This window comes from Lactuca saligna, chromosome 9 (genome assembly GCF_052625555.1).
Source record: "Lactuca saligna cultivar CGN05327 chromosome 9, ASM5262555v1, whole genome shotgun sequence".
NCBI classification, from domain to species: domain Eukaryota; kingdom Viridiplantae; phylum Streptophyta; class Magnoliopsida; order Asterales; family Asteraceae; genus Lactuca; species Lactuca saligna.
Window position 1 is genome coordinate 114303467 of NC_136425.1, and position 72089 is coordinate 114375555.

Genomic DNA, 72089 nt, shown 5'->3' on the forward strand with positions numbered 1-72089 from the left:
TGCCTTCGTGGCTCAGACAGGATTTATGTGTTAAGTGTTATGGGCTACGGCCTGACGTAGTATGCAGTATATGAGTTTATGATCATGTGTGTTATGCTATTTGATATGTGTTTTTGCTATGCTATGCTATGCCCAGTGAGTTCCGGACTTCGGTCCGATGCAGTTAGTTCCGGACTTCGGTCCGATGCAGTTAGTCGCGGACATCAGTCCGATGTAGGGGACAAGGTCCCAGTCAGTTCCGGACTTCGGTCCGATGCAGTTAGTTCCGGACATCAGTCCGATGCAGGGGACAAGGTCCCAGTCAGTTCCGGAGTTCGGTCCGATGCAGTTTCCGGGCTTCGTCCCGATGCAGTGGGCAAGGCCCAATATGTGTTTATATGTTATTGTATGGTATGTGGTAGTTTGGGGGAGCTCACTAAGCTTCAGGCTTACAGTTTCAGTTTTGGTTTTAGGTACTTCGTGTCTAAAGGAAAGGAGCCGGCTTGATCGCAGCGCATCACACTATGGTTTTCCGCAAATGAGATCTTTGGGATTACCCTCTGATATTATTTTATGATAATACGTTTGATTAATTCTACTTTGGTTTTGACATGACATGATATTATGAATGTTTTATTACACTGTTGGTTTTATCATGATGTATTTAAAAATGAAAATTTTGGCCTGTATTTTTGGGACGTTACAAGTTGGTATCAGAGCCTTGGTTTGAGGGATTCGGACATGCTCTCGGGTGTGTCTGAACTCAAACTAAGGGCTTGGTATGAAAATTTTCAAAAGTAAAACCATTTTATAAAAAGGAGTTTTGAAAGGAATCTGAAAAGAGAAAGGAACTTTGAAAAGAACAAGGTGTGTGATGCGTGCAATCAGCCGAGCTCAAGTAAGTTTTCCCCAATATATCCATACATGTTATGAGATGTTATGATATGATATGATTATGAGGACTCCGTGCTAGATTAGGGCTAAGGATCTAGGAGGATGCCTTATATGCCTATTATTTGTGCTTGTAGACTTGAATGCTAGTACTGATAAGTCAGTGATAGGATAGCCTGTTTAGGTTATGCCTGATTGTATGAGCCTTTTAATTGCATGTACAGATTCCTGATTAGAGGATAAAATGATTTAATTGGAATATGATGGTTAGATTTTCCATTGTCTGACTGCTGCTTGCTTTGTGCTTTGTGGGAATCTTAGTAATGTGAGTTAGCTATTAAGTGAATATGCTAAGTCACATGTGGCACGGGCTGGATAATCTCAGAGTGATAGATTTGACCCTATTGCGCAGCTCTCGTTTGAGTCTAACCGTTATAGGGATGAGTCTGTTACTTGAAGGATTATCTGATCTCTGTTGCATGTGGCTATATTCATGAGGTAGCTAGTTGACATTACTAGGAATCTTTCAGCAGCTGAGGACTAGATGAGTTTGGGAACCTAGGGAAGCCTAGGATATATTCCAGTGAGTTAGTAGTGAGGCTCAGTTAGACTTGGGTGTACCAGTTGAGGAAGTGACTTGGAGAATCCGGGAGGATTGCTGAGGAAGGTATGGATAGGTGTGGAAGGTAGTATTGGGCCCGTACTACTGAAAGCACAGGATCCATACTCGAATCAGTGAGAGTCTTGGAGAATGTAAGAAGCTTCAGGGAAGAGTTTGTGACCCAATTTGGGGACCGAGGATGTTCCAGTTGTTGCAGTTTAGCCATTGGCAAGCGAGCTAGTGCGTGTGACAGGGTGTCAGACCCTGAAGGATATGATTTCCAAGAGTTGTAGATGCGAGATTGCTTTGGAGCACCTTGGAAAGAGAGATGTGTACCAGGTGCGTATAGTAGAGGGTCCCGGGAAGAGACCCATGACTTCTGAACATCAGGTGAGAGGCCAGCAGGGTCTGAGTCAGTGCAGCGCGTACGAGAAGGTACACAGGGGAGTTTGTCACTCCAAGGGTTTAGGCTGCTACAGGGTAGCAAGATTGGTCATATCAGTAGAAGGTGACCAGTATTTCCCCAGATGTTGCGAGTATGTCATCTTCTATTGCTACGAGATGGATGTTGGGGATGCGTATCGCGTTGGAATTGCGAGTGAGTTTGGATAAGTTAGATCTCGGGTCGGTTTCCTGCTAGTGTTTGGGTTATCAAGGATCATATATGCCATCCTTCATGCCGAAAGGTCCTTGATGAAGCCAAATAGGGGCGCATCTTGCGGAGTGGCTTCCGCGCATACCATTATCATTTCAGATCTTTGTCGGGATCTATGCAGGAGTATTATTTAGAGGATACTCGATCAGGGTTGGAGTGATTGTTCTCCAATGAAGTCAGCGTTCAGAGGTTCTATCATTGTTTAGGTATGGTCGATAATTGTTTATGGATGAACCTTGGAGTTCAAGGCACTACCGTTGCGAGGATAGAACTGGTGACAGGAAGAGGGTAGTGTCAGTTGCGGGTGTTAGATGCATAAGTGGCTGGTCACTGGATGTTCAAGAGAATTGTGTTTTCGCATGAGTTATGTTCGGTTAGAGTTTAGTGGTACTGCAAGATTGGAAATGAGAACGAGGATTCGTCAGCTAGAGTGAAGATTGATACCTTCAATTGACAACATGGGAGATGGATTGAGGTGTTAGATTGGACCAGATTTCAAGAGTACTCTTCAAGATTTCAGATGATGGACGATCTTAGGGTTTGATTGGTGATGGATCGCTAGCACTGGTAAGTATAGGCTATCATAAAGGGGATACCAGGAAGTGGGAAGGATTGGAAATCCGTCAATTCTTACGTGCAGTGAATACTTAGTTGAAGCTAAGTAGGGGAGAGACTTTTATAAATCTCTCCAAATGTGAGTTCTGGTTGCACGAGGTGCAATCTATTGGGCACCTTGTCAACTAGAAGGGTATTCTGGTTGATTCGGCTAAGATGGAGGCCGTGATGCAGTGGGAGATTCCGAGGTCTCCGTCTGAGATTTGGAATTCCCTGGGTATAGTGGGTTATTACCAGAGATTTACACGGGACTTCTCCGAGATTGAGCTTCCTTTGAACCGACTGACCAAGAAGTCGATGGCCTTTCGTTGAGGGCCTGAATATCAGGTAGCCTTCAATACTCTCAGTCAGCGGTTGTGCGAGGCACTGATTCTCACCCTGCCAGAGGGTGTAGATGATTTTGTGGTTTACTGTGACGCTTTGATCATGGGCATGGGTACAGTACTGATATAGTGGGGTCACATGATAGCAGGTTTCAGGAATCAGGTTAGAGTTCTGGTTAGGACTCAAGTATAGTGGTGTGTTAGTTCGAGTGCGTGTTCGACCCGGTTTGGAGAGTGTTGTAAGTCTACGGGTGTAGCCGTAGCATTCACTAGCAGTCAGATAGTGATAGAGTGTTGTGAGACTGCGAGTGTAGCCCATCATTCACTAGTTTGGAAGATAAGTGTGAGCGCGTTGTTAGGACGCAGAAGAAACAGTAGTACCCGCCCGTTCAGGTGTTGCAGTGAGAATATGGAAACCCACTGATTGGATTTCGGATTTACCCAAATGGATTAGATCTGGTTAAGCCAGTAATGAGACTGTAGGGACGTCACTACAGTTATGAGATCAGAGAAGCAATGGACTGCTTCGGGACGTGTGAGGTAAGGCTACCATTGGTTAGGTAGCAATCACTTTTAGTCTTGGATTTAATGATGATAGGATTCGACGCATGGACCCGATGGGTTATATCAGAAAGTAGTAGAGCACAGTGTCATGATAACTAGTGGCAACTAGTTCCAGAGAAGGATTTCGTTCAGAAGTCGTGTGAGGTGACTAAGTAGTGAGTCCTTTGGCTCTGCAGCCGGGTGCAAACCCAATATTTCAGAGGATTGGCAAGCGAATTGAGACCCAGGAGGCCTCGGTAGCCTTTGGTAAGAAGTTATGTAGCAGCATATACTGCTTCAGGTAGTTCAGTTTTCGGGCAGTTTTAGTGTTTGGGCAATATTAGTATTTTTGTTTCAGGTTGCAAGTACTCACGAAATAGCTGGAGTATTGTGGAGTGACAAGTCACTCACAAGAGGAGTATCTGGGGCTTGGCCAGGTACAAGTGATATACAGAGATAATTAGGTCTGTGAACCTGTTTCATAGTGAGAACCTAAAGCTATCATAAGTTGAGTAGCATGTTGATGGACGAACGACTAGATTCAATGATAATGATTCAACATGAGTGGTTTGTTAGGGATTCAGATCATCTCAAGACAACAATTTTTAGACGGAGTAGACGAGATCTGGTCGTAAGGAATTTGTTCACCTGCGGATTGTAGGGCTTTGTGAAGATTGGTCACAGCTACCCTGGGAAGGCTAGGGCGTGCCCAGGATGATGACTATGTTACCAGAGTGGCTTGGTATGTAAGGATCGATAGGGAATGATTTCGAGGACGAAATCTAATTTAAGTGGGAGAGAGTTGTAAAACCCTGTTTATTTATTAGATAAATAAATAAATTAATGAACAAATCATAAGCCTAAGATAAATAATTGAATGTTTTGGGGGTTAAAAATATGATTTCCGAATTATTATAAAGAATTTTTGGAGTTAGGGACTCCATGGTAATTATTTGGGATTTATTTTAAAAGAAAATAGAGAAAGAGGGACTGTATGTGTAAACATGGGAGTAAGTTTGTTAGGAACCGGGTATATAAACCCGATTATACACAGAAACCCTAGAGATCATGTGCAGCCGTCACCCCACCTTATACCCCCCTCCAGCCGCCACCATTCACATCTTCAATCTCCGGCGCCGCTGCTACCTCCGACCACCAAGGTTGGGAACAAGAACCGGTAGCGTGAACCACCGAGTTGCCGCTGTACTCGTTGCTGCTGCCTTGCGCAGTCATCGATGAAGCTGGAACCGACGCCATCAACTGTCATTTGCATTGTTTAGCTCGACTGTGATCGTCTCTGCCGCTGCAATGCTTCTGTGAAGAAGACGAAGTCAGTGCCCTTCGCCACCTTCATTCGCTGCCGTTAGCCATTACTGGTGCCGCCTTCTCAAATCGGTGTCGTCGCATTTAGCCACCAGGTGGGTGGTTGGATTCTTTTTCGAGCAGGAGATATGGGTGTGTGTGCTTCGTATGCTATCATGGTGTGTGAATCACTGTTCCATCGTGTTTGTGTGTAGGTTATGTCGAATGGTTGCTGTGAAGAACCACCATGGCAGTCGGCCATGGTGGCTGCCACCTCAAGGACCGACATAGCGGTTGTGTATACTGATGTATGGGTTAATTTCGTGTGTGTGTGTTTATTTCCTTAGTGTGTGTTTGGCCGGAATTCTAGGTTCAAGGCACCACCACCACCTTGAGCTGGTGGCTGCCACTGTGTTCCACCACCGACCACCACAAGGGGGGTTGTGGGTGTGTGTTCATTTAGAATAGTGTGTGTGTGTGTTTTTAGTGAGTTCCTTGTAAATTGTAAAAGAAAATGGAATAATGAGAAAGAAACCATAACCACCACCGTGAGGTGGTGGCTGCCGCCTCCTGCCGCCACCGACCGTCGTGTCGGGTGGCGGTGCGCTTTGCCTCTTGTGATTGATTCGTTTTGGCTTAGTGAAACCCTAATGGGCTCAAAGGAGCTCTAATGGGCCTAATGAAGCTTAATGGACTCTATTGGACCCAATAAAACCCAAATGGGCTTAATAATATTTTAGTGGGATTAATAGGCCCATAAAGCCCTAATTGACATAAAAGGCCAATAAATTAATAAATGGGCTAGTATTTGGGTTGGAAACCTTAATGCCATCAAAACCCTAATTTTGAGGAATTAATCGAGACACACGAGAATTATGTAATAACTTGGAATATTAAATAATAAACTTTGGCAGAAATTAATCTAAGCAATAATGGACTTAATGGATTAAATCCTTAATTGATTAAGTCCCTAGTGTGTTAAGTTCTTAGTGGGTTAAGTAAGAAACACTTAACCTTAGTTATCATTTGATGTGAAACCCTAATTTCACTTGGGCTTTGTATTGGGCCATCCGAGAATAATCAAATGGACTAGAGTAATTAGTTGGGCGTTAGGGTAAGGCCCATATGAAGGATTGGGCCCAATTTGGAAAATTGGGCCATATATGGGCCATAGTTGGGGCCTAGATGGTTGTATGATATTGGGCCCTAGAATGATACATGTTGGACTGGACTGATCAATTAGGCCATATGATGGACTTTGATCCCTAGTTTACTTTGGGCCTATGGATTGGGCCTTGGGCTTGGGAAAGCCAAGCTAGGGGTAATGTAGTAATTATCCAAAGCATGTATTTTTAGTTATGTGTTAGAACCCAATTATTAGTTGGGTGTTATTTGGTGTTGACAGTTCGGGAATCTGTCAGCCAGCAGCTGGGGTGGAGTCTGCGGGACTTCAGCAGTGTGAGATGAGTTTCCTTCCAGTAGGAACGGGTCTAAGGCCACAATGGCGGCCCGTTTAGTAGCAGTAGTTTCCGGATTTTGGTCTGATGCAGTTGTTAGTTTGTTTGATGCCTTCGTGGCTCAGACAGGATTTATGTGTTAAGTGTTATGGGCTACAGCCTGACGTAGTATGCAGTATATGAGTTTATGATCATGTGTGTTATGCTATTTGATATGTGTTTTTGCTATGCTATGCTATGCCCAGTTAGTTCCGGACTTCGGTCCGATGCAGTTAGTTCCGGACTTCGGTCCGATGCAGTTAGTCCCGGACTTCGGTCCGATGCAGGGGACAAGGTCCCAGTCAGTTCCGGACTTTTGTTCGATGCAGTTAGTTCCGGACATCGGTCCGATGCAGGGGACAAGGTCCCAGTCAGTTCCGGACTTCGGTCCGATGCAGTTTCCGGGCTTCGTCCCGATGCAGTGGGCAAGGCCCAATATGTGTTTATATGTTATTGTATGGTATGTGGTAGTTTGGGGGAGCTCACTAAGCTTCATGCTTAAAGTTTCAGTTTTGGTTTTAGGTACTTCGTGTCTAAAGGAAAGGAGCCGGCTTGATCGCAGTGCATCACACTATGGTTTTCCGCAAATGAGATCTTTGGGATTACCCTCTAATATTATTTTATGATAATACTTTTGATTAATTCTACTTTGGTTTTGACATGACATGATATTACGAATGTTTTATTACACTGTTGGTTTTATCATGATGTATTTAAAAATGAAATTTTTGGCCTGTATTTTTGGGACGTTACATTATGACTAGATTCAACATCATAATCATACCAAACACACATATAATCATAGAAATCATACAAGGCATACACATAATGTTAGATCTACACCTTTGCTTGTATTCTCCCCCACAAAAACTTATAAAACCGAAAATAAGAGGGTATGAAGCTCACCTTAGGGTTTGGTTTCGGTTTTGGAGGAGAAATGGAAGAAAATTTGGTGATTTTCAGCCTAAGCAAACTTTTCTTGATGATCTCGAGTTTGAGAGGTTCTAAGAAACAAGATTATCCTTTCATATGAGTTAAGGAGAGATTTTTGGATATAAGAAGAAGTCTAAAGTATGGATCCAAGTTTCAACTTACCTAGATGATGATTTTTGTGAAGGATTCTCCTTGGAATGCTCTTGAATCTTCGAAATTTAGTGAAGAGAGTGGAGGGTGTTCTTGAGAGTGTTTGATAAGCAAAAATGATGGAAGTGTGTGTGTGTGTGTGCTTTCGGCCGAAGGACAAAGAGGGAGGGAGAAGAGAAGTGAGTGAGGTGATGTGCGCATGGAGACATGAGTTAGTGCATGGAGATCCAAGGGGTAATAATGAGGTGGCAATCCATAAGTTAACTTCTTCCTCTTTGGCTTGTCTTAGGCCGAAATTTGGAAAGAAAAGAGAGTATTGGGCTTTAATGCCCCTAAGCCCAATATTAGAGTTAGGTTTGATGATTGTAAGATATAAGTGTGATTTTTATACTTTGTTGGGCTAGTTTAAGTTAATAATGGTTCATAACTTTTAATTCATTTCATTCTAGGCCCAACATAGCCCAAAATATTGAAATAAATAAATGTGGGTCCAATTAGAGCCCATTTAACGGTTCTAAGCCCATGATAGTCAAATTGGAAGCTTATTGGTCCATTTGGGTCCAATTAATAAGTCCTAGTCCAAAATGGACTTAAACGAGGACTTCTAGGGTTTCTAATTGGTTGTTGACTATTTGTAGCACTTGCATGATGTATTTGACCGAAGTTTTTGATGTCATTTAATAAGCATCACACATGTTTTTAAGTTTTTGATTCAACATTTTACTTGAGTTTAGTGATTACAAGGCACAAAATTTCTAGTTGTGACATCATCCCCCCGTTAGAGGGAATTTCGTCCCGAAATTCTGTTTGAAAGCTAGATTTGAGAATGCTAGAATAGCTGAGGGTACTTTTGCTTCATTTGTTCTTCGCGTTCCCACGTGAATTCTGGCCCACGCTTTGCATTCCACCATACTTTCACGATCGGGATGCGACTTTGCTTAGTACGCTTCACCTCCCTGTCCATGATTTCAATTGGTTCTTCAACGAACAGGAGATTCTCGTTGATTACGATTTCGTCAAGGGGAATGATGAGTGTTTCATCTGATAGACACTTCTTCAGATTAGAGACATGGAACACGGGGTGTATACCGTTTAGCTCTGCGGGTAGTTGCAGTCTATAGGCTACCGGACCTATTCGGGCGACGATTTCGAAAGGTCCAATGTACCGTGGGTTTAGTTTTCCCTGCTTCCCAAAACGAATAACTCCTTTCTAGGGTGAGATTTTTAACAGTACTCGATCACCGACCTGAAATTCTAAGGGCTTTCGCCGTTTATCAGCGTAGCTCTTTTGTCGGTCACACGATGCTTGCAATCGAGCTCTGATTTGAACGATCTTTTCCGTGGTTTCGCGAATGATTTCCGGTCCCGTTAGTGCTTTGTCTGACGCACGTGTTTTTGCTAGCTGGGTGTCACCTATTTCAGCCCAACATAACGGTGATCTACATTTACGCCCGTACAGTGCTTCGAAAGGAGCCACCTTGATGCTCGAATGATAACTATTGTTATATGAGAACTCGACTAAAGGTAGGTGGGTATCCCAAGACTTTCCAAAGTCTATCATGCATGTGCGGAGCATGTCTTCGAGCGTTTGGATGGTTCGCTCGCTTTGACCATCCGTTTGTGGATGATAAGCGGTGCTCATGTCGAGGTGAGTTCCTAGTGCCTTATGGAGTGATTGCCAGAATCGTGAAGTGAACCTACTATCCCTATCCGAGATGATAGATACTGGCACTCCGTGGAGTCTCATGATTTCTCGAATGTATAAACGCGTCAGTCTCTCCATCTTATAAGATTCTTTAATTGGCAGGAAATGGGCAGATTTCGTCAGTCGGTCGATTATTACCCATATGGTGTCTAATCCATCTGACGTTTTAGGTAGCTTGGTCACGAAATCCATAGAAATCCCCTCCCATTTCCACTCAGGGATTGCCGGTTGCTGTAACAATCCTGATGGTTTTTGGTATTCCACCTTTACTTTGGCGCACGTAAGGCACTTACTAACATAGGTCGCGATTTCCGCCTTCATGTTAGGCCACCAATAGTGTTGTTTAATATCCAAATACATCTTGTCGGAACCGGGATGAATGGAGTATCGCGTCTTGTGGGCTTCCTTCATAACAACATCTCTAAACCCTCCAAGTTTAGGGACCTAAATACGGTCCGTGAAATAGTATACTCCATTCTCCTCTGCCTCCAGGTTCTTTTCCATTCCGCGCAATGCTTCGCTTGCTCTATTTTCCGTCTTCATGGCCTCTGACTGGACTACTGCAATTTGAGTGGCCAAGTGAGATTGAATGGTTATGGAGAGAGTTTTCGTACAACGATTAGAGTACTCCTTCCGACTTAATGTGTCAGCTACCACGTTGGCCTTGCCTGAGTGGTACTTAATCTCACACTCATAAGCGTTTAGCAATTCAACCCATCTTCGTTGTCTCATGTTCAGCTCCTTTTGGTTCAAGATGTGTTGGAGACTCTTGTGATCCGTGAAGACGATGCACTTCGTACCGTAAAGGTAATGCCTCCAAATCTTTAGGGCAAAGACTACAGCTCCCAACTCTAGGTCATGGGTCATATAGTTTACTTCATGCGTCTTTAGTTGGCGGGATGCGTAGGCTATCACTCTCCCACGTTGCATGAGAACGCAAACTAAGCCCTGATTTGACGCGTCACAGTAGACTACAAAATCTTCCGTTCCTTCAGGCAGAGATAGTAAAGGTGCGCTACAGAGAGCTTGTTTCAAGGTCCGAAACACAATCTCTTGTTTGTCTGTCCATTTGAATGGTACGCCCTTTTGCGTAAGCGAGGTAAGTGGCTTGGCGATCTTAGAGAAGTTTTGAATGAATCTCCTATAGTAGCCTGCTAGACCCAAGAATTGACGAATTTCTGTGGGCGTTGTCGGGATTTCCCATCCTTCTACAGCTTTGACCTTAGAGGGATCCACATGGATTCCATCTTGGCTGACTACATGACCTAGGAAGTTCACACTCCGTATCCAGAACTCACACTTGGAGAGTTTGGCGTAAAGCTTTTCTGATCGCAGAGTTGCTAGGACTTGTCGGAGATGTTGGCCATGCTCTTCTTTGCTTCGAGAATAGACGAGGATGTCATCGATAAACACAATGACGAAGTTATCAAGGAACGGTCGGCAGATTCGATTCTTTAGGTCCATAAATGCGGCAGGTGCATTTGTTAGACCGAAGGGCATTACGACGAATTCATAATGTCCGTAGCGGGTTCGGAAAACGGTTTTAGGAATATCCTCTTCCCAGACTTTGAGTTGGTGGTATCCGGACCGTAGATCTATTTTAGAAAAATAACTAGCTCCTTGGAGCTGGTCGAATAGATCATCGATTCGTGGAAGTGGGTAGCGGTTTTTAACAGTGAGTTTATTTAACTCCCTGTAATCGATGCACATTCTAAAAGATCCGTCCTTCTTTTTGACAAAGAGCACTGGAGCTCCCCATGGCGAGTAGCTAGGTCGGATAAATCCCTTGTCCAGAAGCTCACTGAGTTGGCTGGACAATTCATGCATTTCAGCAGGAGCCAACCGATAGGGTGATTTAGCGAGAGGAGTTGCTCCTGGAACGAGGTCGATTCTGAACTCAACCTGTCTCTCTGGGGGTACTCCCGGAAGATCTTTAGGAAATACGTCTGGAAATTCACACGCTACCGGCATATCTTGGATGTTAGTCTCTTCCTTGGTCTTATCCACTATGTGAGCCAAGAACGCCAAGTTGTTCTTTCGTAGATGTTTTTGTGCCTTGATGCACGAGATGAGGTGAAGATTCATGCTGGGTTTGTCTCCGTAAATTACCAGGGTTTCGTGATTTGGGAGACGAAGGCGAACGTCCTTCTCGTGGCACATAATCTCAGCATGGTGGGGGCTTAACCAATCCATGCCGATAATCTCATCGAAACTCCTAATTGACACTGGCATTAGGTCTATTCGAAAGACGTGTTGGTTAAGGGTTAGGGTACATCCGATGTAGATTTCCCCAGTGGATTCGGTTTTCCCATTGGCCATTTCCACCGTATAGGTTTCATTTAGCTTTTGGGGCAACTGTTTTAATAAATGCTTAAACTTATTGCTTACGAAACTTCGCTCCGCTACGGTGTCAAATAAGATGCATGAATAAGTGTGGTTTAAGGGAAACGTACCGGTAACAACAGAGGGGTCCTGAATAGCCTCACCCTGACCCATGGTCAACATCCTTCCTGTTCCTCCGTTTCTTAAATTGTTGTTGTTAGGGCAGTCCTGGCGGATGTGTCCAGTCCTCCCACACCCGAAGCAGGTGTGGCTAGGCCCTGCGTTATTGCCACCGACATTGATGTTGTTGTTGCTGCGATGGTTGTTGTTGTTGGTTCCCTGATTTTGGTTCTGGGGAGGGTAAGTCCTGCAGTACCTTGCAGTGTGTCCCCTTCGGTTGCAACTGGTACATTGAAAATCCTTGCATTCTCCATTGTGATGGAAACCGCACTTATTGCATTTGGGAAGATTACCGGAATAAGGTATGGAAGCATTTGAAGTGGCTGAGGTTGGAGCATGTGGTACGGCTGGAACCGGTGCGGTGACAGCATTAACCGCCACTGTCTGCTGCTTCTTGGAGGTGTCGGGGCCCTGGCGCCCCTTCCTCTTATTGTTCTTTCCCTTCTTGCCATCACCTTCCTTCGTCTTCTCAGTCTCCACTGGCTTCTCTCCCTTCTTGTTGTTATGGTCATACAACTTCTTTGCCAATCTTTTCGCACTGTCAAATGTTTCAGGGTTTGCAGCTATCACATTCCCTTGAATTGGTGATGTTAGTCCCCAGATGAATCGTTCAATCTTCTTTCCTTCCGAGGTGATCATACCCGGGCACAGCAGAGATAGTTCGCTAAATCTCGATATGTAGGCATCGATATTCGCATTTTGCACAGTGAGGTTCCATAGCTCTTGCTCCATCTTCTGTATTTCGCCTCGTGGGCAGTACTTAGCCATTAACATTTCTTTCATCTCTGCCCATGGCATAGAGTTGGCTACAGGGAGCGTCATGGATTCCACATGTCCGTTCCACCAGGTGAGCGCTTGATCCACAAAAGTGCAGGCCGCGAACTTCACTTTCATCTGCTCAGGGCAATCGCATATCTTGAATACCGATTCCACCTTCTCGATCCATTGCTTCAGAGTGATCACCCCTCCAGTGCCATTAAAAGTTCGTGGTTTGGCGTTTGTGAAGTCCTTGTAGGTAGATGTCTTGGTGGGTCCTTGATTCATTCCGTTGTTCGAAGTTCCGGCTCCTTTCCCATTGACTCCTCCATTGTTCCCTTGATGAATTTGCGCAATCGCTGCTGTGACGGCTGCAGATACAGCTGCCTGGAACGCGGCTGAGTCAACTTCAGGTGGGGTTAGTCCTAGGTTTCTGCGAGTAGGTCGGAGAGGCATCTTTCTGTCACAAAACGGAAAGATGTTGAGGGTATGTGGTTTCTGTGAGGTCGTGATCCTACTGACTAGGTGCATGGTACGAACTTAAACACTACTACCATTGACCATTCAATCATAATTTCTCAACACATAGCAATTTGTAATATCGTAACAAAACACGTAAAATTTTATTAATATTATCCGCATTTGATACATGAAAATTTTGCTCGTAAGAGCATACATGAGTGACACGAATTCGACAGCATAACAGCTCTATGAGTAGTGTAGTCACTTAAACATATATTCGGAGTACACAGCATAGTTCCTAATGACCTACTATGATAAGTCTATCCCTAACCGTGACGAGCTGCATCCGGAGGTAGTGCCGAGGATGTGGATGCTCCCTGAAGACGAGCCACCAAGCGTTCTGCGTCCTGAAGTCGAGACTCCCACCTTACCTGCCTCATTTGAAACTCCCGAAGGACGTCACACATCTCCTGTTCCGCACGCTCGACCCTAGTCCACAGCTGGCGTACCTGATCAGCAGTGCCCTGAGCAAGGTCGCCGGTGTCCCGTAATCGTCTCACCATGACCGGTAGGGCTCGGTCGGCCGGTCCTCCATCCCTCAGGTCAAAGAACTCTCGTGACATGCCAAACGGGGGTCGTTGTCCCTGATGTCTGCTCCATCTCCAAAGACCAATGCCCCAAGGAGGGGTAGGACCAGTGGGGCCCACACGGTAAGCAGGCACCCTGATCGGGTAAGGGGGGTTGATGACCTCGGACTCCACGTCCGAATCACCCCCTTCGCTATCATCGAGCTCCTCTTCGAAATTCTCTTCGTCTTCTTCGGGTTCGGCAGGCTCGCCTTCGACTTCTGCCTCCGGTTCCCCATCAGGTTCCTCTTCGGGGTCTTCCTCAGGTTCCTCTTCAAGCTCTTCCTCAGGCTCCTCCTCCTCTAGCCATCCGTTGTTTCCCTGATTAGGGAAATAGGGGTCTCCAGGGTGATGAAAACCAGCCATGCGGTCTGCGAGAGTGTGTAATTATGCTAACATTATTTCAAGGATGCTACAATTATCGCATAGACCAAGTAGGCCTTCTCTTTTTAGTGGTAGAAGGGTATAGTTTTAGGTTCCCTAGCTATCCCGATCTCATCAAGACGTGTGTTAGGTTTACTTTGGAGAGAAGGTAGTTGATCATGCTACATTCCCTTCTTGGTATCACTAGGAACAGTCCCGAATTAACCGAGATACTAGCATTACTGTGTTTGGTTCGGCGTTATGTCCCTGTTCCTAATGCAAGCAAGGGTGTTTTATTTACTTGTTTTGTTCAGAGTTATGTTAGTCCCTCTTTTTGGTTTATAGTTGCATATCAATGTGTGGCTCGACATGCTAGTTCACTATAAACAAATCTCTGATACCAACCTGTCACACCCCCGAACCAGACGGCGGAAACGTCCGAGGGCTGTCGTGACTTAATTGAATACCATAACATTGAATATATATGGAACATAACAACATTCTTCACCATGCATTAATATAGTACAACCGATAAAGTTTACATGAAGTACATTGTTTAAACATTACATTCCCAAAAATAAATTGTTCGACTCGTTAATAAGTAAACTGCAAGCCATCACTGGGTACATTTTTCCTTTGAATCACTGTTTACCTGAGAATACAAGTATTTTGAAAAAAGTCAACATGTGAAATGTTGGTGAGTTCATAAGCGGTATTTTAAAAGAAATGTTTTGTATCATTTTGAAAACCACCAGAAAATCCGATATTTTCTGAAAAGAGCTTTTGAAAACGTTTGTGAAGATCCATAGGTATGCTTGTTTGTTTCTATAGTTGTAAGAAAAATGTTCATCAAAATTTTGTGCATTTTGAAAAACGTGTGTATTGATAAACCCTAGGAAAACCCAATGTTTTCCTAATTCTTTGAATTCCATGAAGTTAATGATAAAACCGTTGCAGCGCGTGAAGTCATTAATCCCAGGCGACATCGGATTATTTTTGCGCATGATTAATTGCTATAAACACGCGTCACACAAACGACCCGTTTATAACTATACTAACAACCCCATAGGCGTCGTCCGTACTAATCACGTTATCCGACCGCCCTGACTTCGAGTAATCCCACACCCGAAGAGAAAGAGGACACGAAGACCCCGATGACTCCATTAACCGGTTGGGGAAAACAAAAGGTACGAGGGGCCCTTAACCCGCCTCGCATAAAATACCGACTTTACTAGCAATACCATAGGACCCTTGGGGACCAATAGTATAAATGCCATTGAAAGTCCTTTTACGTTGTGTTAGATCATGTAAGACCCAACAACTCGTAAGGTAGAAGTCTTCGGGCCTTAAGATCAGGTCATTGGGCTAGCCAGGCCCAACAAACAAGATTTTACACTTTGGGGCCCAAAGATGGTGCGTAGACGTCTGTGCACTCTCACGTGTGTATTGAATTACCAAATGTTTTCGTGTATGAGTTGAGTTATCGTTGTGTTAGTAGTTTCGGATTATTATTGATTCGAGACCGAATCAATTTGTTTAACAACGATTTTTGGTATTGTTGTGTATTGTGTCGGTAGTCGCGGTGCCAATATTTGATCAAGTTGCGTGTATTGAATTAGCCTTGAACTTTTTTGTTTTCAGCCCCTCATTGTTTGTAAAATTTACTTTTTCCGCCCTCTAATTAAATAACTTTCTGGTTTGGTTCTTAAATCGTTTTTCTTGACATTTTAACACCAAAATTATTGAAATTAATATTTTTCAGCATATTTTTCATTGAAAACAGTTTAAGTCCCTGAAATTGCAGTTTTCTCGGTTGTAACCCTTCTTTTTCGCAGTTTTTATAATTTTGGCCCCAATTGGAAATTTTTTGCAACTTTGGTCCTTTTTAAATTTGAAAAGCATTTTAAACCTCTGAAAAGTACTTGTAACACTAGTAGTCCACTGTTTTACAGAAAAACTGTTTTGGCCCTCCAAAACAGAAAATTTCGCATAATGGGCCCTATTGGGCCGAAATTGTCATTTTTAGCCCATTAAGCTTGAAATTTATGTTTTTAATCCTCCAAAAGAGTATATTTTCAGAAAATACATTATGGAAACTGTTTTGACTCATCTCACCCATCAGATTTCGAAATATTTCATTTTGGGCCCTTCAACTTTGTATTTTTAACATTTATGTCTAAAAAAAATGAGTTTTTAGCCCAAAGTATGTATTATTAAGCCACTTAGCTATTTTTCTTGGTATACTTTGTATGTAGTAGTATGTTTTATGTTAGTATCATTTAACATAAAGTATATCTCGGTTTTTAGTGATTTATGACTAGATTCAACATCATAATCATACTAAACACACATATAATCATATAAATCATACAAGGCATACACATAATGTTAGATCTACACCTTTGCTTGTATTCTCCCCCACAAAAACTTATAAAACCGAAAATAAGGGGGTATGAAGCTCACCTTAGGGTTTGGTTTCGGTTTTGGAGGAGAAATGGAAGAAAATTTGGTGATTTTCAGCCTAAGAAACCTTTTCTTGATGATCTCGAGTTTGAGAGGTTCTAAGACACAAGATTATGCTTTCATATGAGTTAAGGAGAGATTCTTGGATATAAGAAGAAGTCTAAAGTATGGATCCAAGTTTCAACTTACCTAGATGATGATTTTTGTGAAGGATTCTCCTTGGAATGCTCTTGAATCTTAGAAATTTAGTGAAGAGAGTGGAGGGTGTTCTTGAGAGTGTTTGATAAGCAAAAATGATGGAAATGTGTGTGTGTGTGTGCTTTCGGCCGATGGAAAAGAGGGAGGGAGAAGAGAAGTGAGTGAGGTGATGTGTGCATGGAGACATGAGTTAGTGCATGGAGATCCAAGGGGTAATAATGAGGTGGCAATCCATAAGTCAACTTCTTCCTCTTGGGCTTGTCTTGGGCCGAAATTTGGAAAGAAAAGAGAGTGTTGGGCTTTAATGTCCCTAAGCCCAATATTAGAGTTAGGTTTGATGATTGTAAGATATAAGTGTGATTTTTATACTTTGTTGGGCTAGTTTAAGTTAATTATGGTTCATAACTTTTAATTCATTTCATTGTAGGCCCAACATAGCCTAAAATATTGAAATAAATAAGTGTGGGTCCAATTAGAGCCCATTTAATGGTTCTAAGCCCATGATAGTCAAATTGGAAGCTTATTGGTCCATTTGGGTCCAATAAGGTAGTCCAAGTCCAAAATGGACTTAAACGACGACTTCTAGGGTTTCCAATTGGTTGTTGACTGTTTGTAGCACTTGCATGATGTATTTGATCGAAGTTTTTGATGTCATTTAATAAGCATCACACATGTTTTTAAGTTTTTGATTCAACATTTTACTTGAGTTTAGTGATTGCAAGGCACAAAATTAATAGTTGTGACACATCAAGTGTAGTTTCACCTTGCTTCTAAGGTTGAAAGATTGAATGTTGAAAGAATAATCTTCATTTCTTGTTCCTTCGAATGAAAATTCTTCGACAGTCACGGATGAAGCCTTGGCTCAGAAAATCTCGATACAGTCTCCACGAATTTCTTCTTCCTTGGAGTTCCCTGATTCACTTTTCAAGACAAAAAAAAAAAAAAAAAAAAAAAAAAAAAAAAAAAAACTTTGAAACTAAAAACAAACTTAGCAAACAATATTTTTGGATTTTTCATATTTTCTGGAAAAAAAAATAGAAAGAAAAATATTTTTGGATTTTTATTTTTCTGAAAAGCAAATAGAACATAAATAACACTATTTTTTGGCTTTTTATTTTTTTTTATTTTTGTTTGATTTTTTAAAAATTTTAATTCTCCCCCTTAAATTTGTGCATAGAGGAAAACTATGAACAAATTTAATAAAAACAAAAACATTTGAGATCAAAGTTGTCAAGCAATCCAATCTCGATTATCAACACACGCCTGCATGTCTAGATCTGGTCAATCACTGGTATTGTTGTCCACTTAAATACAAAGGATATTGACAAATTGGACAAATTATAATTGACAAATCATTCTGATCTTATTCCAAAATAGACCATTTGGCTAACGACGACCACAAATATTGTTGTCCACTTAAATTTAGCAACAACATCTACAGACAACCTATCAAATGGTTCAATTTTAGATGCACTAGATCATGTTTCCCGCTTCCCGACATACCCCGGTAATCAAGAAATTCCAAAAAAACTCCTTTCTTTAGGTGAGTATTCAATCATTTAGAAGGAAGTGAGATATAGAAATGCATATGTTGTATCCTAGGTCAGATGTCTTCCAATTACGTAGAAGGAACAACATATGACTAACATGGATAGAGGATTAGAGAGATAGTAGGGTGCATATGTTGTATCCCAGGTCGAATCTTTTGATCACACAGAGGGGACATCATATGGCTAACATATAGAAAGAATTTCATAGATAAGGATATTCATAGATATAGAGTTGCATATGTTGCCTTCCGGGTCGGATATGTTCCAATTGCGCAAAGGAGGCTACATATGACTGACAGATAGAAAGCAAGAAAATAATTTCCTACATAACTACTTTATCAGAACCCCCAGTCGCCATATCAATACAGGAATTAAGGATATAAGTCCATACATCAAGGAAATTTCGAGCCACAGTTCTAGATAATTAACTTATAGTGTATCTCGCAGGTTCCCATGTTTATCTCACTGGTCAATCTACCCGAGCGTCATATGGTCAGTCAAAATGAAACTATCTAAGTCCACACTGTCAAGTCCTTTCATTGTCAATCAATGTCTAGTCCTTTTAAATCCTTTGTTCCTACCAGCACATTGAACACAGAGTCTAGGCAATTTGGCTTTAGTGCATTACACAAATAAAATATTTCCCTTTAGCACTAGACTTCATATCACTTCCTAAACAATACCTACTAACTAAATACTATCAGAAAATAAAAGATTATCTTCAAAACGAATCATTGTAAGAAAAGCTCAGGAGTATCGAGAAGAAAACTCAAACCGTAGACCATTAAATGAATTTTCATCCAGAAGGTCAGAGAACAACACACATATTTCAATCTTAGAATAGATCCAAAAATTCTTCACATCGTTAAGCACAAACCACAATGTGATCCCCTCCTTTCTTCATTTCCCACAAAGGACACATACTCTCAAAGACAACTCTGAATGTTGTACAATTGAGAGATGTCCTCAATCATGTGCTGGGAACAACCACAATCAACAAACTAAAGTCTGATGATATGCCTCCATAGCTGATCTAGCACAAAGTGTGGGATTAATTGATCTTTGGAACCTAGTCCATTTTGAAACTGGGTTGACCTTTGTCATTTGTGTAAGGTACTCTCTCCCATAACATATCCTTCTTATCACAAACAGAAGATGAAGAAATGTTAGAATCATTAGGTGATTTGGGATAATGAACTTGAAGTCGGCCGTCGAGATGGCTTTGACCTAACCGGTATTGGCTTCACTAGAGCATCTCCTATGATTTTCTTCTGGGCCGACATTCTCTTCTTACCCTTGGGAGTTTAATTATTGGCATTCTTGGCATTCCAGTCGCCATTGTTTGAACGTGGCCTTGAAGGGTTTCTTTTGGGGTATCTCCCTCTTGGTGTGTTCCGCCATCCTTGTGCGTAATAGGGAACGCATGTGCGATTGGGAAAATTTCTGGCAATGTGTCGAGGTGTTCAACAGTGAAAACATATTTCTTTCTTTACGTATGAGTTGTTTCTTCCTGCCCCTGGTGGCATGCTCTTGCCTTGTCTCTGATTGTTCCCACAAGCACACTTGCAACAGGCACTCTATTTACCTTGAATTGGTGACCTGTTCTTACCAATAGTAGGTTGATTAGAAGTAATTGAGTTAGAAGAAACAGATTTAATGTTCAAGGAGACATTGGTTTGACAATCATTAGAATTTGCAGAACTACAATTAGTTATGTTCTCCTTGTCCTCATCCTCTACTATTTTAACTGCACATGAAGTAGAAGCATCAAAAACGTTCACCTGAATAACCTCATTAGGCCTAGATGGTTCGGTATTAACTGAAGCTGGGACAGGGGTTTGGCCATACTGAGCATGCATTTCTTCCTCATTAGTCTCAAGGAGTGGGTTATAGTTGTCATTAAAGGGAGGTGGAACACTATTATACCCTAGACCCTTATTTTGATTATCTTTAAGTCTTAGTTGTTTGTCGATCATAGATGCAACTACCTCACTCTACACATGGAATTTCTTAAATGTGAATTCATCATTATTATATTTAGCTTTCAATACATCAAGTTGGACAGTTAACCTAGCTGGTTGTCTCTTAACATAGTTATAATTTTCACATTTATTGCTTTATTCCTCTTGAAGTTATCTAAAATCCTTAGTTTTAGCCTCTAGTTGTGTTTTTAAAGGTTTTTGGGCCTTCGTAAGTGTATATCCTTCATATTTAAGGTCCTCATTTTCCCTTTTTAGCAAATCATTTTGTTCACGAAGAAATTTAATTATAGCTTCACAAGATTAAGAACATGAAACTTCATTGACCGGGATGTTTGAGGAACTCATTGTTTATCGAAAATGCCCTTTGACTATAAACCGAGAAAGTCAACCATAAAAGTCAAGTTTAAAAATTCAAACTTAAAAGTCAAACATAAAAGTCAAACCGAAAGGCTAAACTTGAATATTTGAAAGTTAAACGAAAAAGTCAAAGTTAAATGTCAAAGGTCAAACTTGAAAGTCAAAGTCAATTTTTAATGTCAAAAGTCAAATATGATAGTAAAAAATTCAAATTCAAATTTTTGTGTTGAAAACGAAATTTAAAAATTCGAAAAAATGATTTTTTGGGCTAAAATTGTGAAAATTTTGAAATTAGAACCAAAAAAGCGAAGCTATATGATTTAATCAGGGAGGATGTTAAACATTTGTCTTGCTAGAACAATTGGCAAGGGAGAGGGTTGAGTATGCGAGAGGCACGAGTTTGAATCCTTGCACGCCTAGGATTTTTGAATATTTGCTGATGGCCGCAGATGAGGACCACAGACCTGTGAGGACCGAACTTGTGCTAGAACTCGGACCGAACACGTGCGCAACCAAAAACTGTCCGGAATAGTGAACCTATCACGACTATAAACACTTCGGACTGCAAATGAGTTTTCGACTGCAAACCCTCACAAACCCTAGCTACTGACCGCAAATCGCCACCACCCCTTGCTGGTTACGACTAAGCCATTTTTCACATTTTTAGCTCCAAAACTCGATCAAAAACTCATTTTTCTGAAAAACACGAAGAACAAAACCCCAATATTTTTTCAAAAGCTATCCAAAAACATAAAATCCATCAAGAAAAAGTGCAAACACGCTCCAGGTCTTTCCAAAGAGATTGATACAATCCAAGCTCTAATATCAAGTGTATGTCCCAAAATTTGCTTGATGTATATATATATATATATATATATATATATATATATATATATATATATATATATATATATATATATATATATATATATATATGGGCCGCAAACTCAAGGCCCAAACCCAATGCTAGACCGAAAATACATGGGTTTTCGGTCCAAGCTGCAAATAAACCAAATATTATTTTCCGCACAAGACTAAAAACAATAAATGCTTAGAATGCAAAGTATAAAACATATTTTTGAACCAAAAAAATATAATATATTTATTATACATTATAAACATAAAGTTACACACAATTGGTCATTATTACCTAGCGGTTCGCGGTGGTATGACCGCCGAACTCTGACCAATTTTTACCAATTGTTACATTATCACCCCATTGAAAGGAATTTCTCTTTGAAATTCAACGTGTAGATAAAATATTATAAAAAAATTGGTGGTGTTCTCATTTTGTTTGATCCATACATGATCTTTCTAAAGTTGATTTAAGTCGCGTAGCTCTAAATTAGATAAATGGTCCAATAGATGACTTTAGCACAAGTCACAATGAAAATTTAGCATTATTTGAGTTTAGGTTATTTTTGGTCACTTAACTTTTGGTTTTGTGCTGATTTGGTCACTTAACTCTTTTCAAGTTTTAAAAGGTCATCAAACATTTGGCTTTGTGCTCATTTAGTCACTTAACTTTTGTTTTTGTCACATTTAGTCACCAAACTTTTAAAATTGTGTTTATTTAGTCACTAAACTTTTAATTTTTTTTAAAAGCTTAATGACCAAATGAGCACAATTTTAAAAGTTAGGTGACTAAATTAGCACAAATCTAAAAGTTGGGTGACTAAATGTGACCAAATCAAAAGTTAAGTGACTATATGAGTACAAAATCAAAAGTTTGATGACCTTTTAAAACTTAAAAGTAGTTAAGTGACCAAATGAGAAAAAAACCAAAAGTTAAGTGACCAAAAATGAACTAAACCCTATTTATTAATACGCTTTATTGAAAGATGTAACCATCATGTGATTGGATAGGCGCTCTTTGACATTTGGTGTATGAAAAGTATCGTGCACCTCGTTTAGTTCTCAAGATAAGTTGATATAAATATTAGGACCAAATTCTGTCTAATAATCTCGAAGGTCCTTTGAGCTGCAGGTTTAACCTGCCTCGTTTTCTAAGCCGAAATTATTCATCTAAAAGAGAAGGCATTTTAAAAAGCTACACAGTCTCTGACTTGGAAGTCAAGAGACTTACATCTTTTGTCTACATAACCCTTTTGTTATTCGTGTACAGTCGGTAATATTTATCAGGTTCACACAATCTTTTCTGTAATCACTTATGTGATTCATGGATCAGAATGTAGCATATCAGCTGCATACTCTTTGTTCAATTTCACATATTCGATCATTGTTCAACATATTCATGATAAACACTTTTGTCGTATGAAACATTAAGCAGTGAGGTCTTTATGTTGGTGTGACAACTATCATTATAGAAAAACTCAATTAATGAAAATGAGGATTCCATGCAATATCCAAAGTCTATCATACATGTTCAGAGCATATTACTCATGCCAAGATGGTGTTTCGTTCTGACCATTGGGGATAATAAGCTAAGCTTATGTCTACGCACGTACTCAAGTATTTTTAATGATTGTCAAGATTCCTAGGTGAATATACTATCTTAGTGAGGGCTGATAGAGAACGGCACCTCGCGCAGTCTGATGATTTCTTTGACAAGTTCTGGTCGGTTTTTCCATTTCTCATGGTTCTTAGATTAGTAATATGTGCGTGAACTTAGTCAATATGTGGACAAGTACCTAAATAAAATTAGAGACCTTTAGGTTTCTTGGGTAGCTTTGGCATATGTCCATTGACATTGGTTAACTGTCTTGACAATTTTTGACATTCTGCATTTGGTACAAGTTTGTTATTTGTCCATTCCAATGGTAATCTCCGCTTTCATGGATGTTCATTACATCTTGAGGGAAAAAACCACAACCCACAATTCCAAATCATGTGTGGGGTAGTTCGCCTCATGAGGATTCAGCTGCCTCGAAGCGTAAACAATCATGTAACCCTTCTACATAAGAACAACTCCCTAACCCGAAATAGAGGCATTGCAGTAAACCATAAAATCATCGAAACCCTCAGGGAGCGCAAGAATTGGGGCCTCACACAATCTCTGCCTCAAAGTCTCAAAATTCAACTGTTGATCAGGCCCCCATCAAAAGGTCACATACTTCTTTGTCAAACGGGTCAAGGGCACAACAATCTTAGAGAAAACCTGGATAAATATCTTATAATAGCTTCTGAGACCTAAGAAACTCTGAATATCATATGTAGTTATCAGAACCTCCCAACGCATCACAACCTTGATCTTAGCAGGTCAACCAAGATTCCCTTCTGGTTGATGATGTGCCCCAGAAACTGCACATTGCGCAACCAAAAGTCGCATTTGGAGAATTTGTCATAAAGCCTCTCCCTTTTTAGGGTCTCCAATACCTCTTGAAAATGCTGCTCATGCTGCTCCTTGGTCTTGGAGTAAACCATAATATCATCAATGAAAACAATCATAGACCGATCCAGCATCGGCCTGCAGACCCGGTTCATGAGGTCCATGAATGTTGTTGGTGCATTGGTGAGCCTGAATGGCATCACGGTGAACTCGTAAAGACCATAAAAAGTCTTGAAGGCCATATTCTGCACATCCTCATCCCTAACCCTCATATGTTGGTACATTGGTCGTAGATCAATCTTGGAAAACCAAGACGCACCCTGAAGATGATCAAACGAATCGTTAATCCTCAAAAGTGAGTAACGGTTCTTCACAGTTAGCTTATTCAACTCCCAATAGTCAAAGCATATTCTGTGTGAACCATCTTTCTTCTTCACAAATAGGATCAATGCACCCCACAGAGAATTGCTCAGACAAATAAAACCCTTATCTAGCAGCTCCTGCAGCTACTTCAAAAACTCCTGCTGTAATATCCCGAGTCCAGGAGTGCAAGTTCGGGGTACAAAGTGTAAATTTGAAGGGCAACTCGGCGAGTCCATGGGAGGACTCGGCGAGTAGGGTCGCGACTCAGGTCGCGTGTTCAGTGGCCAACTCGGCGAGTCCAAGGCTGGACTCAGCAAGTAGGCGTTGTGTGAAGAAAACCCTAAATTCGGGGGATGAGCCCTATATAAAGGACATTATACCCTCTCCCCAGCCTTTTTGATCCCCCTTGAAGTCCAGAAATCCTAGATACGCGTTTGTGATGGTTTTGAGTGCATTTGAGCCTTGGAGAAGGAAGTTGGAAGAAGATCTTGGAGAGTTAGGAGGCTTGGAGCAAGGGGCTTGGCTTAGATTCGGATTCCTTGCTGTTGGAGGCTTCATTTTGAGGTAATATCTCGTTCTTGGGCTGTGTTCTTCTAGATTCATCATTTTGGGATTGTGTGGGAAGCTTAGATTATGGTATCTTGAGTTTGAAGGATAGATCTGAGGTTGCTACCTCAGATCTGAAGTGGAGGAGGTTTAGAGTGCATTAAATTCCCTATTATTGAGTGATTGGTAAAGCCATCTTGTCCCAAAGCCTAGCCTGGAGTGTAAAATGCCTATATCTCTTTGGATTCACGTAAAGTTTGCCACTTTACGTGATAGAAGGGTTGTAGAAGGGTAGATCTATGTTTTCGATCATCTGCATGGCCTGGAAAGCTTCTGCATGGGTTAAGGTCTAGTGGTACTCGGCGAGTCACAAAGGAGTACTCGGCGAGTTGCTTGAAGATGGATTGGAACTCGACGAGTTGGAAGAACAACTCGGCGAGTAGGTTGAAGATAGCCTCGGACTCGGCGAGTCTGTTCTTGGACTCGGTGAGTCTGGTCGTGAGGTCCTAACATTCTTCTGGTTGAGTCATGAATCAGCGAGTCAAGGGAGGACTTGGTGAGGTGAGTGCGAGGGGACTCAGAGTTGTGAGACTCGGCGAGTTGAGTCGCGTATTGGGGAAGTTCTAAGCATGGGGACTCGGCGAGTCATTGGGTTGACTCGGCGAGTAGAGTCGGTCAGGGGGTTGAATTTGACTTTGACTTTGACCAAGGGTTGACCAGTTGACTTCCAGGGGTAATTTGGTAATTATTGGTATTTATTGAATTCAGTCTTTTAGGTATTGACAATGGTGGAGTTCGAATCGGAGGTTGCAGCAGCGTGATCTTATCCTTTTCAGTCAGCAGTTGCGAGGTGAGTTATCCTCACTATATCGACATGGTCTAAGGCACCAAGGTCGGCCCTTTATCGGATTGAGATCTGGGTATATGTTGTTATGTTATTGCTTTGATATGTCTGCATCCTGGTAGCTAGGATGATATATGTTAGAGAACTGGTTAAGGTTGTTTCCTGATATGTAGGGTAATGCTATGCTAGTGACTGGTTAGGTCGGTATCTTGGTTAGGATGATGATATCTTATGCGATCTGTTGATCGGCTTGTTGAATGTGAACTCTTATATGATTGTATGTTTATGTGCACATGGTTGTTTGGACTGGAGTTGGGTTGAGGCGGTTCCTGCTGTGTGCTGTAGGCCAAGATACCCAGGGCGGACCGGTTATTCCGAAGGCCCAGCGAGCGGTCCGGATAGGTTGTAGGCCCCAGAAGGGCGGACCAGACGTGCTGAGGCTTGGAGAGTGGACCAGGCCGACTGAAGGCCTGATGCGGGCGGACCAGTCATACTATAGACTCAGAGAGTGGACCAGGTGGGTTGAAGGCACGGTGCGGGCGAATCAACCACACTGCAGACTCGATGTATACGGCTAGACGCGGAGGGTGGACCAGGTGGACTGTTGGTCAGTGCGGCGGACCAGTCACACAGTAGACCCGATATGCATGGCTGTTCTGTGATTCGATATGATATAGCATGTTATGTGTATGGTATATATGGTTGGTATTTGGGGGGTATCTCACCAAGCTTTCAAGCTTACAGTTGTGGTTTAATGTTTTTCAGGTTCTTCAGGAGACCGTGGCAAGGCAAAGGCGTGATCGTACTGCTCCTCTAGTTTATGTTTTATGATATGGTTCTGGGAATACTCTGATAATAAATGTATTGAAAACCTTTTTGTAATAACATTATTAAAATGGGTTGTTTTTTAAAAGTTTAAATTTTGTTGAAATTTTTGGTCGTTACAAGTTGGTATCAGAGCCTTGGTTTGAGTGAATTAGAGGAACATTCATGTGAATCCAGTCTCAAATCAGGGAGAGTTTTTAAAAGAGAATTTAAAATGGTTTTCAAATTAAGTAAAAGGAGGACGCGGAGGTACGATCAGCCGGAGCCAGTAAGTAACCCCAAAATACCATACATGATATTTGTTTTCGAGCTTTGATAGAACAGCGTGCTAGTATTAGGCTAGGGATCTTCAGGATTTCATGATAATGTTGCCTGTTTTATGATGCCTGCTAGCCTAGGGTTTCCTTCTGTATGAGATTTTCAGTGTTCCTCTAGGAGGGAGGATTGAGCGCTTGCTATGTATATTCGTCACTAGATTGTTGTGGTAGTACTTCATACAAATATGGGTAGGTGTGGAAGGTAGTATGGGCTCGTATTACTGAAAGCACAGGACCCATATGCGTATCAGGGAAACCATGACCTCTAGGGTTGGGTTGAGAGTTAGTTCCCGGGTTAGTGGGAAGTATCTGAGATATTGTGGTGTTTTTTTCAGTATGGAGGTCATGAGGCATGCTGGGAGCGAATCCGGGTCGGGATCGGGAGCAGGAGAGGGAGGTCAGGGCGGGTCTGTACCGCCCGAGGTTGTTGGTCAGATGAGTACAAGCGAGTTGGATGCTAGGATTTGTGAGATCCTACACGATGAGGTTGTTGCGTTGTTCCGGGCTGAGCTGCCTGAACTGTTTGGGTCAATCAAGACCGCCATGGTGGAGTATTTTGATGAGCGCTATGCAACTCTCGCAGAGATTGCTGCCGCGGCGGCTACAGCGACAGGGGGAGGAGCTAGTAGAGGTTTCCAGTATCGGGAGTTTGATAATACGAAGTCCTTACCTTTGATGGAGTTCAGGATCCGATTGTTGCTATGAGATAGTTGTTAGACGTGGAGGGGTGTTTCTTCACATGTTCATGCCCTGCTGATCAGAGGGTGAGGTGTGCTCTGAACCTGTTGAGGCTTGGGGCGAAGGATTCGTGGAGATTGACCACGGGGTCATATTCAGATGCTCAGAGGGCTACAGTTTCATGGGATCAGTTCCGAGAGATGTTTAGCACTCGCTATGTTCTGCGGGTTGAGAGGAAGAGATTGGCTCAGGAGTTCCTTGAGCTGAAGCAGGATTCGGAGTCGGTGACGGAGATCACCAGGATGTTCACTGAGAGGGCGATGTTTTGCCCCGAGTTCGCTTCGGAGCAGGCTCAGATGTCCCGATATCTGAGTATGCTCAAGAGGGATATCAAACAGTCCGTGTCTATGCAAAGGTGCGACACCTTGTTAGAGTTGCAGGAGGCCGCTAAGCGGCGTGAGTTGGAGATTGTGTTGCAGTTGCGAGAGTAGAGGCAGGCACCGGTGCAGTCGCAGCCGGCGCCGAAACGGTCTAAGACCGTCGATTCTAGATTGGGAGATCAGAGCAGCCACACTTGTGGGAAGTGTGGGAGGGGTCACACCGGAGTTTTTCGGTCCAGTGGTGTGTGCCACAAGTGCGGAAGGGAGGGGCACTATGCGAGGGATTCTCAGCAGGTAGTCCCGAGTCGGGATTTGAGGATATGTTATCATTGTCATCAGGTTGGGCACCTGAGGGTCAACTGTCCACAGCTTACTGTAGGACCGATGCAGGCTCCAGCACCGGCACATTGAGGATCACGGGTGGAGGTCAGGGTGGAGCGGAGCCCCCAAGGGCTCAGGGTCGTGCTTTACAACTTATCGCAGAGGAGGTCAGGGCAGTGCCGGAGGCAGCGGTGGGTATGTTTCTTTCTTGATGTCTTGTTATTTTATGATTATTGTGGAGTATTTTTTATTTGCTAGACTCGTTGTGTGATTTTCGGTGTTGTATTCTTTGATTTTGAGGGTTATGGCATGGTTATGGGCTTAGTGTTAGAAATTTCGTTGATTATCATTCATGAGGGTTGTTCGTGGTAATCGGGTGTTGGTCTGGATATTGAGCAACATTTGCAGTCCAAGGAGTGGTTAGTTGAGGATCGAGTTCTTTCGTGCTGGGATCATCAGTATTGTTATGCGATTGGTGAAGGTTGTTCGTGTTAGTGGGAAACGGTTCGCGTGAAAGAGTATGTGTCGTGAAGGGTTGTTGAGGGAGGTCGGTGATAGCGTCCGGTGGTTGATAGTCAGTGCTCTAAGTGGGGGATAATTAGAGAATTCTCCAGAGGATCAACGAGTATAAAAGGTCGTTTAGCTGTATGGGATTCAGTAGTGTCTCGGTCAGCCAAGGGCATAGGCTGGTATGAGTAAATGGTAGGCGTGCGGGGCGGGATACAGACCAATAGCGATTGATTGTGGAATGCCTAGGATCGAGCTAGGACTGAGTATATGGGATGGAGGTAGAGTTCGGAACCCCTATGGGGCTAGAACAGTATGCATGGGAGGAGTTTCCCGAAGGACTAACTCAGATTGTTGAAGTGCTAGTTGAGAGGCCCGGATAAACTGAAGGCCGGTCGGCGTACCAGTCAGGCCGAAGGCTCGGAGAATGGTCTAGCTAGACTGAAGGCCCTAGAGGGCGGTCCAGGTCTGCTGAAGGTTATGAGAGTGGTCCAGTTTGGTTGAAGGCCTGGTAAGGCGGTCCAGTCATGCTGAAGGCTCTGCATGTGTTGTTAGATCGGTGCGAGGAAATGGAATGAGTATGTCGCGATTTGTTAGCGTTAGAAGGTCTGGCCCCGGGTATTGATCATGTTTAGTGGAGGTAGTGCATGGACTTGAGAATCTTCGCGAGTGGATTTAGAGTATGTATGGTGCATGGGATGGCGGTTATGCCATAAGGAAATGGTGTAGTATTGGGTGAGCATCGTGGCACTTGTGATAGTGTCAAGGCAGCCAAGTGGATCTCCTTGCTAAGAAATAAGGAAAGGAATGTCGCTCTTAGGGGGATTGTAAGTTCACGAAAGTTAAAATAGTTGTGCGGAGTTATGATTGGAGTGCTTCAGTTATGGTTATTGCGTAGTGTGTGCGGCGGTGATATGGAATCACATCTGGTTGGGATGTCTGTCGAGGCCGCAGAACGAAATTCCGAGGGTGTAAAGTCAAGAGGCTCATAAGGGATGCAGAGATGGAATCTTGGATTCCCAGCTTAATTTTTTGGTGAAGAAATTGTGTATGTTGTGGTAATTCATCCTAGGGGGTGTTTAGAGGTGTTGTTAGTGTATCGGGTTTCCAACCCGAGGATGCTAGAGTCAGTTCAACATGGGTATGAGATTGCGGAGAGGGACTCATGAGAGTTGCTACGAGATTAAGGGATGTATCATCCTGTTAGCATAGAATGGGTAAAGTTGAATTCAGAACGGGATTCTGGTGGTTCAGGGATTATCTCTAGCTCGTATGAGTCAAGTGAGTGTTGTGACTTGGATCGAGCGAAGTATCAGGGAGTGGTACTCAGTTGTTAGGTGTGGTTATCAGAGGGTAAAGCCGGTGGTCGGCTTGTGATGGTGGTCAGGACACCGCGAGAAAGGAGAAAGCGAGTTTCTGGTTTCTATGGTTATGCCTTGAGGAACCTGGTTGGGTTATTGCCAGGAGTTGTAATGCGAGAGAATTTCTAGAGTTGAGTTGCTGCAGGCTTCGAGGATGAAGCCTAATTTAAGTGGGGGAGAATTGTAACATCCCGAGTCCAGGAGTGCAAGTTCGGGGTACAAAGTGTAAATTTGAAGGGCAACTCGGCGAGTCCATGGGAGGACTCGGCGAGTAGGGTCGCGACTCAGGTCGCGTGTTAAGTGGCCGACTCGGCGAGTCCAAGGCTGGACTCGGTGAGTAGGCACTGTGTGAAGAAAACCTTAAATTTGGGGGATGAGCCCTATATAAAGGATATTATACCCTCTCCCCAGCCTATTTGATCCCCCTTGAAGTCCAGAAACCCTAGATACATGTTTGTGAAGGTTTTGAGTGCATTTGAGCCTTGGAGAAGAAATTTGGAAGAAGATCTTGGAGAGTTAGGAGGCTTGGAGCAAGGGGCTTCGCTTAGATTCAGATTCCTTGCTGTTAGAGGCTTCATTTTGAGGTAATATCTCGTGCTTGGGTTGTATTCTTCTAGATTCATCATTTTGGGGTTGTCTGGGATGCTTAGATTATGGTATCTTGAGTTTGAAGGATAGATCTGAGGTTGCTACCTCAGATCTGAAGTGGAGGAGGTTTAGAGTGCATTAAAGTCCCTATTATTGAGTGATTGGTAAAGCCATCTTGTCCCAAACCCTAGCCTAGAGTGTAAAATGCCTAGATCTCTTTGGATTCACGTAATGTTTGCCACTTTACATAATAGAAGGGTAGATATATGTTTTGGATCATCTGCATGGCCCGGAAAGCTTCTGCATGGGTTAAGGTCTAGTGGTACTCGGCGAGCCACAAAGGTGTACTCGGCCAGTTGCTTGAAAATGGACTGGAACTCGACGAGTTGGAAGAACAACTCGGCGAGTAGGTTGAAGATAGCCTTGGACTCAGCGAGTCTGTTCTTGGACTCGGCGAGTCTGGTCGTGAGGTCCTGAAATTCTTCTGGTTGAGTCATGAATCGGCGAGTCAAGGGAGGACTCAGTGAGTTGAGTGCGAGGGGACTCAGAGTTCTGAGACTCGGTGAGTCTCGGGGTGACTCGGCGAGTAGAGTCAGTCAGGAGGTTGACTTTGACTTTGACTTTGACCAAGGGTTGACCAGTTGACTTCCAGGGGTAATTTGGTATTTATTATTATTTATTGAATTTAGTCTTTTGGGTATTGATAGTGGTGGAGTTCGGCTCGGAGGTTGCAACAGCGTGATCTTATCCTTCTCAGTCAGCAGTTGTGAAGTGAGTTATCCTCACTATATCGATAGGGTCTAAGGCACCAAGGCCGACCCTTTATCGGATTGAGATCCGGGTATTTGTTGTTATGTTAGTGCTTTGATATGTTTGCATCCTGGTAGCTAGGATGATATATGTTAGAGACTTGGTTAAGGTCGGTTTCCCGATATGTAGGGTAATGCTATGCTAGTTACCAGTTAGGTCGGTATCCTGGTTAGGATGATGATATGTTATGTGATCTGTTGATCAGCTTGTTGACTTTGAACTTTTATATGATTGTATGTTTATGTGCACATGGTTGTTTGGACTGGAGTTGGGTTGAGGCGGGTCTTGCTTTGTGCTATAGGCCAAGATACCCAAGGCCGACCGATTATTCCTAAGGCCCAGCGAGCGGTCCGGATAGGTTGTAGGCCCCACGAGGGCGGACCAGACGTGTTGAGGCTCAGAGAGTGAACCAGGCCGACTGAAGGCCCGATGCGGGCAGACCAGTAATAGTGTAGACTCAGAGAGTGGACCAGGTGGGTTGAAGGCCCGGTGCGGGCGAACCAACCACACTGTAGACTCGATGTATATGGCTAGACGCGGAGGGTGGACCAGGTGGACTGTTGGCCGGTGCGGCGGACCAGTCACACAGCAGACCCGATATGCATGGCTGTTCTGTGATTCGATATGATATAGCATGTTATGTGTATGGTATATATGGTTGGTATTTTGGGGGTATGTCACTAAGCTTTCAAGCTTACAGTTGTGGTTTAATGTTTTTCAGGTTCTTCAGGAGACCGTGGCAAGGCAAAAGCGTGATCGTACCTCTCCTCGAGTTTGTGTTTTATGATATGGTTCTGGGAATACTCTGATAAGAAATGTATTGAAAACCTTTTTGTAATAACATTATTAAAATGTTTTATTTTTGAAAAGTTTAAATTTTGTTGAAATTTTTGGTCGTTACACCTGCATCTCAGGTGGCGCCAAGCGATACGGCACCTTGGCTATCAGAGTCGCACCGAGTACCAAATCAATCCTAAACTCAACCTGCCTCTTTAGAGGTACCTCAAGTAAATCCTTGGAGAAAAAATCAGGCAAATCCCACACAATGGGTACCCTGCTCAACTCCGTTGTGCCCTCAACCTACTTGTCAGAAACATAAGTTAGGAACCCAAAACAACCTTGTTACATATATCTCCTGGCCCTTGTAGCCGAACAGCAGGTTGACCCATGCAAAGCTCTCTCACCAGAAATAGCCAGTTCTCCCCCTCTTAGGGTTTAAACTGGCATCAGCGGATTTGTTGGAGGATTGTTGTTCTTTCTGTTGAACTTCTTCTTCGGAGGCATCTTTCTCTGATAGATAAGGTGTTATATTAAGCTATTTACAGAGGAAGTCTACTAATACAAGTAAACAATCGCTAGAAAATAAATAGCAACACCTGGAATGAAATGTCTACAATGTGTTTGGCTCTAGATAAAATACTCCTATAGTATTTTAGGTTGTATGTTCTGTTATTTTGTTCCCTTTTTGTAAGAAGTTTCGTAAGTTTTAGACTTGTTGCACACCACTATGACTCCCAAACACATGTTGGTCGTATCTCAAATAAATATAGTTGATCAGGCTTAATTTATTCAAGATATGATTACATAACTGTCCAAGTTTAACAGTAGTGTCCAACATCTAAATACTTTTGTTTTGTTCCTCTTGTGATATTGTTTCTGGTATGTAGGTATACTTGTATACTTCTTATAAAATACGTAGATTTTTAAAATTATACTTTGAGTTCAGAGCGCTTTGGCCCCTTAGTGCTTATAGTTGTATACCATGTATGGTTTGATATACTTAGTTCACTATAAAAAATAGCTCTGATACCAATTTGTCACACCCCCAAACCGAGACGGCGGAAACGGTCGGGGGTGGGGGACATCATGTAAAGTATCATAACAATTGCATCATAGTAATCAAAGTAAACACAACCATTACATTGAATATATAAGATATATACATTTTTTTGATACATAATCTGTATACAGCAAAAGTAAAACAAAAGTATAAAAGATGTGACTCTATAAGCTCCGTCTTCTCAAAAGCCTGCAGGCGTACCTGTCTATTGATTCCCTGAGAATTCAAGAGATTTTGAAAGTTTATCAACATTTAAGTTGGTGAGTTCATAAGAACGTTTTTTTTAATGAAAACCTATCTTTGAATCTGTGAAAATGTTTGCATATTTCTCAAGAAAATACAATATTTACTTTAGTAATGAAAAGTAGTCTTAAACCCTAAGACTAAAAGGTATGTTTGTTACTGTGTTCTGTAGTAGTATATCAAAATGCTAGTCTGTATGCTTCGTTACCACCAGCTGTATTGTATAGTGTGTTCTGTACGAAAACCTTTGTATGAAAACCATGGCTACCACCAGTAATGTATAGTGTGTTCTTTATGAAAACCATGGCTACCACCGGTCATGTATAATTTGTTCTGTATGAAAACCCTGGCTACCACCAGTAATGTATAGTAGTTTTATTACTTAAAATAAAACTAATGAAGAATGAAATCCCGTAAACAAATGGTTAGCTTATATTTTTGTGAGTATTGTATAACCATGCTTGATATGACCTAGTGACCTCGATGACGTTTTTCAACCGTTGGAACGGTATGATATTTGTCACCCTAGGCATGCCTGCCTAACTATAACTACCAGTTTAGGTGTGGGATTGTCAGTCCCGAATAGATTTATTCACGAATCTCATGCTCTCCCTCCAAGAGACTCTAGTTATATTGTTGTAGGATTTAGTTCCGCACCCTGAAGGATACAATTGAAGTGGTGCCTCACAACCCTGTATTAACTAGTTTACATGTAGTGTTGTAGTGTTCTCTTGTACTAGAAACTGTATGTATACTTAAATAATTATTTAGTATTGTACTCTTACAGTGAGAATATAGTATTGTATGCCATAAACTATATCTATCATAGTTTATATGTTTGTTAATGTATAAGCTCTGGAATTGATAAAACCGTGTGTTGAATCCCAAACTATACCTATTATAGTTTGCATGTATGTTACATATTCGATTCAGGTATTGTAGTGAGAACTTTGAAATTTTGGTTGTATGTTGAAAACTTCCCTTATGCTCAGCATGTTACGAAAGGGATTAATATCTAAATATTTTATAAAATGTAATGATCTCTTGGTTGTATCAATTGCATATGTTTTTATTCGGTTGAAATCCTCTATATAAGAGCACAATGTTTATTTGTGGTTTGCTTGTATTCCCCCTGAAAATGTTAAAAATAGTAAAAGTGTAGGGGTATGAACTCATAGTTGATTATGTGTACATGCTCAACAGCAAAATCGGAAAGATGACCCTCAAGTTGGAGTACGCGGACTTAACGGTATCCTAATGATAATTAAACTCATAATTATATTTTAATTAGCGAAACCATTAATTAAAGTGTTAGAAAACACTTGATTTTGGGTTAGGAATGTTACCGAGACTTGTTTGAAGTGGAAAAACAGCGTTTTCAGCCAAGGTTCTCGGCTCAGGGTTGTTTGCGGCCGTGAACTGGGTTTGCACCCGTGAACTAGGTTTGCGGCTGCTTGAAGATTTGAAGATTTTATTGGTGTTCTTGGTGTTCTTTGTGAAAATATGAAGATTTGAAGGTTTGATCTTTAGGATATGAATGTTCTTGGGAGCAACTTGGGAGATTTTTTAGGTGAAAAAGGTGAGAAATGAAGAATCTCTCTGGGAAAAACCTTTATACCGATTGGGTTTACGACGAAGAATGGGTTGACGGTTGTAAACGGTTTACGGCCCCGGGGTTTATAGCTTTAAACGCGTGGGTGGACGAGTTTGTTGATTTTTGAAGGGGAAATCTTGATTTTTTGAGTGTTTTTTGGTTCCGAAAACTTATATAACCTCTAATTATATATTTTAGATTATTTTCTAACCCACAAGAGCTTAACAGAACACATAAAATTTGAAATTTTATTTAACGGATTTGACTTTTGTTGACTATAAAGTATCGGGTTGTCACATTATCCCCCTGATAGAGGGAATTTCGTCCCGAAATTGTACTTATATAATACAATCATGGACTAGGGAAAGAGATGCGGATATTTCTGTTGCATTTTGTTTTCTCGCTCCCAAGTGAATTCAGCTCTCCGCTTGGTATTCCAGCGAACCTTCACTATCGAGATGCGACTTTGCTTTATTCGTTTGACTTCCTCATCCATGATTTCGACTGGTTCTTCTACATAGTTAAGGTTCTCGTTGATCTCAATTTCATCAAGTGGGATCACAAGGGTTTCGTCAGATAAACACTTTTTAAGGTTTAACACGTGAAAGATGGGATGAATGTTACTAAGCTCTTGGGGTAACCAGAGTTTGTAGGCTACGGGGCCGATCTTAGTGAGGATCTCGAATGGCCTAATATGTCATGAGTTTAGCTTTCCATGCTTTCTGAAGCATATCATGCCCTTCCAGGGTGAGACCTTCAACAAAACGCGATCACCAACCTGGAACTCCAAGGATTTTCGTCTTTTTTCGGCTTAACTCTTTCATCTATCTTTGGAGGCTTTTAGTCGTTCTTGGATTTGCACGATCTTTTCGGTGGTTTCTCGAATAATTTCAGGGCTAGTGAGAGTGAAATCAGGGACTTGACCTCTAGCTATTTATGTTTCACCCACCTCAGCCCAACACAAAGAAGATCTGCACTTACGACCATAGAGGGCTTCGAATGGAGCTGCCTTAATACTAGTGTGATAGTTGTTGCTGTAGGAAAACTCAACCAGGGGAACATTGGTGTCCCACGACTTGCCAAAATTGATGACACATGCTCTCTGCATGTCTTTGTTGGATTAATGTCTAAGTCCATAACTATAATTGGTAAGACTTGACCTGACCCGGCATGGTCCATTTGGGTTGCATACCATCATGCACTTGGATAGACTATAATAAGAGAAATAAGACACTTATGGTTATTAATATATTATAAGTTCTAGTATATTAATAATAAGAATAATAAGATTATTTAATTAGTATTGATCAAGAGTTAATCTAGGATTAATTAAGTGATCAAAAGAAGACTAATTAAATATATGGGTTGATTGTGTAAATCACCCATACTTCTATAGTGGGCTAATGCTCCATGGATAATCAAGTTGGGATAAAACCCATAGGATGGTCCATGGATGCTCCATGGTGTATTTGAACCCATGGATCTCAGGAAATGGAAAGCCATGTCAATTAAGGATTTACCCTAATTGTAACACTATATAATGATCTTATTCTTGACAAAAATGGGACACTAGAATCACATTAGAAAGTGAAGAAAAGGGCTAGCCGATTTCATGAAGTGTAGAACTCTCTCAAGTTATTCTAAGTGTTTTGATGATTGTGATTCCATTTGAGGCTTCCACACTATTGGGGCTAGGCACTAAGCTTCATGAAGACTTTCTACATCAAAGAGGTATGTATTCTATCTTGTTACACTCATTGTTTTGTATGCTAGATTAGGATAATACCTTGGATGTTCTTATTTGCATGTATAATAGAGAAAACATAGATCCAAGGTATTTAGGGTTGCATGTACACTTATGAGTGTTAGAATGCTCAAAACCTAACAGTGGTATCAGAGCCTAGGCTTGTTTTCTTGTTATACCTGCAAAACTGCTTAAAAAATCGAAAGTCTTTATGTTTGATCATCAGACTCGGCGAGTCCATGCCTAAAAATTGATCCAAACGATCCAACTCGTCGAGTCGGTTCATGTACTCGACGAGTTGGACCCCCAGACAGCATATTTTCGAGGTTTTTGGCTAGAAATGGACTAGGAACATTACCCTAAGTTGCTTTTGAACTTATAAACTTGTTTTTTTAATGTGGTAATGTTCATGCTAATCCATTTTCAAAGATAATTAATTGTCAATAGATTCATGTTTGTATTAGTTTAAGGTTTAGACTAATTACATGAAGAAGTTTGATTTGAATTATCTTGTTCTTATGAGTTGCTTAGATTAATAGAAAAGTTAATTGAAATAGTTGCTTTCAATCCATTTTAATCTAAGAGTTGAGTAAAAAATGTGTTTGTGTAACTTGTCCTCAAGTTACATGAAGAGTCACATTAAAGACTCATAAAACTCATAAAAGTTGGTAATGGTTACACAATGAAGAGTCTTGTGTCATTGGATTTTTTTTATGACTCCATAACTTGTCCTCAAGTTATGGAAGTTCAAGAGTCACTTCACTAATAAATAAATAATTAAATAAAGTGTAACCTTAATTAATTCCATAAGTTATAAAAATAAAGAAAAGTTAATTTTCTTATTAGTTTAAATTCTTCCATAAGTTATGGAACTTGAAGAGTTTTTTTGGATTAAAGCTACTTTAAACACATAAGTTATGGAATTAATTAGTTTTGAATAGTTTCAAAACTTGCCCTCAAGTTTTGGAATTTGAAAAGTTTTCTCTTATGAATACCTTAATTCCAAGTTAGCCCTTAGAATTCTAAAGAGTTAAAATTCAACACTTATATTATTTATAACATTAATGGGTAATTATTATATATATGTATAAGAATAAGTCGTTTTATGTCACACCCCCAAACCAGAATGGCGGAAACATTCGGGGGTGGATGACTTCACGTAGTATCACAACAATTGAATATTGTAAAGAAAGTAACACAACCATCATATATATAAAATGAAAACGTATATTGTTGCGTTCTACATGTTATCAAAAGAATATTACAATATGATGATAAATGTTCAATAATAAAAACATCCTTTGTGTTCCTTCTCCCAAAAACTGGTAGTTACCTGTATCACTGATTCCCTGAGAAATACAAGTGGTTTTGAAAAGTGTCAACAATTAAGTTGGTGAGTTCATGAGTGTTTTGAGTTGAAAAGTATATCCTTTTTGGTAGTAAATTGGTAAACGAGGTTTTTAAAAAGTCCAATATTTTCTTGTAAGATGATTCAAAAGTTTCCAAAGTTGAAATGTGTTAGTATCTTTTATACTCAAATGATAAAAACAACCTTGTCTGAAAAATAATGTAGAAAACTGCAATGCACATATAAATCTCGTAAATCAATCTTGTTTTATACTTTTTATGTGAGTTTTATAACCATACTATTGACACTGACGGCCTGTAACAACATTCTTCAGGTGTTGCAGTATTATGACATTTGTCACCCAGACCTGCCGGTCTAACTATAGCTAGTAGTTTAGGTGCGGGATTGTCAATCCCGTATAGATCTATACACAAGTATCACAATCTCCCTCCAAGAGATTATGGTATATAATACAGGATTTGTAATGCATACAAAAATGTACGTTGAAGTTTGAATATCTCACATTGCCTAGTATAAGTAGATTTACAATGAAATGACCTTACTTCTTTTGAAAGTGTTTCGTTTTTCAAGATGTATATGTAAAATGTAGGACAGACTTGTTAATTGTACCCATTATAGTTTTTCAGATAGTATGTTCCATTTAGTAGAAATAACTTAGTGACATAATCGCTCTTGTATACATAAGATGTTTGTATCGATATTCGAAGATAGAAATTTCATTTATGTTTATAAAACGATACTTTAACGTGTAATGTACTTGTATTCCCCCCCCCCCCTAAAACATGAAAAAGAATTGAAAAGTAGGGGTATGAACTCACTTGTTAAGTTTGAAAAGAGGGACTAGAGTTAAGTAGAACTTCGATCGCGGATAGTTGCGTCGTCGAGCTCTTCGGGGATCTCTGCAATGTAAATCTTTTGTCGGGGGCTCAAGTGCGGAAACCGAGGTGAGGGGAGGGTCTCTGGAGCTTAGAAGTATGAGAGAATGACTGAGGGATTGTGATTTGTGTGCAAAAACTCGAGCTTTTGCCTTCTATTTATAGGGCTGGAAACCCTCGTACGCGGCGCGTACCTCCGACGTACGCGGGGCGTAGTCAGTACGCGGGGCAAACTTCGGTTACGCAGGGCGTAACAATGCATCATGGATTACGAATCCTGGCTAGCTAAGCGTAGGTTGGGCGGGCCGATGGGACTCGACTCTGGGTCTAGTACGCGGGGCGTACTCCCAGAGAACGCAGGGCGTAATCCGCCCTGTCCTCTTCTAAATTCCGTAACTTTCGCGTACGAGCTCCGTTTTTCATGTTCTTTATATCCACGCGTAGGTGAGATTATGCTCTACAACTTTCATTTAGACTCCGTCGGCTAGTTTTGTCTTTATTTTTAATGATATATTTTTAATAGGCCGGGCCTGCTAAAGTTCGTTTAAAAACTCATAGGTTCTTTATTCGACGTCGGTTTTTGTTTGTCTTCTCATCCATTTGTTCCTATTGCGGAGATCTTCAACTCTCATTTGGATTGCGTTAGCTAATTTACACTCGATCTTAAATTCGAGTTTTTAGCCCTCTACTACTGTTACGAAGCTTCGAAAATTCGTAACTTCTTCATACGAGGTCCAATTTGGGCGATCTTTTTATGCACGCTCACCTTTTAACGAGATCTACGATTTATGTTTAGATACTTAAGGCTAAAATGCACATTATTGAGATTTTACTTTTTACGTCAAATAATGTTTTAACGGCGTGTCGTAAATATACGAGTGGTTAAATTTCTTCAATATAACCCGGTTTTGAGTGTTCTTTATGTTTTCGGAAACCTTGACACGTTAATTAGTATTTGATGCATCCCAACTTAGATATTTGAATACTTTATTTTCAAGGTTAATTTAGTTGTATTTGACTTTTGAGCGTTACAATGCTTTTGGAAAATATAGGGTTGTCACATCATCCCCCTGTTAAGGGAATTTCATCCCGAAATTTAATCTAAGATAGAGTTTACAGATTAGGAAAAAGATGCGGGTACTTTTGTTTGATTTGATCCTCTCGTTCCCAGGTGTATTCAGGTCCTCGCTTGGCGTTCCAGCGGACCTTTACGATAGGTATGCGGCTTTGTTTAGTTCTTTTGACTTCCCGGTCCATAATCTCTACTGGTTCCTCTACAAAATGGAGGTTTTCATTTATTGTAATTTCGTCTAGAGGGACGACAAGGGTCTCGTCGGATAAGCACTTCTTTAGGTTTGATACGTGAAAGGTAGGGTGTACGTTGTGGAGTTCCTGAGGTAGTCTAAGTTTGTAAGCCACTGGACCGATCCTGGCAAGGATCTCGAATGGTCCGATGTATCTGGGGTTCAGTTTCCCACGTTTTCCGAAGCGTATCAATCCTTTCCAAGGCGAGACTTTTAGTAGGACACGGTCTCCAACTTGGAATTCCAAGGGTTTTCGTCTCTTATCTGCATAACTCTTTTGTCTATCCCTTGATGCTTTTAGACATTCTCGGATTTGAACAATCTTCTCCGTAGTTTCCCGTATGATTTCTGGCCCAGTAAGTGTGTTGTTAGTTGCTTGTCCTTTTGCTAGTTGTGTGTCCCCCACTTCGGCCCAGCATAAAGGTGACCTACACTTGCGACCATAGAGGGCTTCGAACGGGGCAACTTTGATACTGGTGTGGTAGCTATTGTTGTACGAGAACTCGACCAAGGGTAGATGCGTGTCCCATGCTTTGCCAAAATCGATTACGCAAGCTCTCAGTATGTCTTCTAGGGTTTGTATGGTTCTCTCGCTCTAGCCGTCGGTTTGAGGGTGATAAGCGGTGCTCATGTCTAGTCTTGTCCCCAAAGCATTTTGTAGCGACTGCCAGAACCTTGAGGTGAATCTACTATCTCGGTCCGAGATAATGGATACGGGCACACCATGCAGTCGTACAATTTCTCTGAGGTATGTCCTTGTTAACTTCTCCAATTTATCCGTCTCTTTGATCGGTAGGAAATGTGCTGATTTAGTTAACCTGTCGATAATTACCCAAATGGGGTCGAGTCCGCTTGTCGTTTTGGGTAACTTGGTTATGAAATCCATAGTTATCCGCTCCCACTTCCATTCGGGTATTTCTGGTTGTTGTAATAAATCCGAAGGCTTTTGGTATTCTATTTTAACCTTAGCGCACGTCAGACATTTACTCACGTAGGTAGCAATTTTGACTTTCATGTTCGGCCACCAGTACAACTTCTTGAGGTCGAGATACATCTTGTCGGAGTCGGGATGTATGGAGTATCGTGTTTTATGGGCTTCGTCCATGACGATTTCTCTGAATCCACCAAACTTTGGTGTCCATATCCGATCCATGAAATAACGAACTCCGTCGTTCTTGGTTTCAAGGTTCTTATCCATTCCTCTTAGGGCTTCTCCTGCCACATTTTCGGATTTCAAGGCTTCTATTTGGGCTTCCTTGATTTGCGTGGACAGGTGTGAATGGATCGTCATAGTTAGGGACTTCACTCGGCGACCTGAGCGCATCAGCCACTACATTAGCCTTTCCGGGGTGATATCGAATTTCGCATTCGTAATCACTTAGTAGTTCTACCCACCGTCTTTGTCTCATGTTGAGTTCTTTCTGATTGAGGATATGTTGAAGGCTTTTATGGTCAGTGAAGATCGTACATTTCGTGCCGTAGAGGTAGTGTCTCCATATCTTTAGAGCGAAGACGACTGCTCCTAGCTCAAGATCGTGCATTGTGTAGTTCACTTTTAAAGTACTTCCATACTCATACTCATCAGCACATCATTAGTAAGTTACCATCGGGGTAACACAGGATCATACTACTACAATTTCTAGATCAACGAGTCAGTTCATTCAGGAGTCAATACTTATTACTAAGACAACATATACAACGATATTAGAACAAGTAACATTATATTACATATACACGAATACGTTAACAATTGTGATCCACTGTATGGGAGCATGTCTTAATTGTCATGACCCGAGTTGTAGCCAGAGTCTCTTGGAGAGAGAGCGTGAGTTTGCATATAGATCTATACTGGATTGACTAACCTACACCTCGCTGCTAGCTACAGCGGGACCGACAGGTCTGCGGGTGCCAAACGTCATACCTTATTTTCAACTATACGTTGTCGTTGTTACCAGTCGATAGTATGGTGCAAATTTATCACATGATACCTTAATTTAAACCCGGTTTATGGTAGTTAGTACAGCAGTAGTTCCTATAAAACAAAACTACAGTACTACAATGATTTACCCATTACATTTTGGTGATAACCTCACTTAAACTTTAATGTACAAACTATATTTTGTTAAAAGATAGTTACACTTGGGAAATTACACACTTTTACATCAAACGAGCATACAAAACAGTTAAGCCTTGGTAGAAGGCTACTTTTAACAGAAAATATAGGTTTTTCTGAGAGATTCAAACTTTTACAAACACTTACATACATTTACAACTCATACTTGCGACAGGTTCAAACGTTTTGATTACAAACATCGACACTAAAACACTTATGAACTCACCAGCTTAATGTTGATAAACTCTTTCAACATAACTTGTATTCTCAGGTCATCAGTAGACAGGTACCGATGCCAGCTTTTGAGAAGGTAGAGGGCATTCAAGACTCATCATATTATTTTGATTTACATGATATTTTTGGTGTCTAAAACTGTACAGAACACGCTTGTTTTAAAATTATATATTTAATGCAATGGATGATGTTGTTTGCTTATTTACATTTACTATGTTGTGATACTTTACATGACGTCCTCCGCCCCAGAACGTTTCCGCCGTTCTTGGTTTTGGGGTGTGACAGAATTCACAAGAAAATTACCTACGCATATCATAATATAAGCACAATATCTCAGCATAAAGGTAAATACATGAAAGAATACATACCGGCTATGAAATCAGGCGCCGTGTGGACCTCCTCTGTAGTCAATTGGTAAGCTCTTCCACGAGCCTTCGGAGCCTCGGTAACCCTGGCAGCAGGCGTAGATCCCTGGTGAAGCTGGGGGCACTCGGCCTTCTGATGGCCGGTTTGGTTGCAATGAAAGCAAACCATGAACCCCTTGGGGAAATGCCTAGCAATATGCCCCTCCTTGCCACACATGTAGCAAGTACCCGATCGACATGCCCCCTCGTGACACTTGCCACACTTTCCGCTAGTGCGGCCCTTCTGACCTCCGGATCTCAAATCGGCTGACTTGGTCCGCTTGGCTACCGATTGAGACTGAGCCGGCCGCCGATCCACCCGTTGAGACTCGGCCTCCTCCCTGGCGTGGGTCTCCAACTCGATCTCACGCTTCCTGGCATTCACCTAAAGCTCAGCAAAAGTCTGATATGACGAGTTCGAAACGAACTCTGGGATATCCCTCCTCAGCACTCCCAAATACCGACTCATCTGAGCCTGCTCCGTGGACACCTGCTTGGGGCAGAACATCGCCCTCTCATGAAACTTCCGCGTGATCACCATGAAAGAATCATTACCCTGCTTGAGGGTCAAGAACTCCTGAACCAACCGTTCCCTCTCCACCTGGGGAACATACTTGTCTCTGAACATAGCAGTAAACCTCTCCCAAGTCACAGCTGAAACCTCTGCCAGAGTGAAGTTCGCCGTCACGAACTTCCACCAATCCTTTGTTCCCAGACGGAGCTGGTTCAAGGCGAACCATACCCTCAGATGCTCCGGACATGAACAAGCATAGAAGCATCCCTCGATATTAGCAATCCATCGCATCGTAGCGATCGGATCCAGCGTCCCATCAAACTCCGGTGGCTTCGTGTTGCTGAACTCCCGGAACAGCAACAAGTCATCTCCCTGTGGTCTGGCAGCGGCCACAGCTGCGGTTGCTGAACTCCCGGATCGCTGCAGATACCTCCTCATGAATCATCTGACGAAGCTCCTCGTCAGTCACACTACTCGTACTAGGTCTGTGGCGTGGTCCAACCATGATGTCTCTGAAATACAACATAAAAATATCATAGACTCTATCGGGCATAATCGCACTCGATAACGCAGTCCTACTCAGTCTCTGATACCCAGTGATTCTTACTTGGGTTGCCCACTGACCCGGTGTCTTTAGTAGTACGGGTCCAATACTACCAACTACACTGCGTCAGCATTCACCCCAAGTCCTCCTCCCCAAGCCCCGAATCCTGAGTGCTCTATTCTTGCCATGCACTAGATACCCTCTCACTCTCAAAGCACCTCATAGAAGCAGGCTTCCCTAGACTAAGGTACCACAAAATCAGGCCACTCTAGTCCTAATATGAATACCTAGTCTACTAGCATGCGTATCATATCATATCCTTTCTCATAACACATATTGTAAGAGTATTTTGGGGATTTTACCGTTCGGGCGCTGGCTAACCGTACACACTCCTTCTTCATTGGTTGTTTCAAAATCACTTATCAAATTTTATTGGTTTATTAATTAAAATTTTTTTTCTCAAATCCCCGGTTTGAGTTCAGTTACGCCCGAAGGTGTACCCGAATCCCCCAAACCAAGGTTCTCATACCAACTTGTAACGACGTAAATTTTAAACCAATTTTTTTCATTTTTACAAACATCAAAAACATCGAGTAATAATTTAGGTTCCAATGTAAACAATATTATCACGATCGATTACATAACAAAGATCACAAAATAGTTTCCCCCGAGTGTGTGTACGATCACGCCGGCGCCTTCCCACGGTCCTCGCTAGTACCTGAAACACATAACACAACAACTGTAAGCATAAATGCTTAGTGAGTTCCCCAAAATAAAACCTACACACATACGCCTTTCAAGGCCCTGACCTTCCGGTGCATGTGTCTCAGGGAACTTTCATCCCGTCTGGGTAAACCTTCCGGTCCTACCCACGTCAACCTTACGGTCCATTTTACAATGCCTTCCGGCCCATAACGTAATGCCTTCCGGCCCGTAACAAGCATATCATACATGGCACATATAACGATTAACTTATCACACATAATGCATATATCTCATATCATATTTGACCTTCCGGTCACACAATCAAACTCTTCCGGGTACAGTATAGTGAGAAGACTCACCTCGTATATCTTGATAACTCGCGAACCCTGGTAAATTTGTGCTCGAACCCCCGAGCTATAATCCTCCTATAACATCATATATCTATAATTAATACTTGTACCACTAAGGTTGACCATCCCTATCAAGTCAACGCTGGTCAACTCTGGTCAACAGTCAATGGTCAATTTGACCGGACTCGACGAGTGCACAAGAGCGACTCGGCGAGTCTACGCGTTTTCACCAACTCGCAAGGATTTTCCCTTTGACACGTCGAGTACTTCCCTGACTCGACGAGTTCCATCCGGTCATGAATCACGGGGCCACCGCGACTCAACTCGCCGAGTCGCAAGGACAACTCGGCGAGTCCCAACTCGACTCGGTCCACCTGTGAATACCTATCTAACTCTCTGTGACTCACTGAGTCATCCACAACTCGGCAGGACTACACACTGGGTGGTTTTAAGGACAATATTCAAGCTACTCGTCGAGTCTGTTCTTCAGACTCGGCGAGTCCATGACATGCATCAGCTAAAACTTGCTTCTGCGGTCAGATCCGTTCCACACACACATAGATGTGGCCTTCCCAAGCTCATTTATCACGTAAACACTTAGCCTTGGCCACCATGCAACACTTACAAGGCTCTTTTTGGGGAAATAACCTCTAATATGGAAACCCTAGTCTCCAACTCAAAAGAATGGACATAGAGCATATCATTTGGGGCTTTCTGGACCTGCTAAGGTCCAGATCTAGGTTCCATATCTCCATGGGACCTTCCATACTTCAAATACAAGTCAAATAAGGCAAGAAGAAGCCCTAGATTTGACATATCAACCCAAAACACGAAGATTAGCTCTGAAAGTTACCTCAAGAAGCTTCTCTTGAAGAATTAGAAGCAGATCCAAGCTCCCCAACTCTTCTAGCTTGATCTTCTCCTTCCTTTCTTGCAATAACACACAAATTGGTGAAGAAATAGCCTCTTATCTCACTCACAAGGACTCTCAGCTGCTTTGGTGCACTCAAGGCTCAAGGTGACCGCAATGAAGGGTCATACGGTCCTTTAAATAGGGCTTAGGACCAGAAAATTAGGGTTTCACTAAACAGCACGGACTCGCCGAGTCCGTCCCTTGGACTCGCCGAGTCCAGACGCGAACCTTCATCCAAAACCGCGACCCGACTCGGCGAGTTCGACCTCCAACTCGCTGAGTACCCTCACAAAATACTAAAAATATGAAATTAAAGATACCTGGAGATCCGGGCTGTTACAAAAGGGAAAGTGTAGCCGCAAATGAAGGCCATAATAGCCTTTAAATATGTCACAAACCCAGACAATTACGGTTTTCCTCAGCAAAGCTGACTCAGCGAGTCAGATACCCGACTCGTCGAGTCCATCCATTTAAGACGTCACCAACTCGCGACCATACTTGACGAGTAGAGGCACCAACTCGTCATGTCACCCAAGCGAACTCTTACTTGCATATAGAAATGTTATGCCTCAAAAATCAGGATTTTACAATTCTCCCCCACTAGAATTAGATTTCACCCTCGAAATCACTCCTTAACTACACAAATATTGAATCTAATCACCTGAAAGGCACTACCAAAAGGATCTCATACCACACCGATATTTTTTTCCATGGACACCTGAATCCACACAAAAATTCCCATGTCCGGAACTGAACTAACCCTTCTGCCACTAAGATACCCCTTTATGGCCTTCCCAAAATCTGGAACTCTAGTGGCATGGCCTGCTGCCAGACCACCCACTCAAGCTATCACCATGTTATTCGCTCCTCGAATCATCAATCAAGATAACTCATTGCTCCTCTGATTCTCATAAGACAAAATCCAACAATCGGCTACCAATTACTCATACCAACGTACAAAATGATCTGAATCACACCCCTAGGAACGAATGTGTTCACCTCCCACCAGGGCTCATCCATCGAACTACCATCCAAACCCATCCAAACAATAAGCTTTCAACACCCTATTCTCCGACACAAGAACAAAATGATCATGCTTGCTCAGAAATCCTCAAACATCTAAAAGTTGTAATCCTTCACTTTCCCCCATATATATCTCTTTTTAACATTTAGCACATGGTCCACTCTCGACCACACAGTTGGACCTCCAAAGGTTACCCACTACATTACCAACATGCCTCGCCGCCTTCCTTCTCACATCAACTATCTCGATCCATTGTGACACACAAGTCACAAATTTATTTTCACCCCAAGCAAATACTATGATCCCAATTGGTGGTCGACTCAACCCTGACCTCTGTCGTCGACTGCACATAGTTCTATGCATCTCGCGGTACCTTCCATACCCGAGTACTTGCGTACACAGGTGTAAGACATAAGATGACAAAAAATGCCCCTCAACATGGAACCCACCTCAGAATCCAGAATCTCATCTTGCCTACCTATTGCACCATGAGAGCAAAATTCAAACTCAAGAGTTTGGTCTGACCCAGAGTTAGAACCACTCATACCAAAGCCTAAATATCTTCTTCTTAATGCTCTGACCAGAGAGTACTTTATCACAACAATCTCACGCTAACTAGTGAGTACTGTGGCTCTCCGTAGCATCACAACAGCCTCGCGTTGACTAGTGACTACTGCGGCTCCCCGCAGCATCACAACAACCTCTCGTTGACCCGTAGTATCACAAAAACCTCTTGCTGACTAGTGAGTATTGCAGCTCCCCACAGCATCAAAAAAACCTCTCGCTGACTAGTGAGTACTACAGCTCCCCGTAGTATCACAACAACCTTTTGCTGACTAGTGAGTACTGTTGCTCCCTACAGCGTCACAACAACCTCTTGCTGACTAGTAAGTACTACGGCTCTTCGTAGTATCACAACAACCCCTCGCTGCAATCTATTTTCATAAATAATTTCGCTTGCAGCCATTAGCCGAAGGGCTCCCACTAAAACCATAGATACTTGATACACCACTTGCTGTCTCAAACTCAAAACCCAAAATAATCCAAAATTCAATGCATTAAACTCGGATGCCTCGATACACCACCACAGAACCTCACGATGTCTTGCCTCGGTCACTAATCTCCTATTTACGACATCATACTCTGATACGCAACGCATCCCTGCATAATTCCTTTCACCACCGATGTTTTTGACACACAAATCGAAATTTTGGAATATTACATGTCACACCCCAAAACCGAGAACGGCGGAAACGTTCTGGGGCGGAGGACGTCATGTACAGTATCACAACAATGAAAAGTAGCAAACAAGCAACAACATCATCCATTGCATTAATAATAGAATTATTATACAAGTGTGTTCTGTCAAATTTTGATAAACACTAAAGCATAAATCAAAATGAAAGATGAATCTTCAACGAGCTCCATCTTCCCTAGTCCTTACATCGGTACTTGTCTATGATGACCTGAGGATACAAGTAATTTTGAAAGCGAGTATCAGCTTTAAGGCTGGTGAGATCATAAGTATTTTAGTGTCTTAATTTGTATGTAAATACTTGTATGTATTTGAAATGTAAGTATTTGTATGTATACGAATTGTAAGTATTGAAAATGTAAATGAACTGTAAGTATGAAAATGTATATAAATTGTAAGTATGAACATGTTTGTAAAACAATTGTAAACGTTTGAAAACCCTAGAAATCCCTATGATTCCTATTAGTAACAAAAGGAGGCATGTACCAAGACTTAATTGTTCTCATGTAGTCTTCTACCAAGACCTAACTGTTCTAAATGTAGTCTTCTACCAAGACCTAATTGTTCTGAATGTAGTCTTCCACCAAGACCTAACTTTTCTGAATGTAGTCTTCTACCAAGATCAAACTGTTCTGAATGTAGTCTTCTACCAAGACCTAACTGTAATAGTATCACCCTTTGGTACTAGGGCAAATAACAATGTTAACTGTAGACATCCGTAGATGTACATTTACCTCTGTTGCTTACAGCTGGGTATAGGAATAGCCAGTCCCTAAAAGTATACCTGTAATGGTATCAACCGTTGACATCCGTGGATATGCTTTTACCTCTGTAGCTAACAGAGATTCTAGGAATGGTCAGTCCCGCAATGTATCCTTGGTTACTAGGATATTAATCCCAATCTATCTCGTCGATTGTGTGATTGAATCACAAGGTAAAGATAAGAATGGGATTATATAAAAGAATCTATACATATAAAATGTACTAGTAATTCCTGTAAGTGTACTCATGTGCATGTGATCATTTAAACATATCTATGTAATAGTATAGTAATGTACCGTAATGTTCCACGTGTGCTAGTTGTAAAGTGTGATCTCTCTCTATCTAGCATGTATAGTAATGTACTCGTTCTAGTTTCGTTGTATATGTTCTTCTCTAGTATAGCTGTATATGTTCTTCTCTAGTATTGTCATATATGTTCCTCTCTAGCATTTTCGTATATGTTGCTCTCTAGTATTGTTGTATATGTTCTCATAGTAGTAAGTATTGACTCATGAATGAACTGACTCATAGTATGATATTGTGTTCTAGTAATAGTTCTAGTATCTTCCTAAACTACCCCTATGGTAGTTTACTAATAATCTAACTGGTATGTGTGGACATGGATGTATACCCTTGCTACCCAAGGGTATTGATTGAACTGGAAGAACCTTTATGACTACATATGTACACATGATATATAACTAATATTTAAACGACCTTCGGACGGGTACCCGATATCCCACCAGACCACATCTCAAGCGCGGAAAGGAAATAGGGTGGATAGCCTTCCTGAGTCTTTTAAACATTACTCATATAAATATACATATATAGGCATGCAATTAATAATATAAAAGCATAAAGTAAGTTTTGTAAAACCTTTGAACATAATTATTATCTTACGAAAAGATCGACTTGATGTCAATCTATAAAACAATTTGAAGGCATGGGTTTGAAAAAATAGTTTAGTATAAAGAAACATTTGTTTGAAACACAATTGTAATAAGTTTGAAATGTAATATACAGAGTAAAATGTGCAGTGTAATAAAGAGTTGTAAAAACATAAAGTGTTTATGAAACACATTTGAACGAAATTGTTTGGTAAAACGACTAATGAATAGCCAATCATTTGAATGCTGCTTACTAATCACATGTGATAGATATAGTAAGTAGCATGATTCTACATGTATCCCCCCCCCCCCATAAAACATTTAAAAATGGTTAAAACATTGATTAATGGGTATGAGCTCACTGGTAGCAAGTAGATCGAAAGGAAGTGTCAGATGAGTGCTTGGTGTCAAGTGAAGATTTAGACACGCACAAAGATCCTAATAACGTATAAGGATATATGTATATACACAATTAGTCTTTAAACAACTAATAAACAAAGTTAAGACACTCTAGGACATGTTAAACAGTTTACAAAAGTGTTATAAGTCTCAAGGGTTGCATTTAAGTGTTGTAGGGAAAGGCTAGTGTGTTTGGGGTTCAAGGGTAAAATCCCTTTAAGTTTACGATTTTCATGACCATTACCCAAGGAGTTTACAGAAGTAAACTCAAGGGTTTACGGTCATAAACTCTACACTTTATGACCATTTGTTGGTTTGAAGTCTTCTAAGCTATTCCAAGCATTCCTACTTCATGATTTAGCCTTAGGAAGTGTTGTGTGGCATCAAAACACTCCTAAATGGAGTTTACGGTCTAAGGAACATTTCTCCATGAGTTTACTACCTTAAACTCATGAGTTTACTACCTTAAACTCCTAAGTTTGGTATTTGGTGGTTTTTAAGTCCTTAGCTCAAACATAGCACTAGTCTAGGTTAGATTCTAGCCATAAGGAACAACCATGGGCCATTTATGGGACATTTACACCACATTCGAGGTGTTTACGGTTTTGGGAGATCCCCAAACCGTAAACACATAAAATATATGATTTTGGTGCTTTTTGTGTGATACACTCATCAAGGATGGATCTAGAAAAGTCCCTAAGGCATTGTGAAACATCTAGACACCCTAAAGCACCCTAAGGCACTATATTGGGTGTTTACGGTTTTGGGAGCCTCCCAAAAACCGTGAACACCTTGTTCTTTGTGTTCTTGGGAATTTTTATTGGTATAAAAATGTATAGCAAGCTTAAAATGACTCTAGGATAGAAGTACTTACATAGAGGAAGCTTGAAATGAACTTTAAATCCAAGAACACTTAGTATGTGTTCTTGGTGTTCTTGGTGTTTTTGGAAACTAATAAAAACACAAAAATGGATGGATTAAGGGATGTAAAATCACTAGATTAAGTGATATACTAACTTAAAAGGGCTAGAAACACTTACTAGATTGAAGATTTTGAATAAAAACTTGAATGATACTTGAGAGGATATTTTGGAGTTTAGTCTTTTGACATTTGGGGAGTAAGCACAAATGACTAGCTTTTTGGGGAGTAAACTCATACATAGGTATGAGTTCACAGTTTTTGGGTGATTTTTCAACCCAAACATAAATGTTTGGTCGGGAATTTCTAAGACGACAAGTGTTTGCGTGTCACACCCCCAAATCAGAACGGCGGAAACGTTCGGGGGCGGAGGACGTCATGTTCAGTATCATAACAGTTCATAGAAAGGAAAGTACACACCACCATATATATCAAAGTTTCCAAGATGTTTACATAATTGTATTCATTACATGTTCAACAGTTAAATACATAAACATCATTCAAAAGAAGTAATTAACTCCAGTGCGTTAATCCCAAAAGTTGATTCCCAAACCTGCTTAGCGGTTCCCTAAGAATACAAGTTAATTCAAAGAAAAGAGTGTCAACAATTAAGTTGGTGAGTTCATAAGTAGTTTAGAAAAATTGGATGCCATTCCAAAATGGGTGTATGTTTTCCAGAAAACTCAGTATTTCAAGTGTGAAGAGTTATGACTTGTTGTATTGAAAATGAATGTATTAGATCCAGAAAATCCCATATCTTCCCTAATGGATGAGATATGATTTGTTGTGTTTTCCAAGAAAAACCCTTATTTTCTTATAAAAGTATGAAATACATATGAATGTTCGTGTCATAAGTTGTAAATAATTGCACCAGGAAAATCCCTTATGATCCTATTAGTTGTTTGGTTTGTATACAGGAAACACCCTTATTTTCCTAATATGACTGGCAGTCTTTAAGACCGAAAATCACAAGAAAACGATGTTATTAAAAGTTGTGTCATAGTTTTATATAATAAAGGTATACGAAGATCGAATTAGTTAGATGAAGAATAGTTTTTAACAGTTACTCGTTCATAAGAGCACAATACCATAATAATTGTATATCCGATGAGTTTTATAACCATACTAAACATGATATGCCTGTAACAACGTTCTTCAGGCGTCGCATCGTTATGACAACTGTCACCCCAAAAGACGGACTGTAGCTAACAGTCAGGGCGCGGGATCATGACTTCCCGTATAAATCTATACACATTTCACACGTTCTCTGAACGAGAGACTCTGGTTATAGACATGACTTGCAACATTACTTCCTAATAAAGAAAAGTAACGTTTGAAGATATACACGTCTCATGGATTCTCAAGTAAGCCTGTATTAACGTGATAGTTTTTGTACGCAGAGTTTATCCTTTTTCACAATGTTTGACAAAGCATAAATCATAAGTTTTTAGAATGTATAAAATGACTTAACAATGAAAGGTACTTTGAAATCATTATATACTTTGCGTAAGTCTAATGCACACAAAGTATGACAAGAGTTTTCTATAATAGTAATGAGTTCCACGTGATTTATTCGGTAAAACAAGCGAAATGAAATTGTATAAAATATGCGATAATAACCGTATGTTTACTTGTATTCCCCCCTTAAAAGAGTATAAAAGCATTTAAAACGTATTTAAAGTGTGTTTGAAAGGGGTATGAACTCACTTGAAAGTTTGAAGATAGCAAGATGGAAAACCGGGCAGAGTTTCGCCTCGGGATTCTCGGGATTTCTCGGGAATAAAATCGACCTTCGAGACTTGCACAAAATGACCAGGGCTTTGGGGTAGTGCGAGCATGGAAAACGAGGCAAAATGCAAGAAAAAGGAGAGTGAATGACCAATTTTTCCGGAATCCCTCGCATCCCTTTTATAGGGGGCTGGAAGGCCCACGTACGCGGCGCGTACGGGACGTCACTGCTGACCGCATCCTCGGCTACAGCGCTTCGGACGGGATGGGGAGGGGGGGGGGTAGGCTGGCATAGGGGCAACGTGGACGATCCGAGGCTGTGGCCTCGAGTATGCTGGGCGTACGAGGGTATGCGGCGCGTACTACGGACCTAGGCTGACTCCCCTTCGGATAATACCGAGTTTTTAATAAAAATTATATATAAATTATTTATCAAACTTCAAAAATTCATATCTCCTTCATACGAACTCCGTTTTCGACGTTCTTTATATCCCCGCGAAGGTGAGACTACAATCTACAACTTTCATTTAGATTCTGTTGGAAAATTCCGAAATTATTTTTATTATTTATTTATTAAAATGACGTGATTAAGGAATTTCTTTAAAAATTCATAACTTTTTCATACGATGTCCGATTTGTGCGTTCTTTTTATGCATGTTTGTAGTTTAATGATATCTATGACTTTCATTTAGATACCTAAGTTCATAAAGTGTTTTATTGAAACTTTGCGTTTTTACGTAACTTCGTGTTGCCGGTTTTTGTCGGAAAACTTAGCATGGTCATAACTTCTTCGTTATAACTTGGATTTTTGTGTTATTTATATGTTTGGAAACCTTAAGACGATACCTACCACATAGCGTACTTCAAATAGAGTTTTTGAATACTTCATTTTTCGATGATATTCTAATTCCTTTCTCAAAAAGGTTACAGGACTTGACTTTTACTGACTTGAAATGACGGGCTGCTACATCATCCCCCCGTTAGAGGGAATTTTGTCCCGAAATTTTAATACAAAAGAAGAGTCTTAAGGGCTGACGAAGAGATGTGGATACTTCTGTTGCATTTGATCTTCTCGTTCCCACGTAAACTAAGGTCCCCTCTTAGCATTCCATCGGACCTTTACTATTGGGATGAGACTCTGTTTAGTTCGTTTAACTTCCCTATCCATGATCTCGACGGGTTCTTCCACAAAGTTAAGATTTTCATTTAGTTCGATCTGATCGATTGGAATTACTAGTGTTTCGTTGGACAAACACTTCTTCAGGTTTGATACGTGGAATACTGGATGTACTTTGCTAAGCTCGATTGGAAGTCGGAGTTTATAGGCCACTGGACCAACTCTTAAAATGATTTCGAAGGGTCCAATGTACCTAGGATTTATTTTCCCACGTTTTCCAAAGCGTATCATGCCCTTCCAGGGTGAGACCCTCAGTAGTACACGATTGCCAATCTGAAATTCCAAGGGTTTACGTCTTTTGTCGGTATAGCTCTTTTGCGTATCCCTCGAGGATTTCAGTCGTTCTCGTATTTGCACGATCTTTTTAGTAGTTTCTCTGATGATCTCTGGACCAGTGAGGGTGCTATCAGGGACTAGACCTTTTGCTAATTGTGTGTCGCCCACTTCTGTCCAGAACAGAGGTGATCTGAACTTACGGCCGTAAAGGGCTTCAAATGGAGCAGTATTGATACTAGTATGATAACTATTGTTATAAGAGAACTCGACCAAAGGTAAGTGAACATCCCATGCTTTACCAAAGTCGATTACACATGCTCGCAACATGTCTTCCAAGGTTTGGATCGTCCTTTCACTCTGTCCGTCAGTTTGGGGGTGATTAGCTGTACTCATGTCCAATCTTGTTCCCATGGATTTTTGCAATGATAGCCAGAATCTAGACGTGAATCTGTTGTCTCTGTCCGAGATGATAGACATTGGCACTCCATGGAGTCGTACGATCTCTCGGATGTAGATTCTCGCTAACCTTTCCATTTTATCAGTTTCCTTGATCGGTAAGAAATGAGCGGACTTGGTTAATCTATCGACGATTACCCAAATAGTATCTTGGCCACCCTGAGTTTTGGGCAGTTTCGTTATGAAGTCCATGGAAATCTGCTCCCATTTCCACTCAGGAATTTCAGGTTGTTGGAGTAGTCTTGAGGGTTTCTGGTGTTCTATTTTGATCTTGGCGCAAGTCAAACACTTGCTCACATATGTAGCGATCCCTGCTTTCATGTTTGGCCACCAGTAGAGTTGTTTGAGATTTTGATGCATCTTGTCTGACCCGGGGTGTACGGAGTATGGAGTCTTGTGTGCCTCGCTGATAACTACCTCTCTAAGTCCACCAAACTTGGGTGTCCATATTCGGTTCATGAGGTAGCGTGCTCCGTCACTCTTGATTTCTAAATTCTTGTCCATTCCCCTAAGGGTCTCACCCTTCACGTTTTCGGGTTTCAAGGCCTCTATTTGAGCTTCCTTGACTTGTGTTGATAGGTGCGAATGGATCGACATGGCTAATGACTTCACTCTTTGGCCAGAGTACTCCTTACGACTAAGGGCATCTGCCACGACGTTTGCCTTTCCTGGATGATAGTGAATCTCACATTTGAAGTCGTTGACCAATTCGACCCAACGTCGCTGTCTCATATTCAACTCCTTCTGGTCGAAGATGTGTTTTAGGCTCTTGTGGTTTGTAAAGATAGTGCATTTGGTACCATACATGTAGTGTCTCTAGATTTTAAGAGCGAAGACCACCGCCCCAAGTTCTAAATCATGAGTGGTGTAGTTGACCACATGCGTTTTCAGTTGTCGTGAGGCATATGCAATAACCTTTCCCCTCTACATTAGTACACAACCCAACCCTTGCTTCGAAGCGTCGCAATACACCACAAAATCTTCGGTCCCTTCTGGAAGAGAAAGGATGGGCCTGTTTAAAGGTCTGAAATGCAGCATCTTGCTTTTTTCCCCAATTGTAGGTCACACCTTTCTGGGTTAGGGCGATAAGAGGCTTTGGGATGCTGGAAAAATTCTGAATGAACCTTCGATAATAACCAGCAAGACCTAGAAATTGGCGAATTTCTGTTGGTGTAGTTGGTGCAGACCAGTTTTTGATAGCCTTGATTTTTGATGGGTCCACGTGGATTCCTTCCTTGCTGACCACGTGACCGAGGAAGTCCACCTTTCTAATCCAAAACTCACATTTTGAGAATTTTGCATACAGTCTCTCAGTCCGTAACGTCTCTAAAGCTTGCCTCAGATGTTGACTATGCTCTTCTTTATTCTTTGAATAAATGAGTATGTCGTCTATGAATACTATCACAAATTTATCCAAGAATGGACGACATACCCGATTCACTAGATCCATGAATACGGCCCGGGCATTTGTTAGTCCGAATGGCATCACTACGAACTCGTAATGTCCGTATCGTGTTCGGAAGGCCGTCTTGGGAACATCACTCTCCAGGACTCGCAGCTGGTGATATCCCGACCATAGATCGATCTTGGAGAAGTAGTTGGCTCCTTGGAGTTGGTCGAATAAGTCATCGATTCGGGGTAAGGGGTATCGGTTCTTGATGGTAAGTTTGTTGAGTTCTCGGTAGTCGATGCACATTCTGAATGATCCATCCTTCTTTTTCACGAACTGTACGGGTGCTCCCCAAGGCGAGAAGCTAGGCCTGATAAATCCTTTTCCAAGTAGTGCATTCAGTTGGCTGGATAGCTCTTGCATCTCTATCGGGGCTAATGGATAGGGTGCTTTGGCTACTGGGGTAGCTCCGGGAACCAGATCGATTCTGAACTCAACTTATCTCGCGGGAGGTATTCCCGGAAGGTCCTCGGGAAAAACGTCGGGAAAATCGCATATGTCGGGCACATTCTTGATGTCCTGGACTTCGCGTTTCACTTCTACAACATGTGCCAAAAACGCGTGACACTCCTTGCGTAGGCATTTCCGAGCATGGATACTTGAGATGATACGAATAGTGGTACTGGGTTTGTCGCCCAAGAAAATGAAAGTTTCACCGGTTGGCAGGTTAAGGCAAATGGCCTTATCGTAACATAGAATGTATGCATGATGAGAACTCAGCCAATCCATGCCAACGATGATATCGAAACTCTTAATCGAGACCGGCATGAGGTTGATTGAAAAGGGATTATCGTTTAAAGTTAGGGTGCAGTTTAAGTATATCTCCTTAGTGCCTTCGGTTTTCCCGTTGGCCATTTCTACTATGAATGGTTCACTTAATGATTGTGGTATTGATTTTAGCAAGCCTTTAAAATCGTGACTCACAAAACTCCTTTCCGCTCCACTATCAAAAAAAATGCATGCATACGAGTTATCGATAAGAAACGTACCCATAACAACATTAGGGTCCGCAATGGCTTCATCTTGTCCCATTGCGAAAACTCGGCCCCTTCCGCCGGTATTCCGGTTGTTTGCCTTTGGGCAGTCCCTGCGGTAGTGCCCCATGTCTCCGCACTCAAAGCAGGCGCGGCTTACCCCGGTCTTAGTAGTGGGGACGGATGGTTGGGTTGGCTCTTTGCAATAGCGGGCTGTATGTCCCTTCTTATTACACTTGGTGCATTGAAGATCATGGCAAGGACCGTGGTGGTGGAAGCTGCATCGGTTGCACTTAGGAAGTTTCCCATTATATGAGCTTGTGGGGGCAGGGTTGGCAGGTACAGTCATAGCGTGGGTCGCTATTACTTGTTGTTTCTTGGGGTTTTCCTGGAGGGTTTGTCCCCTCCTTTTGTTCCAAGTCCTACTCTGGCCCTGAGCCTCCCTAGATGGATTTGCGTTTCTTGAAATGGTACCGTGTTTTACTCCGTGGTCGATGAGTCGCTGAGCCAGGCGTTTAGCGCTGTTGTAGGTAACAGTGCTGGAAGCTAGGACATGCCCTTCAATCTGGGGTGAAAACCCCCAAATGTACATTTCAACCTTCTTTGATTCTGGGTTGACCATGGTAGGGCATAGTGCAGCGAGGTCGTTGAACCTAGCTGTGTAGGCGACTAGGTTAGACCCAGTCATTTTCAGATTCCAGAGCTCCTGCTCAAGCTTTTGGACTTCGCCCCTTGGGCAGTATTCTTCCAGTAGTAGAACCTTCAGATCGTCCCAACTCATGGCGTTGGCGACAGTGAGCGTCACTGAATTCACATGGCTTTTCCACCAAGTGAGGGCTCGATCTATGAAAGTGCAAGCAGCGAACTTGACTTTGCTCGCTTCCAGGCATGAGCAGATCTCGAAGACCGTTTCGGTCTTCTCGAAGCATTGCATTAGTGCAATGACTCCCCCAGTTCCATAAAAAGTTTTTGGCTTAGCGTTAGAGAACTCCTTGTAAGTACATTCTCTTACTTGGCTATAACCAGTGCCATGGTTTGGATGATTCGTGCTGCTTCCTGCCCCTCCATTTCCGTGGGAGTTTATTTGCGAGAGGGCTACAGTTACTGTTGCTGTGATAGCGGCCTGGACCATGGCTGAATCATACGTTGGTGGTGGAGGTGGTGGTGTTGCCGTGCCTGGCCTGGGCCTTAGGTTTGGACGAGGAGGCATCGCGCTGCCAAAAGAAAATGAAATATTTATAAGTCTTGGTAGTTCATAGTTGAATGATATTGAGTTAACTTCTAATATTTCTAAGAGATTGGGTTTGACCGACACAATGTTTTGAGCTTGAAAGTAATGTTTGAATAGATTTACATATGAATTGAACGAATTGCGCATGATTAACAGCAAGAAAAGGGATATACCCTTATATATATATTAAACATATAGTTGTGTTACAGTGGGGTCTAGACAAAAGTTCTTGGCCTTTCTAAAGGCCTCCGATTACAGAACAATTTAAAGAAAATAATACTTTTATCCGAAGTCCTAATTTATAACAAAATTTGAGAGTCGGGCAAGCACTACTTGCGGCGCGCTTTGCGTTTGGAGCTCGACTCCGTGTCGGACTACTTCGACTCCATGAGGCGCCTATCAAACGCAGCTTGTTGTTCCCTCAATTCTGCGAAGGCTGCATTTGCTTGTGCTTGAAATGCTTCGGCGCGAATGTGGATGTCGTTCCTCAACATCTCTAGGCGGTTGATATCGGTCGTGTGGATTTGTACTTCCACATTAACCTCTCGGATTCAGTTGGCTTGCACTCCGGATTGATAGCACTGATTGGCAAGTTTGCCAACCATGACCGGAAGTGCTCGGTCGGCTGATCCCCCGCCTCTAACATCATAGAAGTCTCGGCACATGCCATAAGGAGCGCGTAAGCTTTGTTGTTGGCTCCAATGATGGAGGTGACTTCCCCACACAGGAGTGGGTCCTTGGAAGTTCCTCACGTGGACAGGAGATTGTGGGATTTGTGGATTGATAATTTCTGGCTCCGAATCTGTGCCAGAGTCATCCCCTCCCTCCAACTCTATAGGCTCTTCGTCTTCTTCAGGATCTTCCTCGATCCATCCTCCATTACCTTGGTTAGGGTAGTAGGGGTCATTGGGGTGATGGAATCCCGCCATTTAGACTGTATGAGAATAGGGTTAAAAATTTACTATAAGCTAGAGCACATGAAACTTACCCTTAAGTTTAATGGTTGACGACACTCGAATACTCCCTTAGTATTCTTTAACGATATGCTTTTGGTAAGTTTTAAATTTGTTGTCCATTGCAGACACTCCTTGGCATACGTTAGTCGGCTCTTGGACAAATACAGTTGATCAGGCTATATTCTTCGCAGTTCCGATTACATGTCCCAAGGCGTACCTGTACTGCACAACTTATTTATAATACTTCTAAAGTTATTTACTATGAAACTGTTATTAGTATAAAATGAGTGCATGCTTACCTTAAAACTAAATAAATTTAATTTCACAAGTACGACTTTTCTCAGAGTGTTTTTGCCCAGTTGAGTTTATAGTTGTATACCAAAAAGAAATGGTTTTGATATACTTAATTCCCTATAAACAAAGATCTGATACCAATCTGTCACACCCCCAAACCAGAACGGTGGAAACGTTCGGGGGCAGATGACGTCATATTCAGTATCATAACAGTTCATAGAAAGGAAAGTACACACCACCATATATATTAAAGTTTCCAAGATGTTTACATAATTGTATTCATTACATGTTCAAAAGTTAAATACATAAACATCATTCAAAAGAAGTAATTAACTCCAGTGCGTTAATCCCAAAAGTTGATTCCCAAACCTCCTTAGCGTTTCCCTGAGAATACAAGTTAATTCAAAGAAAAGAGTGTCAACAATTAAGTTGGTGAGTTCATAAGTAGTTTAGAAAAATTGGATGCCATTCCAAAATGGGTGTATGTTTTCCAGAAAACTCAGTATTTCAAGTGTGAAGAGTTATGACTTGTTGTATTGAAAATGAATGTATTAGATCCAGAAAATCCCATATTTTCCCGAATGGTTGAGATATGATTTGTTGTGTTTTCCAAGAAAAACCCTTATTTTCTTATAAAAGTATGAAATACATATGAATGTTCGTGTCATAAGTTGTAAATAATTGCACCAGGAAAATCCCTTATCTTCCTATTAATTGTTTGGTTTGTATACAGGAAAAACCCTTATTTCCTAATATGACTGGCAGTCTCTAAGACCGAAAATCGCAAGAAAACGACATTCTTAAAAGTTGTGTCATAGTTTTATATAATAAAGCTATACAAAGATCGAATTAGTTAGATGAAGAATAGTTTTTAACAGTTACTCGTTCATAAAAGCACAATACCATAATAATTGTATATCCGATGACTTTTATAACCATACTAAACATGATATGCCAGTAACGACGTTCTTCAGGCGTCGCAGCGTTATGACAACTGTCTCCCCAAAAGACGGACTATAGCTAACAGTCAGGGCGTGGGATCATGACTTCCCGTATAGATCTATACACATTTGACACGTTCTCTGAACGGGAAACTCTAGTTATAGACAGGACTTGTAGCATTACTTCCTAATAAAGAAAAGTAACGTTTGAAGATATACACGTCTCATAGATTCTCAACTAAGCCTGAATTAACGTGATAGTTTTTGTATGCAAAGTTTTTCCTTTTTCACAATGTTTGACAAAGCATAAATCATAAGTTTTTAGAATGTATAAAACGACTTAACAATGAAAGGTACTTTGAAATCATTATATACTTTGCGTAAGTCTAATGCACACAAAGTATGACAAGAGTTTTCCATAATAGTAATGAGTTCCACGTGATTTATTCGGTAAAACAAGCGAAGTGAAACTTTATAAAATACACGATAATAACCGTATGTTTACTTGTATTCCCCCCCCCCCCCCTAAAAGAGTATAAAAGCATTTAAAATGTATTTAAAGTGTGTTTGAAAGGGGTATGAACTCACTTGAAAGTTTGAAGATAGCAAGATGGAAAACCGGGCAGAGTTTCACCTCGGGAAATGGATTTTCCTTGGGATTCTTGGGATTTCTCGGGAGTAAAATCGACCTTCGGGACTTGCACAAAATGACCAGGGCTTCGGCGTAGTGCGAGCACGGAAAACAAGGCAAAACGCAAGAAAAAGGAAAGTGAATGAGCAATTTTTCCGGAATCCCTCGCATCCCTTTTATAGGGGCTGGAAGGCCCACGTACGCGGGGCGTACTCCTATACGCGGCGCGTACGGGACGTCACTGCTGACCGCATCCTCGGCTGCACCGCTTCGGACGGGACGGGGGGGGGGGGGGGGGGTAGGCTCGCATAGGGGCAACGTGGACGATCCGAGGCCGTGGTCTCGAGTACGCGGGGCGTACGAGGGTACGCGGCGCGTACTACGGCCCTAGGCTGACTCCCCTTCGGATAATACCGAGTTTTTAATAAAATTTATATATAAATTATTTATCAAACTTCAAAAATTCATATCTCCTTCATAAGAACTCCGTTTTCGACGTTCTTTATATCCCCGCGAAGGTGAGACTACGGTCTACAACTTTCATTTAGATTCCGTTGGCAAATTCCGAAATTATTTTTATTATTTATTTATTAAAATGACGTGATCAAGGAATTTCTTTAAAAATTCATAACTTTTTCATACGATGTTCGATTTGAGCGTTCATTTTATGCATGTTTGTAGTTTAACGATATGTATGACTTTCATTTAGACACCTAAGGTCAGAAAGTGTTTTATTGAAACTTTGCGTTTTTACGTAATTTCGTGTTGCCGGTTTTTGTCGGAAAACATAGCATGGTCACAACTTCTTCGTTATAACTCGGATTTTTGTGTTATTTATATGTTTGGAAACCTTAAGACGATACCTACCACATAGTGTGCTCCAAATAGAGTTTTTGAATACTTCATTTTTCGATGATATTCTAATTCCTTTCTCAAAAAGGTTACAGGACTCGACTTTTACTGACTTGAAATGGCGGGCTGTTACATTGCGGTTTTTAAAATTCAAAACCCGCGACGGCACTTTCTTTCACCCGTTCGTTTAAAAATAATATTAAAATAATCAAACGAATTTTATATTTCTTGAAAATAAGAAATAACGACTTTAACTTATGATACGAAGTGGTTGACTTTTAGGGTTTGACCAAATGGAAATTTCGGGTTGTCACATCATCCCCCTGTTAAAGGGAATTTCGTCCCGAAATTAGAATTTAGATAAGGAAGTAGGTATGAATGATCGAGTCGTGAGGAGGAAACTTCCTAATCGATTGGTTCTAGCGATCCTAAGTGAAATCGGGTCCTCGGTTGGTATCACAACGAACCTTCACTAACGGGCGACTGCGTTGTTTCGTCCTCTTGACCTCTCGGTCGAGGGTCACTACGGTTCTAATACGAAGGCGAGGATCTCGACGAGTGAACTTACAAGAGTCCTAACGGAAAGGTACGGTTTCATGATTGAGACGCGAAGGGAAAAATGTACGTTACTGAGTTTGCGGAGTAGGTCTAGTTTGCAAGGTACAGGGCCGATTCTGGTAAGAATCTCGGAGGTCCTATCTATTTTGGATTTAGCTTTCGACGCAATACGAAGCGTATTAATCCATTCCCATAGTGAGACTTCCTAAAGAACTTATTCTCTAGTTTGGAATCTCCAAGGTTTCCTTTTCTTGTTTAACTTTCCAGTTAAGGGCCATCCCTTGTTGGGTCAAAGTCGAAAGGGTTTCTGTTGTTTGCGAGGAGTTCTGAATGAACTATGATAGTAGGTCTGTAAGACCTAGAATTTGGCGAATGCCTGTTGGTGTCTCTGGTGTCGATAAATTCTCTACGGTTTTTACAAATTGTAAGAGTACTAGAAATTTCTTACATCACTAATAGTGTGTCATAGAAATTTAACTCTTCAATTTCAAAACTCGTGCTTAGAGAACTTCGTGAAAAGTACCTCTAAAGTTAATGTTTCCATGGGTTTCTTCTTACTACGAGGGTAGATAAGTAAGTCCTTACATGGAGAAATGAAGAACTGATCCAAGTAAGAAAGACGAACCCTATTCATTAAACTCATGAATATTATGGGCGTATTGGTCCTATCCGAAGGGTATCACTATGGACTCGAAGTGTCCGCATCGAGTCCGGAAGGTAGTCTTCGAGACGTCCTCCTCTAGCATTCGAAACTGTTGATATTTGGATCTTGGTCCATTTCTGAAAAGTAACTCGTTCATTTCGTTTGCTCCATTAATTCATCTATGCGAGGCAGAGATAACGATTTCTAACAAAAAATCTTAACGGGGTCCTCGATATCGAAGGTACATACAATGCAATTCGTCGATCTCTGGAAGAATAAGACCGGAGTTCTCTAGGGTGAGAAGCCTAGTCTTCCAATTCTATTTCTGAGGAATTTGCTGAGTAGTTTGCTAAGTTGTCCGGACTGTTCTTGTATCTTCGTAGTTGTTTAGACTGTAGGGCGATCTGTTTACAGGAGTCGTATTAGGTTCTAAGTTTGTTCACATGACGATGCGATTACTTGTAGTCTTGGGTAGTTCTCTGTCCTGAAGTTCATTCTAGAATCCATACTTGGTTCAACAATCACCATCTCGGGTATACGAGTCATATATAACTAAGATTGAAAAGATAGTCGAATAACTGATTCTTCTTTAAGTTCTCATCCTATCGAGGACAAAGAAGTTAAAGCGGAATCATCAATTCTAAATCTGTAGAACCTTGATTATATAATGCCCCTATGTATACCTTCTTCAGCGACATGTCAATCATATTGATCTTTGGATTGAACTTGACATAATGTACGAGTGGTACTTTGGGGATTACTTCGGACAAGAAAAGAACTATGGGGTACTCCAGGCATGAATACTTATGTGTTCTGACATGACAGGTTCGCTAGAAAGGCAATTTCGAAGAAAGAGATGTACGTATGAAGCTGGTATGGTGTGGATCAAATTGAATCTGGTTGTATGATAATGTCGGAATCATACGAAAACTTAAAGACATTAGATTTGAACATAATACGTTTACAGACAAAAACAATCGTGCAACCATGAACATAGTTACACTACTTTAGACATACAACAAGACCATTGCTGCGAATTAGGTATACTACAAAAGACAAGTATACGCAGCACGAGCATCCGTTTACTGATAGTATCTCACAAAAGGTAAGACTCTAGTTGCACTATAACTGGATAGTTTATATGTCTGTTACAACGAAATGCCTTAATTACATTAACGTGGGTTCCGGAACAGGTTCTCCCATAGCTGTGATCCTGAGAATCCTCCCATCTACGCCAGAGTTCTTTGCCATAGGGCAATCCTTCTTGAAGTGCCCTATCTCCCCGCATTGGTGCCATGACTGGCTAGTACTAGCTTCGGTGATGGGATTACGGTGTTTATCCAGTCTTATGTGGACACGAGTGCCTTCCTCGTTACTCCACTTTGAAAATTTCTTCCTAAAGCATTAGGTTTTATAACTACTCTTGTGTGTAGGGTTAGTCCCGATGGAAGGGACTTGAGTGATGGGTCGTGTCGGTGCTCCACAGCCACAAGTATGGTGCCCTATGTTTAGGCAATTGCAACATTGCATGTCACGGCAAGCCCCATGATGATGAAAACTACACTTATCACACTTCGGGAGTTTTCCCTCGTATGGCCTGCTCGGTACGGGAATGGAAGGGTTTCCACTTGCTGTTGTTGTATAGCCAACCTCTGGGATCTCTTGCGTTCTTTTCGGGCTTGACGCTTTCGTTTCTGGTTCTCTGCTTTTCGACTTTGCGAGTCTGTGACCGTTACTGTTTGGCGACTTCCTGGATGGATACCGCGATTGGAAACTTCATTCCCCTCAGCAGCATTGACTGTGCTGATAGCGCTACGGTGCGCAAGAACCGTGGTTACGGCAGCCACCATGGCAGCTGTAACTGTTGCTTGAAAGGTAGCGGCGTCCATAGGAAAGGAGGAGGTTTCTTTGTTCGACTGATTGCTTCTGGATGACGACATGATTCTGTAATACGAAAGATAAGGATTTTGTGAGCGATTCTGGTTGACCCTTGATGTACTTAGATTGTTCATGAAAAGAGTACGACTATGTTCTTGAAAGTTTGACCTACATCCCTATGATGCAGTCTTAGTACTGAGTGGAGGTGTGTTTATGAAGGGTTGACGTACATCCCAATGATGCAGTCCTAGTGATGAGTGAAAGTAAGTTTGGACACTGGTCTCAAAACTTTTGTCGTTCAAGCCGAGGTATCGATGGTTGGTGAATAACAAGATACAACCACTAAAAGAGACTTGGAATGTCTTCGGAGCTAAATTACTATAGTCCATTGACTTGACTAAAGCATAATTCAGATAGACTCAAATGAAAGTATGATAAAAGTACTTGAATGAAGAATGACACAAAAGTTAGTTGGGTGTCAATATCTTTGATATTCACGATGTAAAGGTTCGGTAAAATGACCTTGTAAGGGTCTTACATCATATCTAGAGAAGATAGTTCTTGACAGCGTAAAGACCTAACCAAAGTACTTACGATACAAGATAATTTCATAGAAAATGCCACTTCGGGCATAGACAGAAAAACATTCCTTTTTAACAAGGAAAATAAAGTAAAACATTTATTACTAGCGATGGTAATCTGTCACACCCCAAAACCAAGAACGACGGAAACGTTCTGGGGCGGAGGACGTCATGTAAAGTATCACAACACAGTAAATGTAAATAAGCAAACAACTTCATCCATTGCATTAAATATATAATTTTAATACAAGCGTGTTCTGTACAGTATAGACACCAAAAATAATGTATATCAAAATAATAAGATGAGTCTTGGATGCGCTCCATCTTCTCAAAAGCTGGCCTCGGTACCTGTCTATTGATGACCTGAGAATACAAGTTATTTTGAAAGAGTTTATCAGCATTAAGCTGGTGAGTTCATATGTATTTTAGTGTCGGTATTTGTCATCCAAAAATGTTTGAACATGTATCAAGTATAAGTTTGTAAAATGTATGTAAAGGATTGTAATTGTTTGTAAAATTTTGAATCTCTTAGAAAAACCTATATTTTCTATTAAAGTAATCTTCTACCAAGGCTTAACTGTTTTGTATGCTCGTTTGATGTAAAAGTGTGTAATTTCCCAAGTGTAACTATCATTTAACAAAATATAGTTTGTACATTAACGTTTAAGTGAGGTTATCACTAAAATATGTAATGGGTAAATCATTGTAGTACTGTAGTTTTGTATTATAAGAACTACTGTTGTACTAGCTACCTTAAACCAGATTTATATTAAGGTATAATGTGATAAATTGCACCATGCTATCGACTGGTAACAACGAAATAATGAATGGTCGTAATAACGGAATGACGTTTTGCACCCGTAGACCTGCAGGTCCAACTGTAGCTAGCAGCAAGGTGTAGGATAGTCAATCCAGTATAGACCTATACGCAAACTCAAGCTCTCCCTCCAAGAGAATTCTGGCTACAACTCGGGCCATGACATTTAAGGCATGCTCCGACATAGTGGATCACAATTGTTAACGTGTTCATGTATATGTAATGTTTCTCGTTCTAGTATTGTTGTATATGTCCTGTTTCTAGCATATTTGTATATGTTATGTTTCTAGTATAGTTGTATATGTATTGTTTCTAGTATAGTTGTATATGTATTGTTTCTAGTATAGTTGTATATGTTCTGTTTTACCCCGATGGTAACTAGCTGTTGATGTACTGATAAGTATGAATATGGAAGTACTTTTATGTCAATACATGTATATATGATATATAATTAATATTGAAACGACCCTCGGATGGTCACCCGAAATCCCACCAGACCACATCTCAGTGCGCGAAAAGGAAATAGGGTGGATGGCCTTCCTAAGCCCTTTAAACATTACTTATATATCTATACATATATGGGCATGCAATTTATATGAAGTAAAACAAAGTTTAATAAAAGCATTTGATAAGTAAAAGAGTTTGTAAAACATTTTGAAGTAAAACAGTTTGAACAGTGATAAAATCATTGGTTTTCTAGTTATTAATCACATGTGATTAATGCAATCACTTGTGATTGATGCAATAACTATAAGTATTTAACTTGTATCCCCCCCAATAAAGTATTTAAAACATTTACGAGCATTTCAAAGGTTGATTAAAAGAGTATGAACTCACCTGTGGTGAGTAGATTGGATTGATGTACTGGGTACCATGCTAGGTGGCAAACGGAGACTTGTTCACACGTACGAGCCTAGTTATCATATAATGAGCATATATATAACTAATTAGCCAAATAATAAGTTAACAAAATAAGTTGAGACACTTAGGAACATGTAAACACTTTATATAAGTGTTATAGGTCCTAATGGTTGCATCTAAGTTGATACGGGACAAGGCAAAAGGGGTTTAATGCCCCCAATGACCTTGTTTATGAGTTCACCACCCCACAAACCCCACTTTTAGAGCTTACGGTCATAAACTCCTTGAGTTTACGGCCGTGAACTCCACACTTGGTGGTTTTGGGTGTTTTGAAGTGCTATATTGATCCTAGAATAAGCCTAGCCTTGTTGGAATAATCCTTGAAGTAGTTTAAGGCCTTGGAATCCTCCTTTGGGGAGTTTATAGCCAAAGGACCATATCCCCTAGAGTTTACGACCGTAAACTCCTATGGGGTGTTGGTTTTAATTCATTTAATTCACTTGCACATGTAGGATACCTTCCATGTTTTTGCTTAAGGCTAAAGGGGACACTAGGCACACCTTTGTGCCTTTACTTGGAGTTTACGGCCCAAGAGATGTTCCTTGGCCGTAAACTCCCTATAAGGGGTGATTTCGATGTCATTTTCTCCTCATTCAAGTTACAAGTATACAAGGTTAATTGTCTTAAGGCTTTAAGGGTGTTTAGGGCACACTTTGCCCTTGAAAAAGGGGTTTACGGCCCAAGAGCATATCCTTGGCCGTAAACTCCTAAAACCCTATGATTTTGAAGTGTTTTGGTGTCCAAATTAACTACAAGTATTAGAGGGTAAATGTCCTTAAGCTTTAGGGGTGATTTAGGGCACTTATAGCCCTTAAAAAGGGGTTTACGGCCCAAGAGATATCCTTGGCCGTAAACTCCTATAGCTAGGGTTTCTTGATTGATTTCTAGCCTCAAATATTTATACATTAAGTCCATAACTAGTTGTCTAACAAGGAATCGGGACTAGGAAGCCTTTAGGCTTCGTTTTGGAGTCTACACCCCAAGAACGTTCTTGGGCCGTAAGCTCCCGGATCTTGTATTTTAGACATGTAAACAATGTTATAAAGCATATAACAAGCATTAAAACACACTGTCACACCCCAAAACCAAGAACGGCGGAAACGTTCTGGGGCGGAGGACGTCATGTAAAGTATCACAACACAATAAATGTAAATAAGGAAACAACATCATCCATTGCATTAAATATATAATTTTAATACAAGCGTGTTCTGTACAGTTTTAGACACCAAAAATATAATGTAAATCAAAATAATATGATGAGTCTTGAATGCGCTCTATCTTCTCAAAAGCTGGCATCGGTACCTGTCTACTGATGACCCGAGAATACAAGTTATTTTGAAAGAGTTGTCAGCATTAAGCTGGTGAGTTCATAAGTGTTTTAGTGTCGATGTTTGTTATCAAAACGTTTGAACCTGTCGCAAGTATGAGTTGTAAATGTATGTAAGTGTTTGTAAAACTTTGAATCTCTCAGAAAAACCTATATTTTCTGTTTAAGTAGCCTTCTACCAAGGCTTAACTGTTTTGTATGCTCGTTTGATGTAAAAGTGTGTAATTTCCCAAGTGTAACTATCTTTTAAAAAATATAGTTTGTACATTAAAGTTTAAGTGAGGTTATCACCAAAATCTAATGGGTAAATCATTGTAGTACTGTAGTTTTGTTTTATAGGAACTACTGTTGTACTAACTACCTTAAACCGGATTTATATTAAGATATAATGTGATAATTGCACCATACTATCGACTGATAACAACGACATAAAGAACGGTCGTAATAACGGAATGACGTTTAGCACCCGCAGACCTGCAGGTCCGGCTGTAGCTAGCAGCAAGGTGTAGGATAGTCAATCGAGTATAGATCTATACGCAAACTCAACGCTCTCCCTCCAAGAGAATTCTGGCTACAACTCGGGCCATGACATTCAAGGCATGCTCCGATACAGTGCATCACAATTGTTATCGTATTCTTGTATATGTGATGAAATGTTTCTCGTTCTAGTATAGTTTGTATATGTTCTCATAGAATAGTTGTATATATTCTCTTCCTAGTATAGCCTCATGAATGAACTGACTCATTGATCTAGCAGTTGTAATAGTATGATTCTGTGTTACCCCGATGGTAAGTTACTAATGGTGGGTCTAGTTCGTATAAATATGGAAGTACTTTTTATGTCTATATATGTATATTTGATATATAATTAATATGGAAACGACCTTCGGATGGTCACCCGAAATTCCACCAGACTACATCCAAATCGAGGAAAAGGAAATAGGTCAGGTGGCTTTCCTAAGCCCTTTAAACATTATTTATACATTTGTACATATATGGGCATGCAATTTATAAGTGGTAAAACAAAGTTTAAATAAAAGCATTTGATAAGTAAAAGAGTTTGTAAAACATTTTGAAGTAAAACAGTTTGAACAGTGATAAAATCATTGGTTTCCTAGTTATTAATCACATGTGATTAATGCAATCACAAGTGATCGAAGAAATAGCTATAAGTATTTAACTTGTATCCCCCCCCCCCCCCCCCCCGTAAAGTATTTAAACATTTAAAATGATTTCAAAGGTTGATTTAAGGGGGTATGAACTCACCTAGAAGTTTGAAGATAGCGAGATGGGAAACCAGGTAGAGTTTCGTCTCGGGAAATGGATTTTTCTCGGGATTCTCGGGAGTAAAATCGACCCTCGGGACTTGAGCAAAGAGACCAGACCTTCGGGTTTGAACAAGCACGGAAATCGAGGCAAGATCGTGAGAGAAAGAGAGAAAATGAGCAAATTTTTCGGAAAGCCTCGCATCCCTTTTATAGGGGTGCTGAACCGCCTCAGTATGCGGGGCGTACGGGCGTACGCAGCGCGTACGAGACATCATCGTTGACGTACTTCGGACAGGACGGGTCGGATGGGGCGGGTCGGATGGGACGGGTCGGTAGCTTCGCATAGGGAGACGTGGACGATCCGAGGCCCTTGATTCAAGTACGCGGGGCGTACGAGAGTACGCAGCGCGTACTCCGGTCCTATCTGTTGACTCCCCTTCGTATATTACCAAGAATTTTTAATTATTTTTATATTTATTTTAAATAAACTTCTAAAATTCATATCTCCTTCATACTAACTTCGTTTTCGACGTTCTTTATATCCCCGCGAAGGTGAGACTACGATCTACAACTCTCGTTTAGATTCCGTTGGCAAATTCCGAAATTATTTTTATTACTTATTTATTAAAATGACGTGATTAAGGAATTTATTTAAAAATTCATAACTTCTTTATCTGACGTCGGTTTTTGCCAGACTTTTTACCACTGAAATACCATTGATGAGACCTTCGATTCTCGTTTAGGTCATTCCGGCCAAAAGACGCTCGATCTTCGATTCGAGTTTTTAGCTGTCTGTTGCTAAGCTGAACTTGGAAAAATCATAACTTCAATATACGATGTCGGATTTGGGCGTTCTTTTTACGTACGATCATGGTTTGATGACATTTAAAGATAGAGAAATTTAAATAGGAACTTTTTGGACTTTTTAATATCGAAGTTAATTTTATTAACTCGAAAGTGGTTACAATACTTGACTTTTTAGGTCACTAGAAAGAGTTGAAATATCGGGTTGTCACACACACTTAGGAAAGTAAATCTCCCAATCCGGGATGAAAACCCGAAGATCCGTCAGAGAGAAATGGCTTTTCTCTAGTTGGAATTGTGAATAATGAATTAATTAAATTCAGAAATCTATTTATAGTCCTGAAATATTTTGACAAAAAATATTTTTATTCCGAAAGTTGGACTATAATATTATGAAACTTGGAATGTTCAAGTTTCACAAATACAGGAGCATCCACTCTCCTGATATCTCCTGAAACGTAAACCCTAATGTACACACACTTGTTCGGAAAAGTCTGAAACTCACTGAAACTGGACTGGCTTCTATTGAATAGATATTGTTCGTACAAATGGAAATTTCGGGTTATCACATAATCCCTCTGGTGAACTCTTAGTTCAGCCAGTTGACATTCTACGACGAGTAGGTATCTTTCGTACACCCTCTGTCATACTCGGAGTTTTATGACTTCGGCTCGGGATTCAGCTAGTGCTTGTAGCAGGGTTTCATGGTTTCTCTCAGATCTCTCACGAGCATCTTCTAGATGAATGGTGCGGAGGTTATGCATTCTCGCATTGGCGACAACTTCAGTGATCTGATGTAGGGTTGTCATGCCTTGAATCTCATTTCGGGCCATTCTGCGGACCAGGATTGTCAAGCTTCTGTCTGTCGAGCCCCCATTGGTCAGGCCATAAAAGTTTCGATCACCATCAAATGGGATGGGATGATCTTGTCCTTGGCTCCATGTTTCCAAACATTCCACCCATGGAGGCGTCGGGCCATGAAAATTCGGATGAGGGTCAGGAATTTGAACGGGAGTTGTCTGGGGTAGATCTTCAACCTCGGGTTTAGAATTA